General features: G+C 35.3%; 1 protein-coding gene across 2 annotated transcripts; it reads left to right on the forward strand.

Annotated features, from left to right (window-relative positions):
• The first annotated feature begins 769 nt into the window (after positions 1-769).
• Positions 770-21573, forward strand: LOC126973688 (cysteine--tRNA ligase, cytoplasmic). 2 transcript variants are annotated; one of them, XM_050821008.1, is made up of 12 exons: positions 770-888; positions 978-1189; positions 1259-1525; positions 2645-2861; positions 3906-4116; positions 5743-5975; positions 7304-7537; positions 11352-11487; positions 12279-12481; positions 18933-19098; positions 19324-19520; positions 20385-21573. In XM_050821008.1, the coding sequence occupies exons 2-12, from the start codon at positions 1008-1010 to the stop codon at positions 20508-20510; spliced, it is 2172 nt and encodes a 723-aa protein (XP_050676965.1). In that variant the 5' UTR covers positions 770-888; positions 978-1007; the 3' UTR covers positions 20511-21573. The 2 variants fall into 2 exon arrangements, with proteins under 2 accessions (XP_050676965.1, XP_050676966.1); XM_050821009.1 differs by having other exon boundaries at positions 790-901.
• Positions 21574-72089: the final 50516 nt, after the last annotated feature.

Below are 72089 nucleotides of genomic sequence, written 5' to 3' on the forward strand. Positions count from 1 at the left end.
GAGATCTACGCGCTATGTCTAAACACTTTCTGGTTGATTCATGGAATGCTTTATGGCAAATCACAAAACAAACTACAGGTAAATTCTATGGCTCTATCCAACCCTTTATCCCCTCTAAGCCCTGGTTCTTTCCTCAAAAAAAACAAAATAAACTTTTCACTCCTGTCATCATACGACTTCGCTTGGGATTTGTCTGTTCCCCAGTATTTTTGGCCAAGATCCGGGTAAGGGACCATGTGAATGTGGCCTTGAGGAAGGTACTCTTGAAGATATTTTTTCCTATTGCCCTAAATTGTCAATTCCTTTACCTTCTACCGAAGGATATCCCTCGCCCCATCAACATCCCTTTTCTTCTTACTTTATGCCATTCCCCTTTCATAAAGATTCTTTACAAATTTATCTCCCGCAATAATATTAAATTGTAATTTCTATCCTCCATACTTTCTTCGCTTCTATTAGGCACATATTCCCACTTACATTCACACATTTCTCCCTTAAACTTAGATTAGATACTACAAGGTAGTTAATATTGTTGTGTGGGTGTTTATTACTAACCGTACTAACTCTTGTTGCCTATTCTTCAGTTCACAAAAAAACCACAGCTATATCAACCGATCATTTCCTTTTAAATCAGCTCTTTATATACTTCAATCAGCTAAATAAAAATAAAAATCTCTCCACCTTGACGTTGGCCGAATCGTCGACATTCAGTCGACGGAGCCAGTTATATAAAATAAAAAAAGGCATCTGTCTCACCCCTGGTTTAAATTCTCTTTGGTTAGCACTTCGCCGTGGCCTGTAATAATTGTAAACAAGGTTTTGTCTAACATGAAACATCTGTAGGTAATGTAGAAATATTGTACGTATACAATTATTTCTGCCAAATAGGTATGCAAATAATGTTGAGTAAAATACTTCATATCATATTTTTTTTAATTTCTGATTTATTTAATTAATTCAACCTTGGTATTTAATAGTATTTTAGGTTAAGATTTACACAAATTACAATGTCTAAAAGAAGTCAACCATCGTGGTCTACTCCAGTACCAACGGAGAAAAGAGCAGTTCTAAAATTATTTAATAGCTTGACCAGGCAGAAGGAAGAGTTTATTTGTTCAAAAGGAAACCATGTAAAATGGTACAGCTGTGGGCCAACGGTGTATGATGCTTCCCATATGGGTCATGCAAGGTAAACAAAATTTTTGAGACATTTTAAAATATCGATATCATTTTTCTATGAAGTGTTTATTCATTTTAGGTCCTATATATCATTCGATATTTTAAGAAGAATATTAGCAAACTATTTTGGCTATGATATATTGTTTGTTATGAACATAACAGATATTGATGACAAGATCATCAGAAGAGCTAGACAGAATTATCTTTATGAAGAATATTTGAAGGAAGAAAAAACTTTAGCTGATATAGTGGATGATTCAACCCAAGTGGTTAATTATTATGAAGATTTGGTTAAAAATACAGTTGATCCAGATAAAAAAGCTTCCATGCAAAAAACATTTGATAAGTAAGTACAACAATTAATATACTTTTTTTTATGGAGAAGGAGGACAAACAAGTGTACGGGTCACATGGTGTTTAGTGATCGCCAACACCTCCATTATCTTGCAATAACAGATGGATCACAGGAGTGTTGCCAGCCTTTAGGGGACATGCTTTTTTTGGTACCCATGTCATATTGTCCCTGTTATTTTCTCTGTTAGACCTAAATTTGTTCTTTAAGTTGTTTCCTTAGTTTGTTAGACTTGATGATAGAAGTAGCTATTTAAGTATATTCTAGTTATCAGAATGTTTATTTTGGCCTTAGATTATGGACCTCCCCAGTAAGTACTTGAAGGTGAAATAAATATTCCATTTTGAATAATTTGATAATTAACTTAATTATTATCCACCCAGGGCTGCCAAAAGCATTAACTTATTTGATGCCACTCTCAGTAACTATACAAAATCTTATCTCACTTTACAAGCCAATAATAATTGTAAAATAATTTGTTAAAAGCAATCTTATTAATGTCTCAAAAGTTTCTTTTTCCAATACAAATGACAATATCTACATCAACACTATATTATACACATATTGTATTAAATTATTCAATCAGACAGTCCTCTGCACCTAGAATTTAATAAGCACACTCATCTTTTGTTTCTTTGAAGTTAAACCAAACTAAAAATATTGGCCTAGGTAGGTAACAAAATTTGTTTATTAAAGTCTGAATAAGCTATGATTGTAATAACCAACAACTCAAATCAATTAAATAAATCAAATCATATAGTTCAGTAGTAAAATTTATAAATCAGTTGATTGTTTTTTTTAGTAATTGCTCATTGGTAAGAATTATGTATTTTTGTGACATCAATTTTACACATGGCTAATGATCTCCTAATCCGTCCATCCGTCGACATTTAGACACTGGTAAGAGACCAGTGTCTACACATCATACTCACCCAACACATCCGCTTATAGTCTTGCAACTGATTGCAGATCCAACTTAGATAAAAAAAAAATTACACATTAGTCATGATGAAAAACTATAATGTTAGTTTTTATGGAGTATTACAGACAGTGTATTGTACTTGTTAAAACTATCTTTTGTTTTTAAAAAAAATATAACATGCTTCATTTAAGATTTGCTAATGCAGTGAAGGATTTGAAAGTAGCTGTTGAGTCACAAGATGAGGAGAAAATGAGTATAGCAAAAAGTGATATGTTACAAGCATCTAGAGATCCTTTGTCTGATTGGTTGGATAGTAAGTTTGGAGCCACAGTCACAGACAATGCAATATTTACTAAGCTATCAAGATTTTGGGAAAATGAATTCCATAAAGATATGAAAGCTCTCAATGTAAGTTACTAGAAATAAATATATACATAATCATTTCAGCCGGAAGACAACCACTGCTGGACAAAGGTCTCCCCCAAAGATTGCCATGACAATCAGTCCTGCGCTGCCCTCATCCAACCTATTATGGCGATCTTGACCAGATCATTGGTCCATCTTGCCTACTAAAACTACATCTGGTATGTAGTTGCTATTCAAGGACTTTACTACCCCAACGGCCATCGGTCTGTCTTTGTGCCCTGCCCACTGCCACTTCAGTTTCTCAACCATCTACATGTCTTAATAATAATCGCAAATATATACATATAATAATAATATTTCTAAATTAATATATTATATTTATTATCTGGATATGTTCTGTTAATCCATGACTTGCCTTTGATAGCAATAGCTACTTTTAATTTAGTTATGAAAACTATAATTCTTCTAAAAGTGTAGTTAAAGCTGCAAGTTTATTATTTTTGCATTTTTTTTTTATAACTTTTTGGTGGAAGGTATTCTTGGTTAAAAGTATGACCACAGATCACTACTGTAGGGCACTTATATATAAACTGTGAAGTATCAACACTATTTTTGAAACTGTATTGATTTCTGTAAAACAATTCTTACAAATTGAGACATGTACAAAGCCAAACTCTTTGGCTTGGATTTCCTAAATTTTATTTGAAATGTACACTATATTTGTATGAATAATGTATAAACATTAGAGATGTGCCAACAAGTTGGTAAAGCCCACTATCAATTATTGTAGTCGGCCACTAGTTAGAATTTTTTTTAGCAAAACGTTGACTATCCGGCTTCTTCCTTGTTTGTTTATTAATATTTTTATTATATAATCAGTTTATACATAAAAAAATAATAAAAATTAAATTATACGTGCTAAATAAACGTTCGACATTTAAGTATCAATAAATTGGTCGACTAGTCACCATCTTTATGACCAACTAATTGGTTAGTCGCCAATGTCATAATTGGCATATCTCTAATAATACGCCTATGTTTTTAATAAGCTTTGTATACAAATAAATCAATATTATAATATTACAGATATTGCCTCCAGATATTCTAACAAGAGTAACAGAATATGTTCCACAAATAATTGCATTTATTAAAAAAATTATTGACAACGGCTTAGCATATGAATCAAATGGCTCAGTATATTTCAGTGTCAGTGAATTTGATGGCAAAGATGAACATTACTACGCTCGGTTGGTACCTGAAGCTTACGGAGACACCAGATCTCTACTAGAAGGAGAAGGTAATTTATAATATTTAGTTTAGATGCAATATTGATAGTGATTTTCATTATTATAACACTAGAAATAAGGGATTGCTTGTAACTAATTCTAGTAGGCCTCATAAGATACATAAAAGCTTTAAGGGTAAATGTATACACTTCTATAATAAAGTCCCAGCCACTGTTCAGGCATTATCTATAAATAAATTCAAATGTTTTATAAAGAAATGGCTCTGTCGTAAATCCTATTACTCCACTGCTGAATATCTAAATGATCGGACAGCCTGGGATTAGATTGTGATTATTTTATAGCGATAGAAATGACTGTACAATATTGTATATTTTTATTGAAAAGAGCGCAAAAAAAGAATGCTGGGTGAGTTTCTTGCGCCGCTTCTTCTCTCTCAGAGCGCCATTTGTTTCCGAAGCGGTAGTAGTATCTAGTAGTTATTAGAAATGACATCAAAAAGAATTCTAAAGGAATCAATTTTGAGAAAATAAATGCCTTTAATATTGAGGTTGCCTTTTGTTTATGCATGGTGGATTGTGGTCATGTCATCACTAATATGTAATCAAAAGTAATAATTTTTCAGACTTTGGTAAAGTAAAAGACACAAACTTTATTCAATAAATATTTCTCTTAAATTATGTAATCTACCATATTTATGGAAAAAGTAGAGCTTGTGAGAAGAACATATGAGAAACTCAACAACAACTCTTTTAAATCAAAAAGAGTATCTTACAATGGCTGCATATATAACATAAGGAATTACAGTAGAAACTTGATTATCCGGCCCTCAGTTGTACGGATTCGCGATATTCCGCACTACCAACCACCACCATTACCATATCTCAGGATTTTTGGACTCTTCTCATGATTGCGGCTGGACTTAGCAAATCTTATGAAATCTCAGGATTTTTAGAACTATTAATAAAATACAGTTTACATTTTAAAGATTAATTCTTTAGCAAAACCTCAACCTTTAGAGCTTGAATTCATTAATAAGAATGTTGAAGATGTTATCAAATTACAAAGTTACATTTTTTTTAAATCATAAAATTACATTAGAGAATAGTGTGGTATAAGTAACTCATATTGTTGTAAGGAAGTGTGACTAACGAGTAACCCACTCACTTATCATGTCTAAAACAACAACCACATTTTTTTTATATATAAGAAGGGACAAGAGGCTCACATGATGTTGCCGGCCTTTAAGGTGGGCCTACAAACAACTGCTCTGAACAGTCCTCATGATAAACATGGTAGAAGATGCAGAGAGAACCCACATCTCTATTCAGCGCTAAAGAATCAAGCGAATCAGAGATGACTTAAGTATCTTGAATAGCCCATTGTTATTAAAATGTTGAATGTAGGATTCCAGCCGGCCAATGATTAAAAGAATGTGATAGTAACATACCTATTATGGTTTTTACAAATATAAACAAACATTCTTAGTGTAAATAAAATGTAAAATTCTGTCACCTGCATCATTTTCATCATATATTTAACTAAATAATTAGAGCTTATTAGTATTTTAACCTCCTGTATGCTAAACGGCATTAGACCACCGTTTAGTTCTCTGTTATTTGTGTAGCACACAAGACATTAATTCAACTGCAGTATTCATTCATGAAAATGTATTTTAGGTGATCTTAGTGATGAAACTGCTGAGAAAAGATCACCTAATGACTTTGCTTTGTGGAAAAAGAGTAAACCCGGTGAGCCTTCATGGGAGTCTCCATGGGGTGGTGGTAGACCAGGCTGGCATATAGAATGCTCAGCCATGGCTGCTGATATCTTAGGATCTAAGGTGGATATTCACACAGGAGGAGTCGATCTCAAGTTCCCGCACCATGACAATGAGCTAGCCCAGAGTGAGGTCAGTTTTTATGTGTTAAAGCTTTACATAGACAAGATAAACATATTTCCATAAATTCTTAACAATTTAATAGGTTAAAACTTAGTATCGTTTAGCACGAATTTTGAGGTAAAAAATATTGTAATTGATAGAGCTTTTGTCCAAGATTATAATGCTACCACTCTTATTACAAGATAATGCACCGTTCCAGAGAAAAAAAACATTATAACCTGGGCTGGAAAATTTTTATGGGGAAAAAAGGAAAGGAGAACACCTTCAATTCGTTTTTGGCGTTGTTTTAACTGTTCTAACACACCCTAACCTAACCAACTTTTATAAATTATAGTTGATAGTTAATCCTATTACAAGGTAATGCACAGTTTTCAAGAAAATAACGAAAAAAATTCTAACCACTATTGACAGTTATTAGCAAGTTTCTAGCCTCCCGCCGGCGGCCTCATGTGCAACCCGCACGTGCAATATTAACGTGATTTACCCGTTTTAGGTTTGAGAGTGGTATCATTATAATTGTGGACTAAAGCTCTATCAACTACTTACAATATTTTTACGTCCCAATTCGTGCTACGGAATACTAAGTACAACCCATTTAATATACTTAAAATGAATCTGAAATAAACTCGCTTTACATTTTACCCAAGCTACGCAACCCAATCTATTAAAAAAATTTACTAGTTTTCATTTTTTAATGAGGGTAGGTAGGGTACACAAGTGTTACTGCCCTGACTTTGCACTCTTTTTTTAATGGTGCCCATGTCATGTCACTTGGAAACACCATGCTAGGAAGTACATTCCACGGTTTGTTGTACGTGGAATAAAGTTTCTTTAAAATCACTGTGGAGAAAGTTCATCATGTCATTTTCAATTTGAATATCTGAGTGAAATCTAATATATAAAATTCTCGTGTCGCGGTGTTTGTAGTTAAACTCCTCCGAAACGATTCTCATGAAATGTTGTGTGCAAATTGGGTAGGTTTGAGAATCGAACAACATCTATTTTTCATCCCCCTATTTTTTTTTTAATTTTTATTATTATGATTCAGCATTTAAAAATAGAAACAATTTAAAATTTTTGCCCTTCTACGATCTACAACTATTTTTGTATCGCGATTTTTTTTTTATTCTGTTCCATCCGCAAATCCGCTATCGAGTTGCAAGATGGCAATCGAATACAATAATATTGTAGTACGATAAATTTGGTACGTCTGAGAACTTTTTATACCCCAAATTTTTTTTAATTACTTCATATGGCAATACAACGTTTGCTGGGTCAGCTAGTATATTATAAAATTTTAAAACAAATATTGAATGATTTGACAATAATTTTTATAGGCCTACTTTAATGAACCGGGCTGGATAAACTACTTTCTTCACACTGGCCACCTGACTATATCCGGTTGTAAAATGTCCAAGTCACTCAAGAACTTTGTGACAATATCGGAAGCTCTTCAACGATATACAGCAAGACAATTGAGAATCGCTTTCCTGTTGCATGGATGGAAGGAAACACTTGATTACTCTGATAACACCATGGAGATGGCGATTCAGACTGAAAAATTATTTAATGTAAGATTATACTTATGCCAATATGAATCATTGCTTGCTTTGAAGTTATAACACTAAAATAATATGGTTGGATTGCAATCTATAGTATTTTTCTGGTAAGTTGAGATTGTATGTAGTTGTATGTTAGATCATTTATACGTCTAGATAGACTATGTGACAGCTGTGAAAACATTTAAAAAAAAAAGAGTTTAGAACTAATCTCTATTTTGAACAATTCACGCACGCTAACACAGTGTCATATAAATCGCGAGTGTAAGACGTAGCTTTTCACGCTAAACTAATGTTCCTGGCCTGTTTTTATCGGTTGTCTAACAGCAAGAGACTCCTACGTATAAATTATCTAAGTATGTACACTGTCACTACTCCTATGAGACTAATATATATAACTTAATATTATGTAGTAATTATATTATAATTCCTTTTATAAAATAAATAAACTCTCTCATATAATTATGTAATTATATAAGTGTGTTTATTTACAACAGCCCTTTTGCTATTTATAATGTAGGTTTTAAAGAATCAACGTGAGATTTTTTTAAGGACGTAACTTAAAATTAACTGTTGCCTCCACGGACTAGTAAAAAAATATGGACTCCGTGTCACCTTACATAAAGTGTAGAACCAAAAGAAGCCGATTAACGTGCAAATACATAGCCCCACGTACACACACTACTACAGGCTATAGTAGGTCATTATGAGAATTGTCTTCGTCTGTGACAGATCAGCGTCTGCGTCTCAATAAATATTTAAAAAATGCCGTCGTGCGTTGTGAAAAAGTGTAAAAACGATACTGTGTAAGTAATTGTGGCCATATATGATTATTTAAGGGAGAAAAATATGTGTAACTAGTATTCCCCGTAACCGCACAAACACTAGCATAACCGTGCTTCACTTGCTAATATCAGGGCGCGGGGTCCTTCTTTTTTTTACTCGTCCGTAGTTGCCTCTCAATATATTCTTGATAATGATCAACAACACGGTTTTGTTGCCGACAGATCAACTCTCACCAATCTTCTCGTATTTACCAACTTCATTTTCACCGGCTTAGATTGTAAAACACAAATAGACACTATATACACAGACTTCCAGAAGGCTTTCGACAAGGTTGACCATGTATTACTCTTACAGAAGCTTTCTTTCAATGGCATTAAAGGTAACCTCTTGAGGTGGTTTGCGGCCTTTCTGCAGGACCGCATTCAGTCGGTAATTGTTAATGGATATCGTTCCTCTCCAGTTCGCGTGACATCCGGTGTACCGCAGGGCTCTATTCTTGGACCCTTGCTCTTCACTTTTTTTATCAATGACATATCTCAGTGCTTTTCACATTGTCATTATTTACTTTACGCTGATGATTTAAAGCTGTACAAAACAGTTACTTGTCCATCTGACGCTGTCCGTATTCAGGAGGATCTTAACAGACTTGATGCATACTGCACACGTAATAAACTATACTTGGCATACAAAAAGTGTAAACATATCGTGTTCACCAGAAATAAAAATATTATCACGACTCAGCTCGGCAATCAACAGCTGACGTCAGTTTCTACCATCAAAGATCTGGGTATTCATTTAGACCGCACACTAACCCTCGGCACCCATATAGACCATATTCTAAATAGCTCTCTTCGCATGCTAGGCTTTATTACACGTGTGTCCAAGCAATTTAAGGACAAGTGTACTTACACATATCTTTATGAGTCCCTCGTGCGACCCCGACTAGAATATGCAAGCCCAATATGGAATCCTTTTTACTCGATCCACGAAAAAAGAGTCGAGACTGTTCAAAAAAAGTTCTTACGCACATTAAATTATCGTGTAAAAGGAAATCGAGCCCACTATAATGATTTGTTGCTTGAATACAACTTTCTTCAGCTATGTCAGCGCCGCACTATAACAGACTGTGTAACTTTAAAGAAAATATGTACTGGTGAGCTGACATCTTCTGAGCTCCTCAGTCTCGTAGGCTTTCACGTCCCAGCCAGGTCTCTCCGCACATGCATTACTTTTGAGCTATCGTCCCCAAGAACAAACATTGGGTTTCGCGCGCCATTACACAGAATGTGTAAATCTTACAAAAATAGTTTTCTCGATATCGACATATTTTCGTGCTCCCCTGCTGTGTTCAGACACAGTTTAGAATTAAAATTAAAATCGTTCTTATCGTTGCCCCAAGTTTAGCTTTAATTAATTTTATTTGTCTACATCTTTTAAATTTGTGACTGTATACCTTTGATTTTTCTTTTTGTTATTATTGTATTTGTGAAACATGTGTTAGGACGCATCTACATTTATATTTTGTATCTCTTTCCTATATTGTTCCGTTCTTGTGATGTGTTTGTTATGTTTCCTTGTAATAATAAATAAATAATGTACATAGGCACCTGAGTGAATTTTCTAGACACTAAGATAATCAATAAGTTAGCACCAGGAACAAATATAAACTTATTATACCTACTACTTCGTGAGGACGAGTTAGTAAGTCTTTTGTGGGCCGATGTATATGGTTTTGCGTCATGATTCCAAAAAATGTACAAAACAAATGTATTACGTAAATCAAAACTTTTTTGACGTTAACATCACATCATTGACGTATAGAAAACAACTAGACTTACAATCACGCTCAAAAAATGTCCTCAGCAAATCTCTATCTTTTTCATTAAGTTGTGTTTCGACCGCGCTTTGTATAGATCGCCACGCAATGACAAACTGTTCAGTGAAAAACTGCCCAAATAGCAGCATATCCAACCTTAAAAACTTGGGAGTGTCGTATTTCAGGTAAATGCCCCTTTAAATTTACAAAATTGTGGAACCAACCGGACGTTTTTAAATATTTAGGTAAATAATTAAATTACATAAGTGGAACTACTTTTAAAGAAACGCAAACAATAACGTGTTAATTTTAACGAATTTATCTTTTAATGTTAATGAATTAATCTTTTAATGTTATCTGTTTAGTTTACTTAATGTATACGCATATACTATCCTGCTAGGACATTTATTGACGACCTTTGAATAGGCCATTGGGAGTCTTAATTGCTTATTGTACATCAATGCTTCACACGCAACTTTTGAATTTATTCGCAGGTGTGTTTTATGACAGTTACCTTAATATACTTACTGCTACCACAGTTAACTTACCCTTCGCAGTCAGAACTCCGAATTAGTTAGTTATTTATGCAACTGTTGTGTAATAAAGGGTATTAAAACACGAATGTGGTTAGTATAGTATCACATGAGTGTTTTAATACCTAATTATCAACAGTTGGATAGAAGACTTTATCTACACCAATAATATGAATGCTCTATAAAAGATTCTGAAACAGTAAGCTTACTGCTAACATTAAAAACGCCAGTCCTACTAACCATCATATCATCCAAAGGAATGTTATTATGAAAACGGACAATGTAATGTTGTACTGAATTTCATTACAACACTCGTTTGGATGATGTAATGGTTATGAAATGCCCATATTCAGTTATCTTATTCTGTGACGCGCGATCCGGTTCTGTTTACATTGTGTGCTGTAACCATATTTCATTTATTGTTCTAGTGGTTTGTGACTAATTGTAAATTACTTACTTTTTACATTTAAGATAATTTAAGTTTTCTCATTAAGTGAATTGTTAATTCTTTTGAGAAATAAAGATTATTAAACCATATTAGGACATTGGGTGTTTTAATGTTGGCAATAAGCTAACTGTTTTAGAATATTTAATAGAGGATTTAAAGCATGAGTGTAGATAAAAGAATAGAATACACACATGAATTTGAAAGTTGTAAACACGAAAGTAACATAGATCGATTATCTTACAGGAGTTCTTTTTAACGGTGAAGGATGCAATTCGTAGTGGATATGATGAAGGTTGTGGCGGCGTATGGACCGACAGTGAACAACAACTCTCCGCCAAACTTACAGCGGTCAAGGAACAAGTGCACGAGGCTCTGTGTGGTCAGTATCTATATTTTTTTAATCGAAATTACAAAATAAACTTATACATAACGGCGGAAGAGGGTCACCGTCATTAGCAGGGTCCATTGTCCTAACCATTGTCATCAAGTCTAGACTTCTAACAGTGGGCGTCGATGGGTAATGTCAGTGCAACGAAACAAACTTATTCACACAATCAAATTATAATGTAGAATCAATTTAAATAAACACACTATGGGATATATGGAACGCGCGATGGTTCAAGTTCAACCGCTCTGGCCGACCGCTGCACAAGAAGTGAAGTGCGCTCCTCTCGGCCGCTGGCGTTCCGTGTAACGACACGACAGATGGCGCTGGCGTTCCGTGTTACGACATACATATAAAGGGAGTAATTATTAAGTGTGACCAGGCGATTATTCCGTAAGTATTACAGATACCAAAAACTGATATCGAAAGTAGGTTACCTAATCAGTAAATTGTCATCAATAACTTTTTAAAAATCAAACGAGAAGTATCCAAATTTTTTATATTACAACACTTACATAACAACATAAAGAAGTCAGAGAAAATAAAATAGTATCATTTCACAAATAACTTTATATCATAGATTTTACAATTAAACTATTAATTTTCAAATTTCACTGGAAATTATTTAACAACAATTTAATACTGCAGCATAATTAATTCACTCCCAAGCAAGACAATTATATACCCTACGCCATCACCTTTTCTCTACTCGCCCCACACTTCACACCGCTACACTAGCGCCACCTCTCAGACACTCGCTCCTCACTTCACTTTACTCATTACAGATAACTTGGACACCCGCCGCGCTATAGACAGTCTCCGTGAGCTGGTGGGGGCGACGCACGTGTACTTGCGGCAAACGGCCCCGCGGCCATCACCCCTGCTGGTCACCGCAGCTCGCTACGTCACCGACATGCTGCACATATTCGGCGCTATCGACGGACCCCGCGGTCTCATTGGCTTCCCTGTTGGAGATACCAATGTTTGTGTGAGTACCGAAAAGTACATGTTTTTAATCAGAGATTCCCAGACTTTTTTTCTCATAAAACACTTTCAAAACTTATCTGGTTTCGGTGGATCCTCTGCAGCTATATTTCCAAAACTCGACAAACTATCTGATCATTAGATCTAACTATGGAAATTTGCGTTGCGGCTGAGTTGCATACTTTTGAGCGGCGGCCATCTTGGATTTGAAAACTGATCACAAAATCGTTCTCTGCACCCTCGAGAACCTCGGATACGATACCCATAATCTAGATTTCTAACTTTTGAGCGGCGGCCATCTCAGATTTAACGACGAATTAATAGTTTTCCGAAAAGAAAGTGACCATTGATTTTTAATCATTTAGCAAATAAATACTCTTTTTTCTGACACTGGCAATCACTGACATCGTTTCACTTAACTATACTTTATTGTTGACATTCGTATTTATATTGGTGAAGAATCGGACAAATTCATGCAAGATTGAAAGCAAACTCAAACAACAAGTCGTATTTCGTAGTGATGTGCCGAGTCGCTTTCTTGGTGGATCGAGTCGACTCGAGTCGATTTATACGGTATTCGAATAATGACTCGAATCCGCAGTTCGAGCCCAGTACTCGAGTGTTTGAGTTGATTCGAGTCCAGAACTCTATGCTGGAAATTCGAGTCCGCTACCAATTTTAGAACAACAAGGAAAATAATCGAAATGGAGTTAAAACAACACGTACGTTTCATATACACAACGATAATAAATAAAACATTTAAATGAAAATATTTTTAAACATTACACAAAAAAAACATAGCACATCCTTAGGAGGTATCTAGGAACCAGAAATGAGATCAAATTCTATAAGTTTTATTACACACAAAAAAAAGATTCTTTTAAGAAGCTATTTAAGAACTTAATACTATAGAATCGAGTCAGCGGTTACAAAGTCGATTTTCCTGACTGGAGTACCAGAAGCGAGTCAGGCGTACTCGAATCAAAATAAATTAGTATTCGAGTAGACGAGTCCAAAGCGGGATTAATCGAGTCCAACTCGAATCAAGCCGTACTCGGCACATCGCTAGTATTTTGTCCCTTTGCGCGTTTGAACAAGCGTTGCGGACGACGTTTTGCAAATAGTCTAGATAGAGCCTTTTGCTGCTGACTTGAGACAACCGATGAAAACAGGCCAGGTTTATTACTTTAGTCTGCGTGACAAGCTACGTCTTGATTTGTGTGTCACCTGGTGTTAGTGTGCACGCATTGCTCAAAATAGTGGTTAACTCTTAGATCATTTATACGTCTAGATAGACTAACGAGTAATAGAAATAACCTCTATTTTGAACAAGTGTCATACAAATCGCGAGTGTTACACGTAACTTGTCACGCACACTAAATTAATATTCCTGGCCTGTTTTTATCGGTTGTCTAGCAGCAAGAGTCTCTATCTAGAAGTATAAATTATCTAAGGGTTAACTGTAGACTTTTTTCTACATTTTCACAGCTGTCACAGTCTATCTAAATAAATAAATATAAATATTGACACACTTTTACACAAATTATCTTGTCCTTTGGTTTAGTTTGCTAGGCATAGCCTGTACTAGGACACAAGACAACGATATATTTAATACAATATATTTACTTAAACATACATAAATACAAATAAACATCCATGACTCGAAAACAAACATTCATATTCATCATATAAATGTTTGCACTTACCGGGATTCGAACCCGGCACGTCTAGCTCAGTAGGCAGGGTCACTAACCACTAACTCTTTAGATCATAGTTTCTCAATCTTATTTTGCTCACCACCCATTTTGAGAATATGTTTTTTTCTAGAGTATTTTCTCGTATATTATTTTGCCTTTTTAGACTTTATTTTTTAATCTACCCACGTCCCATCTGCGCCATGTCAATGCCCCCTAATTTTTTCTGGGTCTTCTACTGCCCTCCCCGAAAGTCTCAAACGCCCACAAGGGGGCGTTATCGCCCACGCTGAGAACCTATTTATTTATTTATTTATTTAATAGGTACACACAACAGAATTACAACAAATACATAATAAAAAAAATAAACTATCAGCCAAATACAAGATAGGCTGCAACTCCACGAGGGTGTGTACTCAGCATGCTTAGCCTAAAAATAACTATGCAAATACAACAGAAATAGCGATTTTAAAACTAACTTTAGGTAATGTAGTATTATAAAAGAAAAAGATAGAGAGAATATATATTTGGACAAATAGAAGTGAATAATTATGGTAGTTAATTAAGATGCTTTTTTTAAAAATTTAAACTAATTAAGGAATTTATATAAACTAGATTTCCATTTACAAACAGATGAACTGTGGATGTCAGGTACTTCACTGATTTCGAGTAGTAGTCCATTGTATTGACGACAAATTCTATAGATAGGGTTATGGAAGGACACGTTATTATTGCAGAACGGAATGATAAAAGGCTGTTCATGTCTTGAAGACCGATTGGGAACTCTTAGATGGATATTCGACAAGAGGGAAGTAGAAATTGTGCCATCCAGTATTTTGTATAAAGTCGTTAGGCCATGCAATTTGCGACGACTCTCGAGGCTCAGTAACTTGAAGTGAGATAGCCTTTCCTCATATGTAGTCAGCTCCCTTTTTAGACCAAACCTAATCGTCAATACGCGAAGAAGACGTCTTTGAATAGACTCAAGCATATCAGTATATGTATTATATTGAGGTGACCAGACAATGGAGGCGTACTCGATTTGGCTCAGGATTAGCGACTTATAGAGTAACAGTAAACTATTTGGTGACTTGAATTCTTTAGTAGCTCTGCATATGAAGCCAGATAGCTTATTACATTTCTTGGCTATTTCTTCATAGTGATATTTAAAAGTTAGTTTCTAGTCAAAAGCAATACCTAGATCCCATAAAACAAACTTCCGCTCAAGTGGTATATTATCAATTTTATAGTCAAACAAAATTGGGTTTTTAATACGAGTGAAAGATATAATGGAGCATTATTTTATACTCAAACTCATACTGTTAGCACTACACCAATCGAGTAGAGTATCAAGATCCAATTGTAGATCAATACAATCACTAACAGTTTTAATTCGACTAAAAATTTTAAGGTCATTCGCATAAAGCAGGGAAACATTTCTTAGCCTAGGGATCAGATCATTAATATATATAATAAACATCAATGGGCCGAGATGGGATCCCTGAGGAACGCCGGATATTATAGAGACTCGTCGTGAGTAGAATCCCTTCAGAGCTACTAATTGACTACGATTGGATATATAAGATTTTATCCAACGTAAGAGGCAACCATGCAGACCAATAGTCTCCAATTTACAGGCCAATATACTATGGTTTACTCTATCAAAAGCCTTTTGGAAGTCAGTATAGATAGAGTCAACTTGACCATGATCGTTGAAAGCTCTACAAATAAAGTCTGTATACTCCATCAAGTTACTGGCGGTTGACCTTCCTTTTAAGAAACCGTGTTGCTTCTGAGTGATATGCGGGATAAAGTGGTGGTATAAGTGGTCGTAAACTAAGGACCTTAATATTTTGGCAAAACTGATAAGATGCTTATAGGCCTATAATTAGTACAGTCGCTAGGGTCACCCGATTTGTGTATTGGTATGATGTGTCCTTCTTTCCAAGCATGAGGAAAAACACCAGTTTGTAAAGATTTGTTAAAAATCAAGTAAAGAGGGTCTATCAGAGCCTCTGAGCAATGCTTAATAAAGTAGGGAGGAATGCCATCTGGCCCAGCTCCTTTGTTAGGATCCAATGCATTGAGTTTCTTTAAAATATCCTCTTTAGATATGTGCACTGAAAATAGAGGATAATTAATAGTAGGCTAACTTGATAAAGAATCGTTCATGTGCCTATCTGGTTCAAAAACTGATGAAAAATACTCGGAGAAGAGTTCGGCTGCGGCTTCACCACCAGTTGCAATTTTGTCACCAAACTTAATGGTCTCGGGGATTGACGGTCCAAGTCTTTTACTTTTAATATAAGAAAAGAATAGTTTGGTTGAATTATTAAGCGACTCTTCCACACTTAAAAGGAATGAGTTATAACAAGCCTTAATCAGAGCCTTGGACCTAGAGCGTAATAACCGAAACTCGTCGAAGTCCCTCGGATTATTGGTTTTTTTATATTTTTTATGGATACGATTTTTCTCTTCTATACAGGCTTTCAAAGATTCTGAAAACCAAATAGAATAGTTCAATCGACCTATTCGCTTATATTTTGTGTTTCTTTTTATTGTGTCGTTAAGTATTTCATAAAAATATTTAACACTCAAGTTGACATCACTATGGCTTAAAATACTGTCCCATGTGTTATTATTAAGTTTTAGTATACAACTTTTTGTGTCACATTTACGAAAGTTAGGCACCATAATAGATTTGTTTTGTATATTTTTAATATTAGATTCAATAGACACATCGATCTCAATGGCTGGGTGGTGTCGGTCGGGCACACATAATGGGGAACTCTCAGATAAAGATACGTCTGTCAGATCTGTCATAAAAAGGTCAAGAGTACGATTATTTGAATTGCGAACATAATTATATTGCGACAGGCCACCCACCTCCAGTAGATCAATAAGTAGCGAAGATTTGGTATCGTAGGCTTTACTAGGGCACAGACGAGGAATGGAAATGTTATCTCACGACCATGTGATACCAGGCACATTAAAATCACCGAGAATAATAGTTTTAGAATTGTTTAGATTTAAAAGCGTATTACAACAATTATCATAAAAAGTGCGACATTGAGTGACATTCAGATCGGGAGGTAAGTATACAAGGTATATATTTAAGTTAAATCCACGAGGTCCTCGGTTCTCTCGTACTGTTATCGATATATCCTCTAATGAGCTTTCAAGTTCGGGATGTCTTATTGCAAATAGATTTTTCTTAAGTGCTAACAGAACACCCCCACCGGATTGCTTTGACAAACAAGTAGATTCGCGGTCTCTACGAAATACGGTATACCTGTCATCCACAAATTCACTATTAGAGAAAGAGCTATGTAGGTTTGTTTCGCATAAACAGATAATATCATAATTCTCAATTAGGATATTTTTGTACAATTCCGTTAATTTACTTCTTATTCGGTTAACATTCTGATAAAATATTTTCATAAAAAAACTGCTATTTAAAAATCCAAATAACGTAATAAACGTATAACCTTAAAACTAAATATTTATACAAAACAATAAGTAATATATATCACAAAATTAGCTTCTCAAGACTCATGATATCTTTAATGTAAATAGCGGGTGAGGTGTCGTCTTTTCTTATATATAATCGGCCGAATTTAACCCATACGTACTTACATCCCTTATCCTTAGCCAGATGTCGCGCGGCTGCATGCAAGTCCTTACATTGCTTTGAAAGGTGTTCACCCACGAAAATAGGTATTTTATCTCCACTAACTCCGATGTGAACGGAATTTAGGTGATCCATCGGATTACCTCTGTTGTATCTCTTGACGCCTGATATAATTGCATCACGGTGACGTTCAGATGGAAGTGTTACAAGTACATTTCGAGGCCTGTCAGATGAGGGGTTAAGTTTGGCAATTCGACGACACGAGCGTATATCACTGTCCGATATGGGCATTTTTATTTGTTCACAAAGCTTCTTAAACAACATGGCTAAGTTCTCATTCCGGCGCTCTGGAATACATTGAACCTCTAAGTTACAGCTCCTTGAAGCTTTTTCGGATTGACAAAGACGATACTCCAACTTAGCCATATCAGATTGTACCTTGGCTTTCTGTGCTTCGAGTTCAGTAATTCTCTTAATAGCCTGATCAAGATTTGTTCTTGTGTCTTTTTGTTCTTTAGATATAAAGTCTGTAGTTTCAGTAAACTCTTGTTTAATTGTTTCCACAACAGCTTTCACTTCAGATTTCACTTTTTCCTGAATTTCAAGGGAGAGTGTAGATCTGATACTATCTAACTTTAAATCAATAAGCTCACTAAATTGTCTCATGTTGATTGTAGCTCTTGAATCAATATTGAGTGATTCACACCCATAATTCGAATTAATTGATTTAGAAAAAGAGTTATCAAGTGAGTCATTGCTTGAAATTTTGCCATGAGAGGGTTGGGAAGCAGGCAGTGATTGAGCCGAAGCCACTGGAACATTGTTCAGCCTATGTCGCGATCATTTCTAGTTCTACGAGTAATATTTACACATGACTCGCAGCACCACGATCGATTCAGTTCTCTAATATTTGACTTAGAATATGCTGACGAGTAATCAATGCATTGGTAGTGATAGCACGCTTTACATGCAACACATTTAAGTAAGTCAGACTGGCTGACAGCTTTCTTACATCCCAAGCAGTTCATAGCTAATTAGCGGTAAACACAGTATCGTAACTTATATGATCTGGATGTATAAATGATCTAAGCAGGTGGCGTTATAAATATCCGTTGTTCAATAATTGACAGTTGGAAGAAGTAGTGATGCCGTACTTGGAGGCGCTGAGCACGTTCCGGGGCAGCGTGCGGGAGGCGGCGCGGGGCGCGGGGTCAGGGCCGAGTGTGTTGGCTCTGTGTGACGAGCTGCGGGACGACGTGTTGCCCGCGCTGGGGGTGCGTCTTGAGGATAAACCTGGTATGTAGTGGGTTTTGGTGAAAAACCAACAAGAGAGCTCTTGAGAGTTTCGTTTCAAATTTAATTTGTATAATCTTAAAAAAAAACAAAAGAGTTACGAGGACGGTATAAATAAGGGAACCATGCTAATATTTATTAGCCACTTAACAGATTACATATAAATATGTGATAAAGACAAAATTGTTACCAACATAAATTTAACGATAAATTATCTTTGCATTTCAGACCGCACGATCGTGAAGCTCGTGAGCAAAGAGGAACTCGCAAGAGAACGCGAGGAAAAGAAGCGCATTGAGGCGGAGAAACAGAAGAAGAAAGAAGAGTTGTTGAAGGCGCAGCGGGCGAAAGAAGAACAGAAGAAAATACCGCCCAACCAAATGTTTTTACGTGAGACTGACAAGTATTCCAAGTTTGATGATAAGGTGAGCCATCTGTTCCACACATTTTCTTATCGTTTCTATTTTATGGTTAGAGAGCTGATACCCGCGACTTCGTCCACATGACTGAGCACATTGTGCTTATAAAAATCGTTGTTTTTTTAAACTTTTATAACTTTATATTACATAAAGACATTGCAATATTTTATGAAGTGAAACTTACTTATCGATGTATGAGAGAAATTTTATAGAAAATCGTTACGACTATCGGTTACGCGGCATGTTGTTTTTTTTTAAACAAGGAGCCAAGTGCCCTACTAATATTATAAATGTAAATGTAAGTTTGTTTGTTACGCTAAACCACTGAACCGATTCTGATGAAATTTAGTACAGAGATAAACTAGAGCTTGGAAAAGGACACCGGCTACTTTTAATTGCGAAAAAATGAGTGGAAGGGTGGAAATAGGGTATGGGATATTGTATGAAAGTTCGTCATTAGGGAAGATGACACCGTAAAATATTGTATTTAGGCACTTGATAAGAAAATAATAAATATTTATTCTTGCATTTTTAAAATTTCGGCCTGTGTAGGGATTAAATAGGGTATGAAAATTCATATGGAAGTCCTAACAACGTCACTCTTTCACACCTAACTCCAAATTCGAATTTGGTTATATTTGGTACAAAAATAGACTAGACCTTGGAAAGGACATAAGCTAACATTTTTTCTTGTAAAAGGGCATGAGCTGAAATAAGGGATGAAAGTCTGCATGGGAATTCTTCAGTTTCGGAGATAAAACCATGAAAATTTTTATTAAGGCATTTGATAAGAAGTAATTTATTTATCATTAGTGTTCATATAGGACTCTGTTCATTATCTTTGTTTATGGTTTCATTAACCTTTTCCAGGGTTTGCCCACGCATGACAACGAAGGTAAGGAGCTGAGTAAAGGTCTCGTGAAGAAACTACAAAAACTGCAACAGGCTCAAGAGAAGAAGTACAACGAATATATCGCGTCCGCTAATTCTTCTTAATCCCACATAAATTTAAATTTTTGATTTGATTGATTTGAGTCATGACAAAGATTTTGTATTTTTTTCCACAAATCAGCGTAGCGCGTTCTGTCGCCGCCACGTACTAATTTATTTTTTTTATTTATAAGTTCGGTTATTTGACGGTCTCTTACGGTACGGAAGCATATTGAGGGAACCTGCACACACCTGTTAAGAAATTAAAAGGTTGTACGTGAATTTGAACAACTTATACTGAACCAGCATGGCCGAGCAAAATTATAGGCTCCAAATATAGATTGAACCCAAAGCCGTAAAATAAGTTGGTAAAAAATATTTGGTGGTGCTGCAAAATAAATAATTTTAAAGTTATACTTTTTTTAGGCGCGTTATGAAAAATGATGTGAGTGAAATTTTAAGAAGTTGGTTCCTAAAATTTTCTGACGTTTGCGTCATTCGTTATTTTTTTTTTTGGTTTTTTCGTCCTCTATTTATAGGACTGGGAAAAGGTTCAAGCCCATACAGCCGTATTCATTATTAAATAATTAACTGTCGAAGCCATCTTTGCAAGATTTTAACAAAATTGTTCTTTCTAAAAACGTAGAATAGCACGAGGAATAAATCATTTTAATGATTTTTGCTTCGTTAGGCCAAAGAAGTATAACTTCTTGCGTGCATACATAAGTACACACACACTTTATTGCTAATCCTAGACAGATTTAAAACAGTTACGTCAATCACCGTATGGGCATTGGGACGCTTCATATGACACTTGCGAGTTTAATAAATTATTTTATTGTTAACATAATTGTGGTTACAAACGTGAAATAATATATGAAATACCTAATATTAGATTGTTTATTTGTAAGGCACAAATTGATTGAGAACATTTTAAGCTTTTAAAGTCGTGCTTGCTTATTTCATATTTTTTTTTACTTAAAATCTTACCAACTTAAGTATACCATTTGTTTATGCTGATAAAATGATTTTATACATTCTGATGTGTATACAGTATTCTGTAGTGATGTATAAAAGTTGCTATACTAAAGGATATATATATATATATATATTAAACTATTTAAATATTTTTTAATTGTTTTATTATATCTGACGCAGTTTATAATTTGAATTTAATACAAGTACATAGGCCCGACCTTATAAAAATTATGATAGACACCTAATATTCGGCGAAAAGTGTCATATACCACATTAGAATTACAGATCTAATGTAAATCCACAGCAGCCAATAGCGATTGTTAATGATCGTTAACTGACCAATGAGCATCCAGTACCCTGTGCCCGCTCACGCCAGATGGTTGGCTGAATTGAATAGTGCAAAAAACTGCTTGTTATTACTATTTCCTATCGGTTTATATACAGGGTGTAATAGTTGTGGCGATTATTCCGTAACTATTACAGTCAAAGTACAAAATCCCATTTGTCGCATCATCGCTCTTTTCCAGCACCTCCCTTAAAGCCTCGCCTAGTATCGGAATACTGGATCTCCTAATCTCGAGCGTTTGCCAATTCCGCGGTCATCTGGAAGGCAAAGCTATATTGGCTTCGAAGAAGCTGGACATCATAAATACATCACAGCAATACTTCAAGCCGGCCCACATTGGTCTGGCGCACCAGCAGCCATCAGTTCGAACCATTTGAGCGCGTGCAACGTAAAGCTGCTCGAATTGTCGGGGACCCAGTGCTATGTAAACGGCTCCATCACCTGGCGTTGCATAGAGACGTCTTTTAATTTCCATTCCGAAGAACTGTTTCACCTGATTCCTGCCGCAGAATTACACCTTCGTACGACACCTAAAATTAGGATATCATCCCCACCATCTGGATGACTGGCGTTCCTCCACGGTGCAGTTTTCAAGGAACTTTCATCCACGTATAATAAAGCTGTGGAATGAGCTTCCTTGTACGGTGTTTCCAGGTCGATACGACATGGGTCACCTTAAAAAAAAAGCGCGTACACCTTCCTTAAAGGCCGGAAAAGCTCCTGTGATTCCTCTGGTGTTGCAAGAGAATGTGCAGGCGGCGGTGATCACTCAACCCGTACGCTCGTTTGTCCTTCTTTTCCATTAAAAAAGCATTTAAACAATTTTTAGATAATATAATAAAGCTTTTTAACTTTGATATTTAATACGTCTAGATAGAGCCTCTTGCTGTAAGGCAACGCATAATAACAGGCTAGGTTTATTACTTCAGTGAAAATGAACATTTTTATAATAATTGAAGTCATTAGATTTTCTAACAATGGTTTAAATTAGTCACACAACAAATTGAGAAATGTGCGTGCCAAGCTACGTCTTACACTCATTATTCGTCAGACACTTTGTTTTCGTGTGCGTGCGTTTCTGAAAATAGAGGTTAACTATTCTCCGCTATCTTTTTCGACGTCTTCACAGCTGCCACAGTCTATCTAGATATATAAATTATCTAAGCTTTTAAATTTAATAATAGTAGTTTCCGAGGATCATCCTGCCAACACAAGTAGAGTCAGTTCACAAGCATGACGCATGTCGCAGCACTTCTCTTGACCATATTAGAAGGTCCTCTCCACGATTCTGCCCACTACAGCTGAAACAATAATTATTTTTATTCAAAATAGGATGTGACAGCACTTATTGAAAGTCAAAAACTACTACCTATTCCAAAAAGATTGCCTCAGACCTGAGAAGAATGGACGCAACAAACTCAACGGCTTTTTTTATCGAAAAAATATGTTTACAATGTAATATTGTACAATTAAACTTATTATTTAATAGCCTGAGGGCGGCCGCTTCATTCCCAATCTATGGAATCATTAAGAGAATAATTTATTTTATAGTAACCTTTACCACACAAACGTTTTTTAACAATTCTTTTGAATAACGTAATACTTTTGTTTTGATCATTTTCTGAGATCTTGTTGTAAAAGCATATACATCGCCCCACAAAAGACTTACCTTCTTACTCGACTTAGCCGAGTAGTAGGCATTATAAGTTCATGTCTACTCCTGGTGTTAACATGGTTATGACAGTTTCTAGCAAATTTTTTTATGTGCCTGTGCACATACATTACATTATTAAGAATATATTGAGAAGCAACAGTCAAGATGTTAATTTATTTGAATTTTGCTCTCAATGATTCTCTAGGACCTAGGTTATAAATAGCGCGAATAGCCCTCTTCTGCAGCACAAATATTGTATTAATATCGGCAGCGTTTCCCCATAGCAATAGACCATAGGACATAATACTATGGAAATTACTAAAGTATACTAGTCGCGCCGTATCTATGTCATATCATGTCGTAATACCAGCCGAACTCCAAATACTTAGTACCTAGAATATTTTAATCGGATGGGGTTCAAAGATTAGCTAAGACATCCAAATTTACTAATATTACCTAACCTTTTTGTACAAAAAAATTTCGTTTGACGTTGTTTGTCCACGATGAACTCCTACGTACTGAAACGATTTTAATGAAATTTGCACACTGTGTGCAGTTTGAACTTGAGAGATTGGACAGTTTTTATTTCGATTCGTGACCCTTGAAGCTCATTGCACAGCTTTAAAGTACGTGGAAGAGAGTTCCTTGAAAACCACAATGACCGCCACACATCCAGATGGTGGGGATGATATACTAATCTGTGGCGTGTCGTGCGACGGTGGAATTCGGCGGCAGGAATCAGGTGAAACAGCTCTTTAGAACCCTCCCCGTGATAAATGCGGTAGAAGACACACAATGAAGCGACGTCTCTAAGCAAAGTCAAGTGATCCAGCCGTTCATAGCACCGGGTCCCCGACAATTCGAGCTGTAGGCCTTTTTTTTGGATCGGATGGAGAAGGGCAAACTTCTGGTGAGTGCCGGAATAAACGCGTTAGCACCGACGTCAACTCAGATTGGAGAAATGCCTTCCGGCCCGTCGATCCTTACGTCAAACGAAAACAGGAGCCCTATTACGAAAATCGAAATACGAAGTTTTGGTTGACGGATCGTACATTTTTCTATTACGAAAGTGTTTCGAATCCGAAGATCGAAACGAAGTTCGAGATTAGACATTTTGTCTTTCGTTTAGCTTATTCCTAAATTCACTCGACACATACGTTTTCGTTGTTTGACATTGTTATGGTCGTAACAACAACGTCACTTTTAACGACAGACTTATATGTTTCGTTTTAGATAAAACATATTTATTTTATTATAAAATGGCACGTTTTTTAATGTACGAAGAGGTCTTCTTGTACGAAGAAAACCTTGAAAGAGCAAGAGAGCGACGTCGACTCCGGCAATATTTATTAAATAAACAAATTCCCGATGGTTGATTCCCTAAATTGTTATGAATTATCGCCATAATCATACTTTATTTGAAAAACTTTGTGAAGAGATTATACTAATAAAGCCACTATAAATGTTTCTATTCTATTCTATTCTAAATAATACTTACTCGCATATAACTTTCACTTTACTTCTGAAAAAATTTAAACTAAAAAACCGCGAAAGTATGTTAAACTACCACAGACTAAATAAAAATATAATGCAGTAGATGACATGATACGTCAAATTTAATTTAACTAATAAAGCATAATTTCTTGCAGTAAAATAGGATTATTTTTTAAATAGATAACTCAAACGGAATATAAAGCAATTCCATTATTTAAATACATGTTAACATAACGAAAAACTTATTTGTAAATTTCTAATTTGTTATCGGTGTTGGCACGATTTACCGGTAATATAAGTATGTACATTCATATCATCTTTGTACACTTTTTTTATGTCTATAGTTCCGAAACGAATTACGGCCGCACTATACGGATCCGAAGTACTTTGGTAATAGGATTAAAATCGAAGTTCGTCGTTCTTTCGTTTCGGACCGAAACTACGTATTTCGATTTTCGTAATAGGTGCCCAGAGCTCGCCGAACAGTTTTCTGCCTGAACTGTACATTAGGCATAGAGCTCTGACACCGCGGGATGATCGGCGGTGTTTTCCGTTGTCGTCAATAGTCGAGATAAATCAGATATTATAGTAAATACAACTTCTTTTAATACAAACAAATAATATTAGGCACTGCACAATAATTCATAAATACAGCTTAATATTTATAACATAATATTATAAATGTTTAAGTGAATTTAAATAACTTCAAATGTTTTATATAATACAAAGGTTTGTTCAAACAAAACAAATAATGTAACTGTATTTACAATGCTATGACTACATAAAATTAAAACTATCATTACGTGGAAGCGTACCAAGAATACTGGCAGCATTACCGCGTTGGATAGCAAGGCTGATCCGTTGACCGAAATAGCTGCCAGCGCTTGGGTTTCCAGTAGCCTTATTGAGGCGCGAACATAGTACTTTATACATTCTTCGCGCCTCTGGGCCCCACGGGCCAAGTGTCTCGTCACCAAATGTATGACTCACTGAGATCGATATATTTGCGACGCATGCTGTCTTCGGCAGTCGAAGCAGCAGTCCCAGCACTAACTGACGTAACTCAGACATGAGAAGGAGCCAGGGTATCGACGCAAGTCGCACACCAGCGCCCTTCCCCGTGCCCAAGCCACCAGCTTCATTCCATTAGGACGCTTGCGATCGTGGCGCATTTGGCTCTAAAACAGCTGGTATATTAAGAGCGGCAAATGCCCTGCGGATGACTTCATCAAGGTTTAGTCATTTAATTTGAACAAACATCAGTTAACTACGAAGATGATTCTTTACATTAGATACTTACATTAAAGTTTGATACAGAATTATTATTAATTTAACATATCATCATCAATTAAGTATTTTAACAGTTAAAACAGTGTTTATTAAATATCAGACCTTATTAAATAAACGTTTTATGTTTACAAATAGCTATTTGTATTTAAATTTTATTTAATATTTAAGATATTTCTATAATAATATTATTATTATACTCACTTTAATGATAGACTAAACCTTAAATATCAATAGTTGCCGATTATTGCCGGTAGGTGGCGATTTGCGGCCATATATTAGTACTACATTCCAGTCAAGTTTATCTAAACCGTTTGAAGGACGGGGACCTACTTTTCATAGATATTGAATCATGAAATTTGGTGATTATTTGTTATTATAATAAATGTTTGTTAAATTTCAAGTATTTTATTTCTAAATATGATTTAATATCACGTATTAAACGTCAAAACTAGCACCCATTCGAAAATTTATTCCTCGGATCTGAGAAGAACGGCCGCAAGAAACTCAGAGGGCTTCTATTTTTTTTAATGAAGTTCCGTCACCATAAAATTTATTATATATGGTGTACGTGGTATCCCAATCCCAATGTGGTATCATTAAGAAAGTCATTTATATTACAGCAACCTGGAGATACCACATAAATGTTCTTTGGCAACTCTTTTGAATTTCGTATATTTTCTGGAATCATATCCGCCCAAAATTTTTTTATTAACTCCACTTAAGGCTGGGGAGCGTTGAGGAGTTGGTTGGTACGAGTAGAGCTGGTTACCTCTCTCGCACAAGATCTCCATAGTTTTAATTCAGAATTAGAAGCATTTTTGATTTATTATAAACAATACAATTTTCTTTACAAAACTAAAAAAAGTATGTCATGTTGAATAGTACGGTGTACAATTAATAATATTTTATCTGGATTGAATAATAAGCATGGCTCCAACTGTGAAAATTAGGGGTATTTTGGTGAATTTTTTTCGCACTGTCTATAAAAATTGAAATGGAAAGCAAATATGTAGTTCCTTCACATACTCTAGACATATAATTATTTTTTTGCAAAAATATAAGCGGACGGTTAAGTATATAAATTAAACCGTCAAGTAATGGTTACAACTATGTGCTATTTTGGTCATTTCTTAGGATAGCGGCCTTAACCTACTAGCAGGCATAACAAGAAGTTGGAGGTTTTAAAACTATGTGCACTTATTTTCAATATAAAATAATAATTAATTTTATTTAGGTTATTTTAACATTGAATTTCAGAATAGCAGACATTTTAGTTAATCAATTAAAGCAATAAACACTCATCATTAAAACACAATAACTGTATAATAGGGCAGGACAAATCCTCGGATTATCCATATTAAATAAACATTAGAACGAATTGCTTCACGTCGACAACTCACAATAGATACGTACTGAGTACGCATCAATGAGACATCCATTCAAGCGGTAGCCGCGTGCGCGACGAAAATACCTTTAAAAAGGCGAAATGACGTTAAAAAAGGTAAAAAATGAGGTAAACAATCTGGGTTGTTTTTTGTTCGGTAATGTTTTGGTGGGGTGGCACAAGTACCGCACGAGCGAGTCACTACATCTGCGGTTCGCGCTGCTATTTCGGTAGCTCGCTGCCTGTTTTATATGAAAACAATAGGAATGTATTCATATAGTCAAAACCAGTTTATACTAGTTGAAGCTAGTTAACATTTGACGTCATTTTTAACCGACTTCAAAATAGATGAGGTTCTCAATTCGATCGGTAGTTTTTTATGTATTACGTTTACGCTGAGATTTATGATCCGATTTACGTGATTCTTTAGTTCGATGCGAAATAGATGCCATTTGGTCCCATAAAAATTTGACATAGTTTGGCCAAGCAGTTTTGATTTTATGAATATTTTTGTTTCCGTGGATGATGTAATTGTAATTTCTGTACGTTTTTTTTTATGTATGTACATCGTTTACGATGAGATTTATGATCCGATTTAAGTGATTCTTCTTCAGTTTGATGCGGAATGTTTCTCGCTTAGTCCCATTAAAATTGACATAGTTTGGCCCAGTAGTTTTGATTTTATGAATATTTTTGTTTACGTGGATGATGTTGTTAAAGTTTGTGTACTGGTTTTTTATGAGTTTTCATCAAACTATGATTATATATTATTATTATTAACCCGTTCGCCTAAAAGTGGGTCTTAGGTTAGCTGTCATAGCTAACAAACGTTCTTCACGATATTTCAGTGTCTCACAAGAACGTGAAATAGGGGATTTAATTTAATCATACCAAGCCATATGTAATAGCAGGCGACCTTCACTCACCACGCGTGACTTTGAGCGGGATAGCTTCGTCTAGAACCAAACACCCAAGCGGGCAAGCACCGACCTAAGCCCTATCAATATGTATCACATACAAATAATACTATTTTATTAACATTAAAGATATAAGAATTGCTATATTTAGAGTTTTTGAAGTCAGTTTTTTAAACGTAGTTTTTTTGTGTATTTATATCTCACAGCAAATTAAAATTTTATTTGGATTTTCTCCTTTTCATTGCAATTAAACGAAAATGTAATGGTTTATTCTAAGCTAAATAGCTCGTATGCAGTAGATATTGTTTTCTCAACTAAGAATTCCAATAACCATTACATTTTTTTTAAAAGGAAGCAAACGTTCCATCGTTTTTTAATTCGAAAAATAAGCCATAAACATATACACCATATACGCCATACACATATTATACATCTAATGGTAGTAGATTCATGTCGATACGATCATTGGTTTAGGCGTGATTGAGCCTCAAATAAAGACCATTTTCATTGTATTTATTTATTTATTTATTTATTTATTTATGATTCCTTACAGCTAACAAAATGAAAAGAGTATATTAAAAATTATACAGAATAGATACGCCAATTAAAAGGAATACTATTAACAGTACAATAAGTATGTGACAAAGTAGTTTAAGACAAAAACGAAAATTACTAGAAAAACTTACAAGAAAAAATTACATAGAAAGAAAAGAAGAAATCGTATCCATATTGAGTAACTGAAACGGTGAGTAGGTTGTGTGGTGTGAGTAGTGTGAGTGAATGTGAGTAGTGTGAGTGAATGTGATTGGTGTGAGTGAATGTGATTGGTGTGAGTGAATGTGAGTGTTCGAATATAATGTTTAAATTACGATGTGAGACTAATAATTTATCCTGAATATACTGATGATTAACTCCTGCAATTTAAACAGTTTAATATCAGTTTTTTGAACCTCAGACGTGATAAGTTGAAAATGTCGACGGAAGAAAATTTCTTATTATATATGTCAGGAATTCGAAATAGAGGTGAATATTTAAGATACTTAGTTGAGGCAAAGGGAATGTTAAATAAATTAGTATGCCTAGTACGTAATGTTGGTACCTGGAATGATATTTTATTTAAGATATCTGGACAGTCAAATTTATTATGTAATATATAATAAAGGAGTAACATATCAATTACATCTCTTCTATCTTCCAAGGTATCGATTTTATGATAATTACAGGCTTCTTTGTAGTCTATAGGAATGAATTGAGATTTAAAATTCAATTTTTTTATAAATATCCTTTGTATTTTTTCAAGGCGGTCAATATAACATTGATATGTAGGCCTCCAGATAGGACTTGCGAATTCAAGGATGCTTCGCACGTAAGCATAATATAGCACTTTTAGGCACAAGATGTCATTGAAAGGTTCGCAAGTGCGAAGAATAAACCCTAGATTTTTATAAGCCTTCTGTGTTATTATTTCGGCATAATAACCACATTATGGGTTAGTTTGCTATCATGGATCACACCTAAATCCCTTATTTGAGTAATTTTTGGAATAATTTCGTTATTTAAATTATAATCAAATTTTATGTTATTATGCTTTCGTGAAAATGTAATAATTTGACATTTAGCAATATTAACTGTTATTTTATTTATTTTATAATATTGTGACAGTCTATTTAAGTCATCTTGTAACATAAAGCAATCGTCTATTTGTGAAATCTTTTTATAAATCTTTTTGTCGTCAGCATACAGCAAGAAGTTTGAACTAGCAAAACAATTACTGATGTCATATAAATATATATTGTATAACAAAGGACCCAGGTGCGATCCCTGAGGTACACCAGAAGTCACCTCAACAAAGTCTGATCTAAAACCACCGAGGACGACGGCCTGACAGCGATTTCTTATATACGATTCTGTCCATCTAAGAAGGTTCCCTCTGATTCCAACTGCGTAAAGCTTCTTTAATAGTATACTGTGGTTGACTCTATCAAAAGCCTTTTCAAAATCTGTGTATATTACATCTATTTGTGATCTATCATTCATGTCGCACTTAACGGTATGAGTGAACTCAAGCAAGTTAGTAAGGACACTACGAGATTTAATAAAACCGTGTTGGTTGATAGGGATGCATTGTAGGCAATTTCTATAAATATGATCATATACAATTTTTTCTAACATTTTACCAAATATATTCAAAATGGAGATACCTCTATAGTTACTAATATTTGTTTTTGATTCCTTTTTATGTATTGGTACTATTCGGGCTTCCTTCCAACATCTAGGGAAGGTCCCTTCATTAATGGAGCGCTTAAAGAGTGTTAGTAGCGGAGGTAATAGGCCCGATTCACATTTCTTTATAAAAATAGCTGGTATACCGTCAGTACCGGCGCCCTTTCGGATATCCAATTTACTAAACAACCTCCTAAGTATTCTTTCATCGATCTCAATTGTGTGAAGATTTTCGGAAATATTTGATTCCTCGTTCAGGGTCTCATCATTTAGGTCACTAGGTTGGAATACACTTTGAAAGTATTCATTAAATGCATTGCAGATATCATGTCCATTCGTAAGTAAACTACTTCCGTAGTACATGTTGTGAGGAATACCAGAATCAGTGCGTTTATTTTTAATAAATTTCCAGAATTCTTTAGGCGAAGTTTTGATATTACTCTGACAACGATTCATATATTTTGTATATGATTCGATTTGCAACCTCTTTACTCGGGCTCTCAGCAAGGAGAACATGGCATAGTCTCCTGGATTTTTAAACTTTTTCCACCTAGTGTGAACTTTGTACTTCTCTCTTATTGAATTAATTAGAGCTGGAGTATACCATTTCGGGTATTGATGACGTGAGGAGATTTTTATAACAGGTATATGAGATTCTATGAGCGAATGAATAATTCTGTAAAAATTATCCACGGCCTCTTCAACGGAGCCATTTAGGATGTCGGACCAGTTTGTATTTTTTAATTTTAAATTTATCGTCTCATAGTCACCCTTAAAAAATTTCTTTATCACGCAAAAATGTGGTTGTAGGGCTTTCATAAAAAGGTCTTTTACGACGATAACCAGGGGACTATGAAAGTGGTCAATATTTACAAGTGAATTGCTACATATGTTACACTGTAAGTAAATATTTGATAAGACAAGATCAAGAATGTTACCACAGCTATTTTTGTTGAAATTATATTGTTTTAATCCCATCAGATTGTAAGTATTTAGTAAACTCAATGCCGATTCTAATAATTCTGAGTTACAGTATTTTGTAATGCTGTAACTATTATCATTACCATACCATGAAATGAAAGAAAAATTAAAATCTCCTATTATGAGAAAATTATCATTCGAATGTTTATCGTAAAATGATATTAGGGTCTTATTAAAGTTACGTAATAAATTATTCGCATCCGAGTTAGGGGGGATGTATGCCGCTATAATATATAAATCCTTGTCACTACGTAGCGAGCGATTGCTTAAATATATACCCTTCGGAATAGTTAGCCATATACATTCTACTTGCTCGCAGTTTGAGTCCTGTGAAATAAACGCAGCAAGTAATTTCTTAATACATATCAAAACGCCCCCGCCCCTTCTCTTGTGTTTCCTGTCAAATCTGAATACATCATAACGACTGTCACATATTTCCGTGTTTAAAATTCCATCACATAGCCAACTTTCTGTTAAAATTATTATATCATAATTGCTTGTTTCTATATTATTATAAAGTGAGTGTAATTTCGTGCGTAACCCGCGAGTATTTTGATAATAAATTTTGAGATTATTTAAATCCATCATAAAGAAACCTAATTATTATGAAGTAAAAATATTTAAAATATAAGGAAATGTCAAAAAGAACACGGTTACGCAATATAATGTAAATACAATTACATAATTTCTAATATAAAAATTTGTTGCAATAAAAAGCAATTGATAACTTATTAAATGCATAACATGGCTAAAAACAATAACAGATAAGAGGGTAGATATAAAATCATTTACTAAAAATTGTACGGCAGTGATGTGAGTACTGAGTGTCAGAGGTTTTAAACAATTTAAGTTTTTGTTTCTTAAGATTAATAATAATGTGTAAGTGTGAATGAATATAATTGGTTTGATTTTTTTTGAGTGGTAAAAGTGTGTGTGATGAATATGTGTGTGTGTGATGAATATAAGTATATATATTAGATTAGCTAGGTCTAGTTCACTGAGGGTGATAAAAAACTTAAAATCGAACAAAAAAACCTTGACAAAGTGTTCGCTCACAGCTCCAAAGAAGCTTCACGAGTGGTTGGAAAAGTGGAATCAGGTCAGCGTCAGTCATGATTGGGTGTTATCAAGGAGTCTTATGAGGAAGCTCATTGTTGCTCAGAGGGCAATGGAGGGGGCTATGCTCGGAGTTTCCCTGAAAGATCGAGTCAGACATGAGGAGATCCGTAGGAGAACCAAAGTTCCGACATAGCCCAGATGGTTGCGAAACTGAAGAGGCACTGGGCAGGGCACATAGCTCGACGGACAGATGGCCGTTGGGTCATTAAAGTCCTCTTATGGCGACCACGTACTGAAAGACGTAGTGTTGGTAGGACACCCACAAGATGGACCAACGATCTGGTCAAGATCACCGGAACACGTTGGATGAGGGTAGCGCAGGACCGATGGTCATGGATATCTTTGGGGGAGGTCTTTGTCGTTGAAATGATGACATCAAGAAGTTCTAAACTTCATTTTAGTTAAGCTTTCATTTAGCTTCTGCCAAAGTGTCTGCCAGATTGTCTTGAGATCTATAGAACTTACTTAGTCTTTGCTCAAACTTTACTTACCTAAATAAAAGATGAGTTCAAGCTCAGCGCAATCTTCCATTTGCTATTTATAGCCACTTGACAGCTTCGATGATGCTGAGATTAAACTAAAACAGCCCAATAGACAGGTTAAGCGCGCTATAAATCTCAGCCTTAGATCGTGCTGTGAAACCTCTTAGTAATGCGCTTTTAAAAAAATGTATCTTCCACTTCCAGCGATACTGCACCCCATGCATGGCTAGAAGCTAACGTTTCGGACTTTATATACGAGCTGAAAACTGACAGCTTTTTACTCCTTGGACTGCGAATTATGATCAGTATTAGAAGACATGCCAAGTTCTTAACGATACTCCGACATCGAGTCGCTTATGATAACCTAGAGCAAGCAGTGACAAAATTTCCCATGAAAACATTGCTTAAATGCATAGATTGGTGGACAGACAGATTTAAAAGCAAACGCAGTCATGTCAAATTTTTATTTTGTGCTGAGACTTCAATTAATAAATAAATATGAGTAAAATAGGTACGTCATAAAAGAATGCATTTTCTTGTAATAGAATTTTTGACCAGACTATTAAGGCTGGGTACCGAGCCAATGGCCTTGAGAAATCGAGCGGAGCTAGGTTACCTCTCTCGCACAAGATCACCATAGTTTTAATTGAGAATTAGAAGCATTTTTAATTTATTACAAACATAATACAATTTTCTTTACAAACTAACAAAACTATGTCATGTTAAATAGTATTGGTGTATATTTAATAAATTTTCGTACAATTTTTATCTAGATTAAATGAATAGCATGGCTCCAACTGTAAAAGTTAGTGGTATTTTGGTGATATTTTTTCGCACTCTCTATAAAAAATAGAAAAATAAAGAAAAAATGAATTTTCTTCACATATTCTGTAGATACATTATAAATATTTTTAGGTAAAATATAAGCTTTATATAAACCGTCATGAAATGGTTTCAATTATGCGCTATTTTGGCGATTTCTTGGATAAGCGTATAATATGTATATTTCATTAAAAAGAGCGCAAAAAAAAAGAATGCTGGGAAAGTTTCTTGCGCCGCTTCTTCTCTCTCAGAGTGCCATTTGTTTCCCAAGCGGTAGTTGGGTGTAGTATATTAGAAATGACGTCTAAAAGAATTGTAAAGGAATCAATTTTAGACAATAAATGCATTTAATAGCTATGTGTCTTCTCCATTTGTTAATGTATTTACATTAGTTTAGTTTGATAAAAGTATTTGAATATAACAAACTAAGCTTATGATTTGAGTAACCTGGTATTAAGTGACAGTCACCACCGGCCACACTTGTAATACCAGAGGAATCACAGGAGCATTGCTAGTGTTAAAGGTCTACTCTCTTTGCAAAGTTTTATAGTAGTTTTATATAGTAGGATATGGGCAGTTTTAATTCGATTCCCAATAGATAACAATGAATATCAATTCTTTAAATTCGTATCAACCGGTTTCATCTACCCTTGTTAGTTCATTTGTGTAGAAACGTCCAAATTTTAACAAATTTTCTCAAGAATTCCTTATATTTAAAATAACTGCGACTTGCAAATAATAGATTACACTCGGAATCAGATTTATAGTGGGTCATCAGAACAATGCCGTATGAAAGTTGGTCCATGGAGGGTGAAGCCACATTATTATCGAGTACGGCGATTGACCGCCTGTTGAGATGTCAATCATTTAAATATCTACATTATAACGTAATCTCAGATTCTCCGATAGTACAGTAATTTCATTATAATGAATCAGCGAACTGAAATTTTTACGTAAAACTTACTTTCCAGAAGTTTCTTTATTAACATTTGAATGGAAATAATTTCGGAACTGTTCTTGCGGAATTTATTCGTAACGGTCTTTATATTCTTATCATGACTGAAGACGTGAAGTACAAGATATTTTATTTGAATTTGATTTGACAAGAATCTGTAGAATTATTATTATAACTATGCAGATGCGGATTCTGTTAACGGCAATAGATACAAAAGCACTCAAACTGTCTCTGCGCGAGTGGCAATTTAATTCAGTCAACGTCCTTTTTGAGGTGGTAACCGTCTTAAGGAGTAAGGAGATAATAATATGTAATTACAAAACGGCCTATCTGGGAAACTGGAGCCCTATTACGAAAATCGAAATACGAAGTTTTGGTTGACGGATCGTACAATTTCTTATTACGAAAGCGAAAACCGTCCGCACTATTCGGATCCGAAGTACTTTCGTAATAAGATTTAATTTGAAGTTCGTCGTTCTTTCGTTTCGGACCGAAACTTCGGCTTTCGATTTTGGTAATAGACCTCCTGATCTAGTGTCATTATCATTACACAGTGTATAATAAATTCGCTTTCCGCTGTCATTTCATTTCATTATTTATTTGTAGTTATATTTATTATATATATTTATGTATATAATATACATAAGATATTACAAATCACAATAAAAGTTCTCCATTCTTTGCGCGAATGCTGTGGCATACAAAAAATAATTAAAAACAAGTTGTTAAAGTAATAGAAATATACACTATGTCAGTAAATTGATATCAAGATTATTGAAATTGGTAAAACAAATAGTAAGTAAGTAATTAAATTAAGTAAAATGATATTTAAAATGTCAATTGAGTGAAGTATCTGAGAAGAAGTCTTATAAAGAATAGTACGACGTTATCTATCTGTCCCTATGTATGCCTAGATAGATAAAACTATGGAATCGATTTTGATACAATATCTAAATAGATAGTGATACTTAGTCTTTCCTTCTGAATAGGAAGGTTTACATGTATAATACATGCATAGTAGACAAACACTGATAATTCTAGATGTTTCTAATGTGTTGTGACTCACTCGTGCTACAATTAGCACTGCAGTACTGTTATTATCTACCTGTTGTACATAACTTTATCGTTTTTATAGTATACTAGTGGACCCGACAGACGTTGTCCTGTACACACGCCTTAAATTTGAAAAATCGGCCCTGCCGTTAAGAGGAGTTCACTTACATACACATCAGCAGGAAAATTATATTATACGGACGGAATTGAGAATCTAAACCATTCTCAAATCCATCTGAAGACACACAGAAAGTTTCATTAAAATCGGTCTAGCCGTTTAGGAGGCGTTCAGCTACAACAGACGCACAAAAGAAACATATATACTATAAGATTATTAAATTGTGTATTTATAAGTTAATATTAATTGTAGACGATAAAACTATTTTGCTAACATGCCGGACAAACTTTAACATGTGGTTTTTGGCCTGTTATATATTAATACATTGTAATTCTATTTTTCATAATAAATAATGAAAAAAAACACATTTTTGCGCATTGCAAGCGCTGGCTGAACACGTACGCTTAAACGTACGCAAAAACTACTGCAAAATGTGTATGAATAATACTAGGGTAGATGCAGGCATAGTATTTTTGTTGCCTTACAGCGTCCAGGCGGACAATATATATAGTAATAAATAATTATAGCGGCCCATTTATTTAGAAACACAAAATTTATGACTTTAATTTTGTGTATCATTTATGAAATACTGACGGAGATTTCCAACTCCCTCTGCTGGCAACTTTCGTCAGCTCAAATACGAATAGTCCCCATCTCGTCTGTGGGTAGCAATTAAGCGTTGTTTTTCATCGCGACCCCACTCAGAAGCCATTTGCAAAAAAAAAAGTAATTTTGCACGCTCATTAATTATTTAAATCTCATTAAATGCAGTGAAATACTCGCGCATCGCCATCCGTCTCTAGTTACAGTATAACGCGATGGGGGTTGAACTCAGCCAAAATAAATTTTACAATTCGACACTGTTTTGTAGTATTATTATATTTTATACCAGTAGACTTTTATAATTATTACATTAGCTTGACCTGTAGTTATCTATGCTACGAAATCTTTTAAAGAAATTTTTCAGTACATTTTTTTTTATGAAAGTAAGGGACGAGCAGGACGTTTAGCTGATAGTAATTGATACTCAAGATTCTTGAAAAACCCTAAAACTCTCTCGGCACTACAATTGCGCTCGTCCACCTTCAGACGTAAGATGTTAAGTCTCATTTGTCCAGTAATTTCACTAGCTACGGCGCCCCTCGGACCAGAACACAGTAAAGTTTCAGCATTACTGCTTCACGGCATAAACAGGCGCCGTTGTGGTACCCATAATCTAGCCGGCACCCTGTGCCTGTACTAGTAAAAAAAATCGATTTACTTGAAAACTTGAACACGAAACCATATACAAATGACAATATATAGACATAGTATAACTACTATTTATTATAACTATACTACTCGGCAATTATTTTGACGAAAACGAGTCTTAAGATCTGAATCCTAAATTTGTAATCATGTAGAGTTCTGCTTTTATTACTTAGTGTTTCCTGAAAACCGTGGTTACAAAAAATTATGTTTTAAACGCGATTTATTCTTTTTTAATAAGGTCATCTGGTTATAAATTGTTGATTCTGTATGTTTAACATACATATTCAGGTTTTTATCTTTAAAATTCTCTGTGAATCTCTACTATGTACTATGAAAGACATGGCATTTATAAATTTACATTTAATAATACCGTCATTTACCATAGCAGAATCAGAATCAGAATTTTTATAATTATCAATTAGATTAACATTGCCGTCAAAATGAGAAAACACAATAGTTATTCGCGAATGACACATTTTTATTTATTAAATTAAACGAGTTCTGAGCAGCAATACAATAGCGCTCGTCACTTCGAGACATAAGATGTTAAGTTTCATTTGCCCATTAATTTCATTAGCTACGGCGCCCTTCAGACCGAAACACAATAATGTTTTCACATTATTGTTTCACGGCATAAATAGGCGCCGTTGTGGTACCCATAATCTAGCCGGCATCCTGTGCAAAGTAGTCTCCCACTGGTAAGGTGGACGAAGAGTGTCAAAAACTGCATTTCGGTCCATTCCTACTTTGTATAATGCCCTTACAGCAATTTGCTATTCATCACTCAATTTTAATTACACAAGAATAATTATTAACTTTGGCGCCAAAATGAGAAAACACAATAGTTATTCGCGAATGACACGTTCCGAATTCAAAGGTAATGTTATCGTTATCTGTTAATTGTTAGAGCGCTTTCGCACTACGTACGATCCGAATCCGATCCTTACCACAGAAAACAGGGTCCGAAGTAGTTGTAAAACTATTTCTGTGGTAGTTTACGCACTAAACTCGGCTTCCGTCATCCGTATGTTCACGGATACGGATCGGATTGGGGAAGCGCTCTAAGAGCGCTTTCCAATTACGTCCGATCCGGAAGTCGGATCTAGTGCTTAAACTACCATAGAAATAGTTCTACGACTACTTCGGACCGTGTTTTCTCGGGTACGGATCGGATAATAATTATTAACATTGGCGCCAAAATAGAAAACACAATAGTTATTCGCGAATGACACGTTCCGAATTCAAAAGTAATGTTATCGTTATCAGTTAATTGTAAGAGCGCTTTCGCACTACGTCCGATCCGTACCCCATAAAACACGGTCCGAAGTAGTCGTAGAACTATTTCTATGGTAGTTTAAGCATTAGATCTGACTTCCGGATCGGACGTAATTCGAAAGCGCTCTTAAGAGCGCTTCCCGAACCCGATCCGTATCCGTGAACATACGGATGACGGAAGCCGGGTCTACTGCGTAAACTACTATAGAAATAGTTCTACGACTACTTCGGACCGTGTTTTCTCGGGTACGGATCGGATTCTGATCGGACGTAGTTCGAAAGCGCTTTAATACTATTTTTCGCATCCAGTTAAATATATTTATTAATCACGTCTATGCCTATTAACAACGATCTTACTGCGACATAAAGCGTGATTCCAATAATAAGCCTACACATTTTTTAAAGATTATTTATTGAATACTTTTATAAAATTGACTTTGAAAAAGTTTTAGTATAAAGCTCACTGAATAGGCTATTATTTATATTTCAGCGACTTTCTAATAAATTAAATTCCAAACGCTTTCAATAGCAGTCTAGACGATAAACAACATGAATGTATTTATTTTTATTATATTTCGATTAATTAATTACATGAATCTATAATTAAAATTAGTGACACTAGCTAAACGTTGTTTTTCCATTTATATTAAGTAGTATAATTTCTAATATATAATGTAATGAAATTTTTTGAAAGTTTGACTTGACATTGACTAAATTATTTGTATTGCGAATATATCGATTTTTTATAAACCAAAAAAATATAGGTTCAGCATAAGTAATCACCAACATATATTTAAATCTTCTGCGAAACACGCTGCATCTTATGGCAGGTATAAGTATTATTCCGATCGGTTCAGTAGATTTCGCAGTATAACCGAATAAAATAATGGCTCTCGATCTATAAGTATAGGTGATCACTTAACATCAACATCTACCATAAAAAACAGCCGATCATCAAATATACACACACCTTGGGTAGGAAAAGACAAAGGGTATATTATATGCCGAATGTTTTTAATAATTTCCCGAAGATGTGCAATTACAAATTTTATACCTACGAACTGGAAGGAATCATAGAATGCACTTGGTATCTTCGGTGATTTATCTTAGGCTTTAAACGTTTTATTTTTAAACGAGTTATTAAACGTTTCTTTATCACGAAATTTCGCTTAAAACTGTAATTACAGACGGAGGATAAGCAGTAAAATCTATTGAATATGCCATTATTTTGGAATTCCATAATTATCCAATCACCTCTACCCGAAGCATCATCAGGAGATATTGACTCGCTAAATTCTGGAACGAGTCACGAACCACGTTTCGAATTGATTAAAGATAAATCTTAGCATAATTCACACTCAAGAAAACTTACAATCAATGGATGAGCAGTACTTAAGGTAAAATATACCAAAAACTCTGGATTGATCATTATAAAAATTTCCTCATAAAGTTATTTTCAAACGAGATTAAAATTCCACAGATAACAGACATCAAAGTAATTTAAGTTAAACAGGAAATTATCCAGGCTTATTGCGGTACCTACGTACTGCTCAGTAGATACTCGTCGCTCGCTGTGACACCCGCTTCCGATGAGATGATGTCTACAAGCTTCTCTCATTTATTCCAAATTTATATGAATTTTCGGAAATTAAACTGCCAGATGCTTTCTTCTTTTTTGGCGTATAAGAAATAATTTGCCTCATATTAAAACAAAATACTGAACAGTTATAGACTTTTTAATTACCTTTAACGAAATTCAATTAAAGAGGCTTATATTTACAATACTCAATATGATTACATGAACTTAAAACTTACAATTTTCTACGTGATAAAAAATTATCTTCTCAGGAGGCAATAAGAAATGCTTTCACACAGTCGAATCGAATCTAGATCACCACAGTTCTATGGCGAAGGCTGATGCCTTCCAATAGGATGCCTGCCATCTAATAAGATGGCAGCAATACATAGACAATATTGGTAATTATTTTGATAAAATTTATATGTTAAATTAAAAAAAACAAGTTTTTTCAGTACAAAGCGGCAATTTCATACTTTAACCCCTAATATTACAATTCCTTTGTTTTGCATGCAATTTATTCCTGAAACTTATCAAATTTATAATAAAACTAGCTGACCCGGCAAACGTTGTTTTGCCATATAAAGTATAATTCACGTGATAGTTTTATAAGTAATAAAATATTGCCTATATTATAGCCTGTACATCATTTTGTTCTGTTGTCAATAGTTATTGCAGCGCACGCAAAAATAGGTTTTCGATTTTACACCTTGAGTTACAAAATAGCAATTTTATTACGGATCCCTAATTTTGAAAACATAGCCTTCCTCGATAAATGGACTATCCAACACTGAAAGAATCATTCAAATCGGACCAGTAGTACCAGAGATTAGCGCGTTCAAACAAACAAACCAACAAACAAACACTGCAGCTTTATAATATTAGTATAGATGTAAAATATATATATATGTGTAAAATATGTGTATAAAATGAAATATTAATTCAATTTATTGTGATATTAATTATATTTTCTTCACAGTAAATATATCACAGTCCACTTCTCAAAATATGCCTCTTGATTGGGCTATTCTGTCCACGTACTTTTATTATAAGCGAGCATGCAGGTTAAAGGTTTGCCCGGTTGAACGTGATGGCTTCCTATGATCTCTCGTAACATCAGAAGAATCGAAGAAGTGCTGTCGGCCTTTGAGGTAGGTATACCCCTCACCAAACTTCTAATTCGCTCTGAAGTTGTCACGCGCACTTAATTACGCAGGGACATTCTTATATATCAATATCATAAATGGTTTCGTGTCTTTATTCAAACAAAACAAATCTTATAACTATATTTACAATACTACATAAAATTATAACTATCATTTCGTGGAAGCGTACCAAGAATACTGGCAGCATTTCTCGTTGGATAGTTAGGCTGATCCGTTGACCGAAATAACTGCCAGCGCTTGGGTTTCCAGTAGCCTTATTGAGGCGGGAAGATAGTATTTTTGTACATTCTCCGCGCCTCTGTGCCCCACGGGCCAAGTGTATCGACACCAAAAGGCACGAAGATGTATGACTCACTGAGACCGACATAAAAGGTATAGTTTACTTTATAATCGAAATCAAAAATAATCCTATAAACAGAAAAGATTTGATATTTTGTAACTAGTAATGTGGGTCGGAAAGATATATCTTATAGAGAGTGTTTGTATCTTATAGAGATCCACAGTGAATCTTAGCAGCGTCACAGAATAAGAATAGTAATACAGAAGATTCACTTAGGATTAGATTCTCTAGAGTCTAGACTCTCGATTCATTTGAAGTCGTACTCAGTTCGAAGCTAACGTTCATTTTCAATTAGTTTACGCAAATAACGATCTATTCGTATTTACTCATTTGGTACCTACTTAGTACTGAGGTACAAGAAAAAATTAACAAGCGCCATTTTTACGCTACTTCGTTGTTTTAGTGTCGAGTACCAATCTGATAAAGCTAAATCAACTCAACATTTTGCAGGAAAGAATTACTACTACTTTTCTTAATTAAGTGTCGAGGTGTATTGTTTAAGTTTAAATATGTACCTGTGACTGGAATGGAGAGCACTGATATTTCGATAAAATGCCTTTTTTCCCAGTTCGCACCATCCTTCCACCCATTCAGACCCCCCTGTGTTGAAACATGTCATCCAAATCGGCAGCGCCATTTCCAAGGAACAGACAGATACTCAGATGTTCAGACAGTAAAGTGTACCTTCAAAACGAGCCCCTACATCCATAATTCAGGGACATTTATGGACACTTCCTCTGGTGTTGCAAAAGTATTAACGGCAGTGATCACTTAACAAACAGATGACTTTAAAATATTTTTAGCACCCTATCCATCGAAAAGTTATAAAGTTAATCGAACCGCATGACGCATTTCTCAATTATATCGTTAAACTAACGAGCTCGTCAAAGCATAAAGACAAACTAAAAACGATGTGTTAGTAGAATGTTCGAGAAAATTAAGAAGAAATCATTAAAGTATCGGGCATCGCTCAGATTTGTAACGCTGCCTGCGCCTTGTGAGGTAGCGAGCGGGAAACGCTTTCCTCTTGTTTTTCCAACGCGCCTCATTTCCGGGAGGGGAGACGCGTCGCTCGCGGGGAGGCTCGGGTGGCGAGGGCCTAAGTAATTTCGCTTAAGAACTCTAAACGTAATTAGTGTAGGGCGTGCAAAGGGAAGGGCTTGAAACTTGGAGAGGGTTGTATCCGAGCCCGGCTGACTGAATATTTCATCGTGCCCGTCTCGCGATAATATTTACACGAGCTTTCCATAAACACGAGCAACTTCTCTCCGTCTTAGATTTTCCTCGACATTTTAAAGTTGTCGCCCGCTTTTAATTGGAACTCCTGTCTCGTAAGTAGACTTACAGCGTATTAAAAATTTGCGCAACGCTGCCCATGAATACTTTTGATGTTATTAATTTTTTGTTAAAACGAATTTCCTTTTAAGAATATTTTCTACGAAATCTTTACACTCGAATTTATTAAGAGCAGTAAATTGAAATACTTTGTGTTATGTTTATGCTTATTTCATATAAAATCAAAAACATTACTGATGTACAACATTTCTTTTAACTAGGCTCGGCTTAATTGAATTAACCGATGTTTTTGGTACAGCAAACTAATTAAATTCTTTAAGTATTCAAATTCAAGTTTAATATAAATCTAAATATTCATTTATAGCCTTAAGGGCGATAATTAACAAATTCAAAAGCCCTGCTAAACAAGAGAGGAAATTAGAATTTGTAATTAGACCGTAGTAACGCCAAGGCTGTTTTTACAACATTTGATTAGCAATTATGGTAATTTGACTCAGAGCTGGGTAAGATTTCTGGTAATTGGTAAGTTAAATTATGAAATAATGTCAAATTATTGACTTTATTACAAAAACAAAGAGGTTCTTCAATTGTCTATTAAATTTCATTTAGATGTTGTGTGTTGGTTTTATTTACATCAAGGAACTACGATAACTTTTATGTTGACTAGTTTGGGAGGGGGAAATAATAAATATATATGCAGCATTTGGCATACACTTTTTTCTTGCCTTCTCCATTATAGTTTGTTTATCTGCTGTTTTGTATTGATATTATCTGAAATTTGGCCTTTATTAAATGGAATAAGGGAAAACTTAGTATTTACAAAATGAGTGACCTACATTATTTTAAGCTCTATTTTTACCACACGCTTACAAAATCGTATGAGGTGTTTCAATTACTGATAGGTATAGCTTCATGACCTTTAGCAAGTGTTGTTGCAACATGTTCTGTTAGTGTCAATCCCTATGGTAAATAAATATAATAATATTTCTATTTCATTTATGTTGTTTGCCTATATAGGTCCCTTTAGGGTAAAAGCTTCCCCTATCTCTTTAAATTTTTTTCCTGTCTTCAGTCTTTTTTCTTGCTAACTCCACTGAATCATCTGTTCACCTACTATTTTCTCTTCTTACACACTTCTTTTTCTTGACAATTTAATTTTTTTCAACATCTTCATCGTCCATCTCTTGTTTTTTGTATTTTTGTGAAGTTTTAAACCATTTTGTAAACTTTTTTTATGCAAATAAGGGACGAGATGATCAGGACGTTCAGCTGATGGTAATTGATACACCCTCGTCATTATAATGCAATTCTTGAAAAACCCAATAACTTTGAGCAGCACTAAAACTGCGCTCGTCGCCTTGTGACATAAGATATTTAATCTCAATTGCCCAGTAATTTCACTAGCTACGGCGCCCTTCAGACCGAAACACAATAATGCTTACACATTACTGCTTCACGGCAGAAATAGGCGTCGTCGTGGTACCCCTAATTTAGCCGGCATGCTGTGCAACGGAGCCTCCCACTGGTAATGACCAGCATAATATTATTATGCAAATAATATAATATATAATCAAAAAGCTGTCAAACAACAGAAATATGCAAGATCATTAGAGATTGTAGTGGATACATAAAACTTAAGAACATTAAGGACAGAAGACCGGCTCAAAGATCGATGCAGAGACTGCAGGAACGAACTGAATGGAAGTAGCATAAAACCGGGCTGAACGGCGCAATCTGAAGGAGGCCTTCACCAAACTGGTAGAAAAAGAATGAAAGAAAATTAAAATAGGCAATATGTTTGGTAAAATTACATTTTGCTACTATTCCTTCCTGCTCAATCCAAAGAACATATCAGGTGCAGAATGTAATTAGGTTTGATGAAAAAGTCGATTATGAAAATAAAACCCTAAACTATTTATTAACTAGTTTTTAGCCGGCTATCCCGATAAATTTTTAAATTACTTTTAAAGGAAGATGAACTCAATTCAAGTATGTTTTTATTTCTTTCTATACTTTCTGTTACAAAAATTCATTGAATTTGGCGTTATTTTACGGATATCCATATTTATCCAAATGTCAAGAGTTTGCTTGACTGTTTCATCATCATCATCATCAGCCGGAAGACGTCCACTGCTGGACGAAGGCCTCTCCCAAAGATCTCCACGACGATCGGTCCTGCGCTGCCCTAAGCCAACGTATTCCGGCGATCTTGTGGGGTCCTACCAACACTGCGTCTTCCGGTAGGTACGTGGTCACCATTTGAGGACTTTGCTGCCCCACCGACCATCTGTACGTAGAACTATGTTCCCTGTCCTGATTCGATCTCGCCTGAGTGTTTATTTTGCTATGATTTATTTTTAGTCTAGATTGGTGCAATTAAAAAAGAATCAGATTAATGAAATAAATTTGTGCTAAGATTTTTACTATTAATTTTTCTATATTACATAGCCACGATTTTTTTTAATTCTACGATATTACTTCTTTACACATTTTGTTTACCACAGAATAGAAATCGATAAAGTAAAAGTCGTCAAAAATTTAGGAAAACAAACATTATACGGGACGCTAGAACGACGGTTCTAATCTTCAGCTTACATATGAATGACATTGCAACAGAGTTCGCAATTTAATTATACGAACCCACTCGCTGTTACCCCTTTGTATCTCAGCCCTCAAATAGAAAAAATCTCACCCATAAAATAGAGTACGGGCACCGAAAAAAAAAGCAGTATGCAAATTCGGGATAAAATATAGCCCGTAAATGCCACCGTTCCTAAAAGAATATTAGAGACGTTTTAGCGGGTGGATGGGGTCGACACTTTGTACTTTGTCTTTGTTGGAGCGTTGTCTATGGGCCTGCGGGTATCTGTTCTGTTAGCATTAATTAGTTATTTCATTACTTTTCACAGATTAATTAATGATGTTATAATATTTTCGCGTTAATTTTAGCTGAAATATTTTATAAATGTACTTAGGTAGTTTAGCGACTATCTAGAATGAAAAAGATACATATTAGCTATCTGCGTAGGTACTCATGAGTTAAAACTATAATTTCCTACTTACCTACTAATAATTTGTTATTAATTATTATTTTCTTTAAAATGCTATTTTACATACTTAAAATATAAATTTTAAACAGCTATGTAGATAAAATGATCTCTAAACCTTTATGAATTTAAGTAAGCGATTTTGTTTAATTCTTTTGCTCCTATAATGATTTGAATTGCAAATGTTTCATCCATTTAATTTTATTATGAAATGATCTTATCCATTTCTGGATTGCACTAAATTATAGGTAGGTTCATCTTAGAAATGATAAATGGCGCTTGTGGACTACTCAAGGGTATCTATGGTGTCCAAGCACGGTGTCCCATGTCTGACAGACTCATCGACGTCAATCTGGCTGCCACTTTTTTAGTTAGTTCAAGGCAAAAGAACATAATTTTGCCATTTTACTCGGCAGCTGGCTAAGTGTGAAAATCCAAACATGGAATAATTAATTGAATTGCTAGAAATATAATAACCGTGCTACGGACCGTAGACAAAAACGTATCTATTCATTTAAAAAGAGCCAAGTGAGTTAATAGCGTTGGTAATAGTAGCAATTTGAGTAAAAGTACGTAGTTAATGATGGGTCAGTTGAAAGAAATCAGTTAATAGGTGCTTTAATTATTATTGATGTGACGGTGAGCCCGCGGGCCGCGGCCGCCGGTGTCCGGGCGCGGGAGGGGTCGGGCGACGGACGGGGTTGGGAGCGGGTGACAACTGACAACAGGACAAGAAAGAGACAACATCAAATATTTAACGCGTAATGCCGGCCGCGCGCCCGTTCGTAATTAAAGCTCTTTCCTTTTTTCAGAGGCCTGATACAATATTCAGCATGAGAAGGAAGCGCTCCGGTGGCAGGGTGGCGCCTCCATTGTATTCGCTAAGGAAGATAAATTAAAAAATATAATTACAAGGCGGCCGCCATAATTCTCGTCGGGTGGAGATGGGTGACGCGGCGAGGGGCGGGGAGGGGAATAGTGGAGGAACGGGCGCTCCCGGAGGAGGCTTCTTAAATATTTGGGGATAGCGCGTACCTACGCATTACGTAAATTAATGACACGGATTCGAGGAAGGATGGCAACCCCCGGCCCGCGCCGATATTTGTTTTGTTTTAATGCTCCTTGTTAACGATGTTATTAGACGGGAATAATAAGGAACGAGCAGCCTGCCGCCGCCGATCTATGGCCGGGATTGATTGCTCTAATGACTCTCCGCTATTCGGATAATTGCGAAATCTTCAGGCTTTGTATTCTCCATTTTGTATTTCAAATAAAATATGAGGCGCGATTTATTTTGAATATCTTATCACTGTAATAAAGAAATATTACAGCTAACTTTTCGAAGTAATAGCTATAATTATTATATAATACTTCTTAACTTGACATCGTTGTCGCATTCATTAAAATAGCAACTTGTGAAAAAAATAAGCATATAACTACAATACCTACCTACTGCATGAATTTTTGTAAGTACCTATCTATCTATATTAATGGATAAAATAATGAATAAAAACTTTAGGGTTATAGTATCTGTCATTCTTAAAAACAACTGTCTAAACACATACTGAAATACAAACACAAAACAGGCACGATAGTTCGACAATAAACGTATGTAGGTAGGTACACAAAAAGTATAGGTATTGTTTAATACGTAAGTATCCATCCCTACTCTATGGTATTAAGTATATACAGAAAAAGACTAACAATAGTTATCTTCAGTCGATATTTGAAACCTTTTATGCTAAAGTGATACAACAAAGCCATGAACTCAATACAAATACGTTTGAAAATCTCAGGAAAGTCCCGGGCGCTGCGTCGTCACTGAATGTCTGGAATGCTGTTTGTTTATGTAAACTTGAGGCACAGACGTGTGATAGTGTTTGCGCATGTCCACACACTCGTATCAACAAGTGTGACCATGTGCTCTCTCCTTTGCTGTATTTATGTCGAAGGGAAATTATCAAAACAGCGATTTGATTACTAAGGTGGATCATAACATGAAAGATATTAATATGGGCTCTTACGGAGAAAAAAAAATTGTGTGTACTTATGTATGCACGCAAGAAGTTATATTTGTTTGGCGTAAAAAAGTAAAAATACTCAAAATTATTTATTCCTCATGCTATTCTACGATTGTAGAAAGAACATTATTGTAAAAATCTTGCAACGATGGCTTTGATAATTAATTATTAAATAACGAATACGGCAGTACAGGCTTGAACCCTTTGTCTATCCTAGAAATTTTTGACTTATCGAACCCAACCTATAATAACCTTTGTGTTTCAATGACTATTGTTAACGCCTGTCAAAATCACTTTAGATGCTCTGTGGTAATGTAAAAATCTAATTACTCTCTGTTCATATTCGAACCTACTGTTGAGATTAAACTATGCAGGTCATTACAAAAGTGGTTTATTATAATTCATCTCATTATGTTTGCTACGAGACTTTAATTGTTGCATCTACATCTTTATATTTTATAGAGCATGGCTTACTTTATTTATTCCATAAACAATATTATATTTTCAATATAAAAAGGATGTCATCGTTGTTTTTCTGAAATCTTTCGTAAATTATCATGTACTATTAAATTTCAATGTTCATAATCTCTCTGTGACATTCAGTTGGTAAAGTTCTGTATTTTGGTCAATTAGTATTAAGTACATAACTATATGTTAAATCTGGAAGTGGCCCTCACCCATAGTTTTTAAACTGAACACTTTCTTTCAAGACAAACCATTGCGAAGTCAAGTTCATTTCATTCCTGATTTCTTAATAAACACTCATCTACATGCAACGGCATCGGTACAAGGATGTGAAAAAATAATGATATGATTATCTATATATAGATATCTAATAGATTATGCATTATATTGTAAAAATAATATATTCACTAAACAAAATATATATCATAAACGAGACAATTGCAGATTATTATATGATAACCGATAACCCAATTATTATAGGTAAAATTTAACGTCATTTATACGAACCAATAATAATTTATGTATTAAAGAATCAAAACAAGCCCAAAACATCGCAAAGTATAATCAAAGAACGCTGTTGTGTTTCGCGTTTCGGAGCACCCTCCAAGAAAAACTTATTAATTTCAGTCATTATGAATTCCGCGAGCGAAACTCGAACGTCTAATTTCAACCCTAACTTATCAAGACGCGAATAAAAAAGTGCCCCCTTTACCACCCACCACCCTACCCCCTTGTTTAAAACGCCGACAAAAAAAGAAGCACATAAAAATGCATGAGGCCTTCCTCGTTATAAGGAAAGGGTAGCCCTTCCCACCACCATTCGGGAGGTAGCTGTAAAAATCGTCTCTAATTTAAATTTGGGAAGTTTCGTAAAGCGAGGCTACGGTGATGTCTTGATAAATACGAGCGTATTCCACTAATACGGAGTCCTCAACTCGTGGAAGTTTTAATTGGACGCGCATAAATCTGGAAGCAGTAATGGTGGACGCATTAATATTTAAAAAAAAACGGCCCATTTGTTAACATAGATTATAGGTATACAGCTCTGGGTAGTAAATATCCTTGTAATTTAAGAGATATCAGCTATATTTATAAATTTTATGTAAACTACGATTTGTATTATCTATATTTGTATATGTCATTGGGCCAAGGCAACATCATTGATTTTTTTTTAATTTGATGAGTGCACAGGGCGGGTGTTCGATTCAGCATATTTTAAGTTTGTACTGAGAAGGACACTCTGCTAAAATATTTTTTTTTTTTGGTTTTAATCCAACATTAAATTAATTAAGTACCTATCTCATTCTTTGTTAACGTTCTTATTGACAATGTGAAATTTGAGAATGTAGATTGTTCTGTTCCAATTAAATTTCCTGATAATTCAGTTTAGTAAATCTATAAAAAATTTAAATGGGTAAAAATGTTTCAAATTCTCAAAAGCCTATGTATTTTGTTTTCAACTGACTTCAAAATTCTAGTTTGTCTCATGATTTTATAATTTAAAAAAGCATACCTACTAAATGGAATCAATTTGTAAAGGAGGGATCTCTACAAGGTTAGTTAGGGAGTTAGGACTACCTACAAATAATTAAGTAAATTTAAAGACATTAAAATATGGTCTGGTGATGAAACCGAAAAGTAATCGTTATATAAAATCAAAAATATTTTGATAGAATAATGGGTTTATTGTTATGTGACGCCCAACCCCAACAAAAAAGCTTAGTTCATTTATACGTCTAGATAGACTATGACAGCTGTGAAAACGTAGAAAAAAGACTTTAGAACAATCCTCCATTTGAAGCATTTCACGCACATTAACACAAAGTGTCATACAAATCGCGTGTGTAACACGTAGCTTGTCACTAAACTTATATTCCTGGCCTGTTTTTATCGGTTGTCTAACAGCAAGAGGATCTGACGTATAAATTATCTAAGCAAAAAAAGTATAGAATTATAAATTTCCTTATTTTAGTTTTATATGATAATAATTTGGGTTAGTAGGTACTAATAAGCCTATTTGTGCTTGAGTGAAATTACATCTTTAACTGTCTTAAATCAAGTGCCGTCTTATATTTTGAACTGGATAAGCATAAAATTTAAGATATTAAATATTTACTGATCTGTCCATTATAATATATATGCCATTACGAAGTGTATCTGTTGGTCTCTGGCAAATATTAGATACCTAATATTTTCCAGATAAAGGTTTTACCTTAGCACACCAATGAGTACACTAGTATTACACTGCGGACTGCGAGTTTTTAATATAATATAATGATGTAGAGTTCTGACTATTGAGGTCTTAAGAAATATGAATTAAGTTAACCTTAGATCATTTATACGTCTAGATAGACTATGGCAGCTGTGAACACGTGAAAAAAATAGCGGCGAACTGTTAACCTCTATTTTCAGCAACGCACGAATATTAAAACAAAGTGGCATACGTGTTGCGAGTGTAGAGAGAGGAGAGTACGTAGCTTGTCTTGCACAATCAAGTTACATAAATGGCCTGTTGTCTTGCGTTGCCTAACAGCAAGAGGCCCTATGTATATTTCCTCCAGAACGGCTTTGTATGAAACTTTGTGTGCACATCGAGTAGGTCTGAGAATCAGCCACCATCTATTTTTCATACCCTAAATGATAAAGGTCACCCACCCCTAAATATTTTTGATATTTTTATTTACAGCTTTTTTTATTGTGATCCAGCATTAAAAAATACATACAACTTCAAATTTTCACCCGTCTACGATCAACACCTATTTTTGTATCGCGATTTTAATCTTATTCAATTCCATTCACAGATACGCAATAGAGTTCCAAGATGGCAATCGAATATGTATGATTGTTGTAGAACGATAAATTTTAAGCATGATTTATTTGGTAGGTCTGAGAATCGGTCGTCATCAATATTTTATACCCCAAAACAAATTTATTTTTTATTACTTTGTATGGCAATACAACGTTTGCTGGGTTAACTAGTATCATATAATAATTAATTATTTAAGTAGTTAACATTACGCAAGGTTGACCAACGTGTAGGTCCTCAAATGTAATATAATTTGGCGGAGTCAAAGGTTGTGTTTGCCAATATATATGAGTACGCTGAGAGCGGACGGTGGCATTTTTTCCATTCGCCGCGTTCCATTAGCGTGCCTTTGTTTGGCGGGAACGCGCGCAAATTAATTTAGCTTTGCCGCCATTTGCACGCGCCTCCGCCCGCTCGCGTCACCCGCTCCGCGCCCTTTGTCTATGCTCTGCTCTACGTATCGCCTTCTTCTTTATGGCTCATTAGACATCATCGTCGCCATTGTTTTCTTTACCTTTAGAATAATGAAGTATCTAGCTAATTTATTAACTTTGTTAGAAGCAGATATTATATTAATTCAAAGATAACAGAACTGAGCTTGTTATTTTTAGTGAAGCTTTGAAATTTTGAAAATAGCCGTACCTACTAATAAACTCTTTTGACATGCTCAACTACTCAATTATCTCGACACAAGAAAGAAAATTATCTGTATTTTTTTATAACTCATCTCTGTTGTGGTATAACCTACATCATTTCATTAATAAAATATCTACTAAAAGCAAAACAGTTTTATAAACAGATCCATTTGAAAAAACATATATTAAAGCTTATATTAGGTACTATAAATATTATACATACCTACCCCTAATTATTAATTGAGTTTAAAATACATTTCAGTCTTTAGCTAGAGTACGGTTAATAAGGATTTACTGTACTCTATAAAAAAATAAAATAAAAAACATTACATAATATATTTTTATAAAATGGCACAAAACCGGCCGCAAATTATTTTGACACTGGACTTGGTTTGTCTTTGACATTCTAGGGATCTAAGAATGTTGCAAATAAAAAAAAATATGACATTGACAGATACTGTACTCTTTAACGTATCTTTATTATTGTCATGTTATCAATTATTCTTATCAGCCTAGCGAAACTCTTTAAGAAAACAGCGTAAAAAGCGATTCACTCGATTGTATTAAACGTGCAGTCATTGACAGATTGACAGATGACGGATATAATCTTGTAAAAAACGGAGAAAGCCAAAATCCACTACGTTTTATGCAACTGTTCGCTTTCAAACTTAGCCGGATTATACTTCGTCGCCTTAATATTGTAATAACTATTTCAAACTATCGTCAAATCACTGCACGTTTCATACTAAACTAAATTTCAATTTCAACTTACGCAGTCCCGCCTGCATTACGTAGTATTTACATCATCTTTGATTCTACTTTAAGTACAGTAAGCGTATTATCAAATAAAGTCATAGGTAATTAAAATATAAATTGTTATCAAGCTTACCATTGCTATCACCTGCGCAGGCGCCACTTAACGGTCCTTAGATCGGCTAGCGACAAAAAAGTAACTAAGAAACGTCGGTCAGGCGCGAATGATGCAACACATCTACGGTGAACGGTCGGGACTCGGGAGTCGGGAGGCATCGAGCGTGTTGTAACCCACAGTTTTTTAACCCGCGGGTGATTCTCTCACCCACGTATAACAACCCTTGCGTATTCATAAACCGTTCCACTGCATATCATTAATACAAGTAAAAGGCAGGCAAGTGCGTGACTGCCTCGCGCGTACAGAATTCCGTACAGATAATATAGTAAAATATAAAATCTTAGATAATTTATAAAATTATAAACAGGCCAGGTTTATCACTTTAGTGTGCGTTACAAGCTCTTACGTCTTACACACTCATAATTCGTATGACACTTCGTATTAGTGTGCGTGTATTGCTCAAAATGCAAATTAACTTCAATTTTTATTAGACGTATAAATGATCTAAATATAAAACCTTTAAATCATAGGCTTACCTTATTAGAGGTTAAAGTTTCGTTTCATATTCACATTGTATTAAACTTGTAATGTAATAATAACAAATAACATATTTTAATTATTTTTGCTTTGAAATTTTGTTACCCGACTTTTATGATTGTAGTTCAACGGGAGGAATCGTATTGCTTAAAATTTTGCGTTTTTTTACTGAAATATTTAATATATATCCGTAATATATAAGATTTAACTTATTAAGTCTTATGTTTTATTCTATTACCCTCTTTAAACAATTAAGTTATTTCTTATGATAGAGTACAAACCTCCTGTTTCTTCAATAATTTTATATATTATATACTTTTATGCATCTCGTTTTCGGCGTTCTCTATTTAGTAATCAATCACCGGTTGCTCTTCTAACTTTTATTTTGTATAATATTAGTCTATTCCATTTTGTAATAATTAATGGCCATCGATAACGTGAGATATATGAACTTACATACACAATATGTTTGGCATGTTTTTGATCAATATCCAAAGAGAAAGTGAATACTACACTACGTAATAAGAGGCGGCTTAGTAAAAAAGGTTTAGTATGTAATAATTATGTCATTTGACATAAGTTTGATATAGTAGTAATTACAATGAGGCGATTGGCGACGAAGTATAATCCGGCTAAGTTTGAAAGCGAACAGTTGCTTAAAACGTAGTGGGTTTTGGCTATCTCCGTTATTTACAAGATTATAGCCGTCATCTGTCAATCTATCAATGACTGCACGTTTCATACAATTGAGTGAATCGTTTTTTTCTTAGAGAGTTTCGTTAGGCTTTTTCATAAAAATAGAGATTCACGAGGGAATTGAGTGAAACAGTAAAATGTTTTTTTTTATATAATTGGGGGCAAACGGGCAGATAGCGTGATGGGAAATAGTGAGGCAACCGACCGTGGACATTTGCCAGACTCTAAGTTGGGAGTATGCTATAATTTTGAAGGTCCCTAAGTCGTATCGGTTCAGTAGTGGCTGTCTGCGGTTGCAGAATGTCAACATGATGTGGGTTGAATTTCGCATTTTTTCGTCATGTACTAATTAGGTCGTAATGGTTCTCAAGAAAGCGTTCGAATATGTAAAGGCCTGGTATTGCTATTGTAGGCCTCTAGTCTTACTGTGAAGAATTACTTACCCATCAAATGACTCTATACATCGCTTGTCCCCGTTAAAATATAACCGCGTTAATAAATCCTAGTAGCAACGCTAATTCAAGAAAGCTTTACGAAACCTAATCAATTCCGTGACTCGGCATTTAAAAGCGTAATTTACGGCACAAGAATGTTTTATATTCGAATTTTCAGACTTGCTTATATAACTAATTGCTCAGTAGACACATTTTAAATTGTTAATTAAGCAATTCCTACTTTCGCTCGGCTATAAATTAGATCGGGCCGTTTCCATAGAGACTCATCCTTTAAAGCAAGAGGGAGGTATGGGGGAGGGGGGGTCTTTACAAAAAAATATAACTTAGGGTGAGTTAAAAAACCGTGGGGTGATTCAGCCGGCCGGTGCACCCCACGGAGAAATCCTCGATCAATATTAACTCTTTTTTTCAACGTGGATTCGTTGAATTTTAAATTCGTTTTAAGTGTAAGTTATGAGTTGTAGATTTAATTTGTCATACACCCAGTGCGCTCAGCTCGTGTATGATATTGCACGGGATAAGTTAGAACGCAATAAATCATTGAACCGCAGTGTCTATGCATTCGGCAAGGTCAGACAACATATGCGAGTGACGTATGGAATAGAGTTATCAGAATTATCAGGCTTCCGGTCCGAGCCAAAAACACCAAAAAAAAAACAGAACATAGGGATAGAACTAAGTTTTCTCTAACGAAATAAAATGCAATTAAGCAATTAAGACATTGCATATAATATTTCAAGAATCGTTGTTTCGTGATGCGTTACGGCTCAAGTAATGTCGTCACTGTTATGGGCAAATGATCCGCCCGGTAGGCCGTCTGCTCGTTTTGTCACTTGTTTTTATAAAAAGGCGGGGTGTGAGGCTGAAATCATAAAAACGTAATTATTGTAGAAGAGTTTTTTAGTTTATTAAGAGCAGAGATTTAGATAATAATTTTAAGTAGGTAAGTAAATGACATGTCTGGTGGCTTGGGCACGGGGAGGTCGACACTCTGGCTCCTTCTCATGTCCAAGTTACGTAAGTTGGTGCTGGGGCTGTTGCTTCGACTTCCGACGACAGGAAGCGTCGGAAATATGTCGGTCTCAGCGAGTCTTCGTCTTTGTGCCGCTTGGTGGCGAGACACTTGCCCGTGGCAGAGGCGCGGAGAATGTACAAAGTAGCTATGTATAATCGGCTACAGGTAACCCAAGCACTGGCAACTATTTCGTTCAACGGATAGCTATCCAACGCGGAAATGCTGCCAGTATTCTAGGTGTACCCTTCTACGTAATGACAGTTTTAATTTAATGCATTAATAGTATTGTTAATAAAGTTATAAGATTTATCTTGTTGGAATAAATATAAGTAGGTAAGTAAGTTTAAATCTTTATAATAATATAACTTACCATTGACTAGGTTAGACTTCCTTTATTTGCATTTCTTTGTATAGATTATTGTAGAGTATTAACTTTATAAGATGAACTTTTTACGAACAGTATAAACAACATAACAGAACAGTATAACATATAATACTTATAAATAGTTTCATTTGTAATGAAACTATTTATAAGTATTCCTGCCTTTTTCAATCAAAAGACACCTGTCCATAATTCAAAACCTACAACTTTTTAAAATTTTGATCAAGTTAGATATCACGACATTAGTTAAAAAAATGTATATCGTTAAATATGCATATAAAAATTAAAAAATATAGAAGCCCGGTGCCCGTCATAAGGAGTAAAAAACACGAAAAAAGCGTTCGTTATTTAAAAAACTATTTATGACAGCGACCATTATCGTCTAATAAATCAGCTGCTCGCTCTTCTGTTTTCTATAATGATTCTATTATTATGGAAACGCGTTATGTAACTGTAACATTTTTTTATTATTCGCATAGTATGGAAGTAACTCTTTTTAACCGCTAATAAAGTGTTCGCACACTACCTTTTATTTTTTTTACAGTGTGTATGAATTGATGCATCTACTGTACTCAATAACTTTTGTAGTATTTTTTTATAAATTTTCATTTATTTTTTAGACTTGAGTATTTTTTTGCATCACTTTACTTATATTATAGTTAAAATAATTTGTTAAACGATAACGCTAAGGTAAATGTTTATTTATAAGACTGGCAATGAGTTTCCTACTTGCCACTTTTACTCATTAAAGCTCAACCATTTCCGAAGTGGTGGTAGATGGTAAAAAGAGAGAGGCTTTTGACATTCTTAAGTGTCATTTCCTTGAATTAAAAAAGGTTATTTTTATTTAATTTGATTTATCTCTGTGTATAATCACACTTTGATTTTGAGAAGTTCTGCAAGATTTGAGTTAGGAATTTAAAACAAGAGAATAGTTTGTAAGAAATTCATAACTTGAAGTTATTCTGATACTAATTCAACCAAAATTACTTCATCTACAATATTGTAAAATATTTGATTTTCTTCAGTAAAGATTATTTACTGAAAGACTTATTTTAGTAAACTAAAATAAACTAAATTTTTTTTGAACTTATTGCTTAAAATTTTCGTTTAGTTAAAAAAGTTATTTAAATAAGACGCTTTTAGTCCTAATGTTTATATTTTTGGGCGGTCACTTAGTAAAACGTTTGCGAAACCGTTTGAATTTGTTTCGTTTAATGGTCTAATTTAATTTAACATAAATAAATTATTATCACAATTACTGTTAAATTGATGACTCACAAAGTTTTGGTCTAAAGAGTCACCTCCATGTTATATAGCGCCTGTGGGTCGCGACTCGCGCGTGTCGGTCGGGTATCCACTGCACGGGTTACGAATTGTGGGGAGAAAGGGGTAGTTTTTTCTAATCGACTTTCCTAACTGTAATAAACGATATTTATCTTTCTTAATTATAGTTTCACTCCGTTATTCGGTAACTTTGTTCATGTTTCAAATGAGTATTTTTGTAATTATCGAGTTATGAGGGTATTGTTAAAACTTAAGTTCGGGATATGAACCTGAAAGTTCTAAGGAGAAAAATAATAACGACTTTAATAAAGTCCAATACATAAAGGGTATACATTTTAACAGTTTATTCAATTAACTGTAACAATAAAAACTTAAGATTACAGACTTCAAGCAAGAAGCTATGAAAATTAAAAAATAGATATTTTACAAAAGTACTTAAAAAGGACATAGGATTTTAAAGGCCCGCTAACTCAGTTTAAATTCGTTCAATCACTAACCCCCCTATTCATAATAGTCTACTAACTTAAAGCCTTGCTAATTCTCACTCTGTCTTCTTCTATTGACCTAAGTCAGAATGAGAAAAAACACTCGTTAGCGGCTGTTTAAAGTTAGCGGACCATTATGAATAAGGGGGTAAAAATATACGTGTAATATTATTTATTATTTTTGATTAAGTAGGTAACTTTATACCTTTGAATTTGTAAGTAATGTTACATTTTAATAATATTTCTATATGAAACATGTTACATGAACAAATATGTAAACAAAAAATAACATTTAATTTAAAGAGTTCAATTAATAGGTTTATATCTTTTCAACTATTGTGTTAAAATAACTCTAATTATTTCTAAAATCAAATCATTTGTTCAGTATTATTAAATTCATCGTTACACAAAAAAAAAACAAAATTTTATTAACGATGCGGGACTCGAACCCACGACCTCCGGCGTTCCGTGCCGGTGCTCTAACCAACTGATCTAACCGTTCGAGTAACGCCTTGTTATAAAATCTTGTTTGCTTTGTTCAACTCTCAGGTTGTGGCTTCATCTACAGGATCTACTTTACAGTTGATAACCTGCTCAACCCCAATATTTGCATATTAGGAAATTGACTTGAGATGTCGCTTTTTCATCAATCCATCGTTGATCCTGCTGGTGGCAGAGATCCAATTCTATATCAACACTTATTTTGTTGATTACATTTTAAGGACATACAAAATTTAAAGCATGGTATTCGAATGTACGTTTATTCGACGATTTGTAAGGTCGGCGATGCTCTTGTGACAAATAAAATCAATCAAATCAAAATCAGTTTATTCAAGTAGGTCACGAAAATGTTATGAATGTCAAAAAAAATAATAAGACAAGAAAGTAGACCTCGGTGATCACATACCATCAGGCGATACTTATATATACTCAGTTGTCCTCCTGTTCCATAAAAAATTAAATTTATTCCATAGCTATAAAACTCTATACCTTCTACTTGTTTTTTGATATAATATAATGTATATTTCTACTCACATAGCCACAAAGTTAAAGAAAAGTGAAGCATAAATAACAAATAAAGAATTTCTATCGAACGGTTGTTCAGTGGCCAATGATCTGTAAGTAATGGTTACCGCACACTAGATTACAGATGACAATGTGACACTTATACAACCTTATACAATGCTTAATGATGTAAGTTTTGATCACATTTTGGGCTTCAGGATGTCACAGTCTATAAACGTATTTATAAAAAGAGAATGACATTTCTTTCAAGCGCAAAAAATTGACGTGTTTAAGGCTAATTACCTACTTTGCTCAAACGAGCGTACGGGTCACCTGTTGTAAAGTGATCACCGCCGCCCACATTCTCTTGCACCAGAGGAATCACAGGAGCGTTGCCGGCCTTTAAGGAAGGTGTTCGCGCTTTTTTTGAAGGTACCCATGTCGTATCGTCCCGGAAACACCGCACAAGGAAGCTCATTCCACAGCTTTGTAGTACGTGGAAGAAAGCTCCTTGAAAACTGCACTGTGGAGGACCGCCACACATCCAGATGGTGAGGATCCTAACTTGTGGCGTGTCGTGCGAAGGTGGAATTCGGCGGCAGGAATCAGGTTTAACAGCTCTTCGGAACACTCCCCGTGATAAATGCTTAATCTTTGAGAAGTGAAAATCTTAGTAGTTTGTTCTCTTTATCCAGTTAAAATATACCTATAACCTAGCTGAATATTTTTCTTTTATAAGAGAAAAAAAGACACACAGTGAAGTAACTATCGAGTTGTTCATAGAACACGCGAACGCAGACTCGCGACATACCGAATTTCTATGGTATTAAACTGTTTCACACTGATATAGAGAGGTAATGCGTGGAGCTCACGGATAGAGCTATAAATAATATAATAATAATAATAAAGAAATAAATTTTTCATAATATCATTTCGAAATAGAGAATTAGAAAAACTCTATATATATAGAATATATATATAGAATATAAAAATATAAACTCTATATATATATATAGAAAGTTATCTAGTAGCCGCGCTCGAGCGTAGACACTACTTGTCCCACGCGGCAGCGAAGGCGTTTCGAACTCGTAGACACGAGCTGAGTAGCGCCCACGTAAGGGTGATTAAAATTTTTGTGTAAAAATTAAAAAAAAAAAACAATTATTTGCTTTAACTTTTAGATTTAAGTTTGTTAAGTTAAGTATAATATGCTATCTCAACCTATGTTTTCTGTATAAGAAACATTTCTATCATAACTAATTAACCAATAAGTATTAACTAATTCAATAACAACACAAATTATTCATTTAAATACAAATACATGAGTAATAATTACAGAAAGATCGGACATTGACGTAATCAAAATTCGCTTAGCAGATCGTATTGAAACGGTGCGTGGGCGTCTATAGTCTCATGCCGTGCATGAAAAAATACTTACTATAAATTTTCTCAAGGAAGAACGAGAGAAAAGAAGAAAAAAGAGAAAGGAGTACTTCTGTTTGATATTTCCTTCACGAAGCTCCTGGATATTGTAAATAATTTCAAACACCATCAAATAAATCTTAACATTTAAAACACGTAGGATTCTATGAAATTATAAACAGTGTTGGTACTTTATTAAAAGGCAAATGTATACTAATAGATGAGACCTTTTAGATGGGCTAATTGGGAATCTACTAGCAACTTTTCCGAGGCAGTAGAAATCTAATAAGTATTTGCTTTAAAAAAATATGAAGCCAAGAATGATATGCAAATACAAAACACGATCATTACAAAATTTAAAAGCGAGGGCACTGATCCCACGCATGCGTAATATCAACCCTTTTTTACCCTTTCACTACCCTGATAATTTTTTGTGCGTCTTTTCTAAAGGGTTGTGTGGGGTACCTGCGGAAGGGTTGAGTTTTTCTGTATGAACTTGTCGATCCAACCCGTACCCACGTTTTTTCTATTCATACTTTGTGACGAGAAGAATAGAAAGTGCATTGAACCCTTTCGATCAGCTGATGCTATAATAGTGCACTTGTTCTATAACTCTATTGATTTTTACTACGGTTCAAGGTTGATTGTTAATCTGTATACATTTTTTTCTTTTTTTTTGTTGCCATCAATATTTTTTATTTTTTTTATTTAGAAAGATGAACAAGGTCATCTGATGGAATGGGGCTTTATTTATTTAGGCTTACCAACTTGATAAATATATTTTTTTTGGAAAAGTAGGACAAGCGAGTGTACCGGGTCCTGGTGTTAAGTGATCACCGCTGCCCACATTCTCTTTCAAACACCAAAGGAATCACAGGAGCGTTGCAGGCCTTTAAGGAAGGTGTACGCGCTTTTTTTGAAGATACCCATGTCGTATCGTTACGGAAACGATCATTCCACAGCTTTGTAGTTAAATATCACGCCATCATAAGTGTTTCCATTCAATTGACGTATATGTTAATCATAGTTTACTTAAACTAGCGTTATTTTGTAATGATTAATATATGTTTGTTGTTTGGGAAACAATAAATAAATAAAAAAATATCGCCACACACACCTTATTAGTGTAAAGTACTACTTAATGATTATAGATATGAAAGAGCGGGATCTTCTAACACAGGTTTTGTCACCTAAAAGAAGGTCCCAACCAATCATGTAATACTTTTGGTACCAATCAAAAAAAATGCATTTGAAGAGGTGGGAAGATGACCTTCTAAAAGAATGGAGAATGTGGGCTGGTGGCAGACATGTAGATCATGCTCTATGAAGGTCTTTCAGTTACGGTTCCGGTAATTGATTGCACAAAGTGGCTGTGCAACGCAAGCATTTCCTTGCAAATTGCGAGGATGTAGAATGCCTGAAGTCAACATGATGCGTGGATTTTTTTAATGATTGAAAGCATTTTGTAATGATGCCGACACGAGAGAATCCTAGTGGGAATCTTTTTTTACGTGATAAAGTTGGTTTCTTATGGTGGCCATACACGTTAAGGTTTGCAATGTAGTTGTAGCCTTGCATGTATAACACATACAAGTTAGGGTCTGCATGCACAGTTTTGCCAAAAAGTCTTAGTTCAGCTAAACGAAGGTGTGTAGGACGTGTATGGTATAGCAAACTTCAATGAGCTTCCCCAGTCGCAAATAATCAAATACTAATAAGCCTAAGCACATGTTTGGATTTGGTACGGTCGGACCATCAGACGGATCGGTGGGCGTGTGTGGGCGCCTTTTTTTAATGAAACTACGGGACGAGGCGAGCAGTACGTTCAGCTGATGGTAATACGCCCTCTCCATTACAATGCAGTGCCGCTCAGGATTGTTGAAATCCTCAAAAATTCTGAGCGGCACTACAATTGCGCTCGTCACCTTGAGACATAAGATGTTAAGTCTCATTTGCCCAGTAATTTCACTAGCTACGGCGCCCTTCAGACCGAAACACAGAAACGTTTACACATCACGGCAGAAATAGGCGCTGTTGTGGTACGATGGCTAGATTATGCTATGGTCAATGTGACACCATCGAATATGGTTCGGTACCGGACCGTGTCCGATGGTTCGGCCGGATCATGTGTTTAGGCTATAAGAACTGTGCACGCAAGCTCACGCCCTGCGCCATACACGCTCGGGTTTGCTCGCGCGCAAACGTAACCGAGCGGCATAAAATACTAAATATTGTTTTTGCTTGGTTGCATGTACATGCGCCGATAACTGTACGGCTTGCTCACTTACACGCTAGGGGTTGCCTGTCGGTTATGCATGCAAGACTAAAACCATCGTGCAACCGTGCCACCATTAGTAAAAGAAGTTCCCGTTGGTATCGTATCGGTTACACATCCCTAAGCTACTTTTTGCGATTTAAGGTCGAGACGTTAGCTTTAAGCGCGAAAATCGTACTATAAACTTTGCCACGAAGTGCTCACTTATGAGGTCTGAAGCACATACTATTTTTTATCACACCCGTTGCTTGATTAAATACATTTGGAGTTAAGCAGTTAAGTTTTACCACCGGATGGTGTCCGCTTTCATGCGCGCAACACCCGTTCAATTTTTTGGCAATCGGCGTAAAAAAATTTGCTGAATTCTAGTAACCCACATTTATCAAGGTGTTAAGGTTATCAAGTTGCAGCCCGTTAGCGCATTCAATCTTTGAAATGGTTTTTTTAACTCTTTTTTTGTGTAAAGCATCCCCTTTCAAGTTACCCGTTACGCGTTACTTTTTTGTGTGGAGCTTACAGATACGGGACTCATCACAAACACCTTGCATTTTACCACATGTTGAATGAAGTAACACTGTTACTAATTCTTAAACTAACTGTTTGCTATACTTTAAACAATGAGTTTTTATGAGCGCGTTGTTTGAAAAAGTTTGTAAACGCTTATTTAACTCATTTCTTTCGCATACATAATTAAGCTGAAATGCAATTCAGCATTATCGTAAAGCGAAAGTGCAGATTGTACTTTCTGGCCTCTGTTTTACTCGAGGATTTAATAGGTTGCGTATCATATAAAACCGGTCTTACATTCATATGCTATTTGAACTATGTCTGTTTTTTTGAATAATTTTTGTATAATCCGCCATTTTGTTTAGGGTAAAATATACCCAAAACAAAATGGCGGACTAAGCGCTGAAGTGTTAAGATTATAAATTAAGCAAAGCTTAAACAACCTATTTCTAAAGCCATAAATAATTAAACGTGTATTTAAACTGTATTATTAAACTGAGTAATAAAAGTTGTGCTGGAAAATCTTTAGTTACCTGAGTTCTGCAAATAATTTGCAATTTATACGAACGTATTTGATTTCACAAAGATAGAGTTTCAATTCCAAGTCGATATTTCTATGAATTCTTTATCTTCGCCTTGTACTTTTATACTCAGGTAGTGAAATATATAATTTGAATGGATTAAATTATTTTTATATTATATATAATTGTACTATGAGCCGTTTTGACAATTTTATTAGGTAAAATCTTAGAAAATTTATACGTTTAGACAGACTGTGACGTTGTTAGCCTCTATTTTCAGCAATGCACGCACACCAAAACAAAGTGACTGACGTATGGCGAGTGTAAGACGTAGCTGTCATGCAAACTAACGTCATAAACCTGGCCCGTTGTCATGCGTTGCCTAACTTTTGACATTTTATGAATATTGACATAGATATAGCTTTGAATATAGCCCAGTGGTTGGTAACCCTGCCTACTGAGCTAGAGGTCCCGGGTTCGAATCCCGGTGGGTGCAATCATTTATATGATGAATATGAATGTTTGTGTCCGAGTCATGGATGTTTATTTGTATGTATGTTGAAGTAAGTATATTGTATTAAATATATCGTTGTCTTGCACACATAGTACAGACTATGCCTAGTTTGGGTCAAGATAATTTGTGTAGGAGAATGTCAATATTATTATTATTATTATATCAAATAATAGATATTATAGGGATTATGAAAACAGCGAACGCTTAAAATAATTTTGATCAGAGAAAAGTTTTCTTTGTCTAAGCATGTTTGTAATGTCGAATTCTGTCTTCACTCGACACGCCACTTGGATTTCACCATTTGGATTTTCACCTCTTAGATAAAAAAAAACTTAATTTTATACGACAGTGTGGCACTACAGGTCAGCAGAGTGGGACGAGATGCGGTGCTTTTTTGCATCCTACCCGTGGAGGCAGATCTGTTTTTCGCTGGGAGATCCAGATGCCGCTGCTGACGCTGTTGCTGATATGGTACTGCAAGGTATGGGACTCTTCATTCCATCCTCCTCTGTGCCTATCGGTGGCAGGTCCCAACCATGGTTTGACCGCTCCTCAAAATGGCCTCTCGCCGAAAGCAGGAGTGCTATCAGGCTTGGGTCAATGCGGTGGTATCTAAGGATTTGAATTCCAGCGAACTTAAAAAACACTTCAATCATGCCTCCAGGTCCTTCAAAAGAGTAATTGCTGACGCGAAGTCGAAGCACATTGGCAGAATTGGCGAGAGACTTGCACGCCTTCCCTCAGGAACTCGTGCGTTCTGGTCGCTCGCCAAGGCTGTCCAAGGAAACTTCTGCCAGCCAGCCATTCCGCCACTGCACAGGGATGATGACTCGCTGGCCCATGACGCGAAAGAGAAAGCTGATCTCCTGGGCTCCCTCTTCGCGTCCAACTCGACTCTGGATGACCAAGGTGCACCACCACCGCATATTCCGCGGTGCGATTCATATATGCCGGAGGTAAAAATCCGGCATAGTGCCGTGCTCAAGGCGCTTCTCACCTTGGACATTCACAAATCTAGCGGGCCCGATGGCATTCCGCCGATAGTGCTGCGGACATGTGCTCCGGATCTGGCGCCGGTCCTTACCCGTCTTTTCCGGCTCTCCTACTCGTCAGGCGTAGTCCCGAAATTATGGAAGGCGACTTTAGTGCACCCGATCCCTAAGAAAGGTGTACGCTCTGATCCGTCCAACTACCGATCTATTGCCATTACCTCCATTTTCTCCAAAGTAATGGAGTCGATCATCAACCGCCAGCTCTTGGGATACCTAGAGGGGCACCAGCTGATCAGCGACTGCCAGTACGGTTTCCGTCAGGGTCGCTCAGCTGGTGATCTTCTTGCATACCTCACCCATAAATGGGCGCAAGCGCTTGAGTCGAAGGGAGAGGCGTTGGTGGTGAGTTTGGACATAGCGAAGGCCTTCGATCGGGTGTGGCATAAAGCGCTTATAGCGAAACTGCCATCCTATGGGCTTCCCGAGAAGTTGTGCAAATGGGTCACTAGCTTTTTGGCTGATCGGAGCATCAAGGTTGTTATCAACGGTGCATGCTCCGACTTAAAACCCATAAACGCTGGTGTCCCGCAAGGCTGCGTGCTATCCCCTACGCTATTTCTTCTGCATATCATTGATATGCTGCAAATCAGCAATATTCATTGCTATGCAGACGACAGCACAGGGTATGCTTCCTACACCGCCCGTGCCAACATGTCCCGGGATAGCGTCGACGAGAACCGGAACAAACTTGTGTCTGAAATCGAGACTATGCTTTGCAAAGTCTCGGAATGGGGCCGACATAATTTAGTCCAATTCAACCCCAAGAAGACACAAGTTTGTGCGTTCACCACTAAATAGTCTCCCTTTGTCGTTTCCCCTCGATTCGAGATCACTCCTCTAACTGCCACAGCCTGTATTGGCATACTTGGCGTCGATATATCGAGCGACGTTCAGTTCCGTGGTCACTTCGAAGAGAAGGCCAAACTGGCCTCTAAAAAGCTTGGTGTACTCAGTAAGGCGAGACAGTACTTCACTTAAAAGCCACAGCCTGCAACTTTATAAGGCGCAAATTCAACCTCACATGGAGTACTGTTCTCACCTCTGGGCGGGTGCTCCCCAGTACCAGCTTCTTCCATTTGACCTCATACAACGAAGAGCGGCTCGAATCATCGACGATCAAGTCATCTCCGATCGGCTTGATTCTCTAGCATTGCGTAGAGATGTGGGTTCTCTCTGCATCTTCTACCGCATTTTTCACGGGGAGTGCTCAGAGGAGCTGTTCGGGTTGATTCCAGCGGCCGAATTCCACCATCGGACATTACGTGCAAAGTACCATCCGCATCACGTAGACGTCTGGCATTCCACAACCGCGCGTTTTCTTCGAAATTTCTTGCCTCGCACAGCCACTTTGTGGAATCAACTACCGGCAGCGGTCTTCCCGAACAGATACGACTTAGGGACCTTCAAGAAAACAGCATACTTAAACATACAATCCCACCTTAAAGGCCGGCAACGCATTTCTTGACACACCTGTTGTTGCGGATGTCCATGGGCGGTTGCCTCACGTCTCCCCATCCCGTGAGCCTCTTGCCCGTTTGCCCCCTCTCATATAAAAAAAAAAACGACAAAACAACCTTAGCCGGGTCAATACTTAATTATATGTATTATTATTAGGAATTTTTAATTTCAAGATTTAACTTCAGGTACGAATTTTCTAAATTGCGCGGCGTTTGTATTAAAGTAAGTAATTGCTATAAATACGAACACAGCATAAGATGATCTATTATTATAAAAATGTTGTTAAAATTCTGGACAATGTTATATGTAACAAAATAAACAGTTTGCATCAATACAAAAACTAGAGGCGGCAATACCCTTTGTATAACAACATCACAGACAGTATTATGTGAGGCGGATTAAATGTAAACATTCCCATTTCTCAGTGACCATGTTGTTACATTAAGTCATGCAAATCCCATGAAAATAGTGTTTGTCGGTGTCCATCACACCGCCCTATAGTGTCTCTTGTACAAGAAAATGCTTTGTTTTGGTGACAATCGCCTTTTGTAGAGTCGGCTACCGTGCACTGATACGGATTAAAGGATTACATACAGATCTTGCTAAACATCTTAGTGTGAAATTTGCTTCTTATTTTTTATTTTGTGCTAATCTGCAGACTTCTCGTATACATCTTAGTAAATTTTGCAAAACGTTAATGTAAATAAGATATTTATTTAAAAAAGGGAGTCTTATTAAAAATATTTTAGATATTTTGTGTGCATTGAATTTATGATTGCACTAGATAAAAAACTCAAGAGTACCATATTTTTTTTTTCATTTCGATTACTTTGAGAATATAAAAATCTTTAAAATTGTAGAGCTCGGTGATTTACCAGTGGCAGGCTCCTTTGCACAGGATGCCGGCTAGATTATGGGTACCACAACGGCGCCTATTTCTGCCGTGAATCACTAATGTGTAAGTTTTACTGTGTTTCGGTCTGAAGGGCGCCGTAGCTAGTGAAATTACTGGGCGAATGAGACTTAACATCTTATGTTTCAACGTGACGAGCGTAGTTGTAGTGCCGCTCAGAACTTTTGGGCTTTTCAATATTCCTCAGCGGTACTGCATTGTAATGGGCAGAGCGTATCAATTATAATCAGCTGAACGTCCTGCTCGGATTTGTATATCACGCACCGATAGCGTCTTAACTCGATGACCGGTTTCTTCGTTGCGTTATTATAAATAGTAACAGTATGCTATATGTCTTCGTATATGATGAACTAGCTGACCCAGCAAACGTTGTATTGCCGATATTAAAATCGCGATACAAAAGTAACTGTTGATCATAGATGGGTGAAAATTTGAAGTTGTATGTATTTTTTAATGTTGACTCATAATCAACCAAATTTAAAAAAAAATGTCAAAAAATAAAAATTCGTGGGGACCACCCTTAGGGGGATGAAAAATAGATGTTGGCCGATTCTCAGACCTACTCAATATGCTCACAAAATTTCATGAGAATCGGTCGAGCCGTTTCGGAGGAGTACGGGAACGAACATTGTGCACGAGAATTTTATATATAAGAATAGATAATAACATATTACTCCTATGTTAAATACTTTCACTCATATAACTACTCGATAGATTATGAATTATTTGGTGTCTCTACTTATATTTGAAACTGTTTGAACTGATTCCTGCCACCGAATTCCACCTTCGCACTACACGCCACAAATGAGAATAATACCCCCACCATCTGGACGTCTGGCATTCCACTACAGTGTAGTTTTCCAGGAACTTTTCTTCCACGTCCATTCAAGCTGCGGAATGAGTTCCCTTGTGTGGTATTTCCGTGTAAAAAAAAATGTAAAATGACGTGTTACTTTACTCACAATGTACACACGATAAATAAGTAATATATGAATTAAATCTTACGTTAATACAGACTTAAATACAATTCTTATTTAGATTTTTAGACCTCTACCAGATTCCTGCACCTCTCGAATTGGAAACTATCATCAGCTCTTCAAGTCCATGCTGCGTCTACTGCCTTCTATTTGCCTCATGTAAATTTCTATAAGAACTGTTGACATTCAAATTAAAAATAAAATATTTTCATTTAAGATATAGAGTTATACCTCAGACCTGAGAAAAACGGGTGCAATAAACTCTGCGGGCTTTTTTTCAAAAAATATCGTTACAATTTCATGTAGTTATAAATAAAAAAGTGTGTGTAAACTTAACAAAACAAATCCGTAAAATTATTTATTCGTCGTGCTGTTATACGTTTGTAGAAAGAACAATATTGTAAAAATCGTGAAATAAATTATTGAATATTAATGAATACAGCTGTATTGGGTTGAACTCTTTGTCGGTCCTATTAATGGACGAAGAAACCAAAAAAAGAATAACGAATGACCCAAACGTCAGAAAGTTTTAGGAACCAACTTCACCCTGTTACTTTTGTGTTACAGCTATGCGCCCGCATCTTAAAATTTCACTCTCATCATTTTTTCATAACGCGCCTAAAGACGTACCTATAATTTCAAAAACAAATACGTAAATTCAATACCAACTCAAATTTAGTTATAGTAAAGGTAAAATATAACCGAGTCTCTTACCGTTGCTTAACAGTGACGTTGCTTTAAAATGCTATTGTAAAGTAAATTTCATCCGAACTCATGTTCAAACACAATCCATATAATAAATGATATGAAGCATCCCTTTATGCGATCTATCAAAACGCGATGTTAAAGGAAATCATAATTGCGATGAATAGAACCTTTGATAAATGCAATATTTGGCGTAAAAATCAATAATGAACCGGCTGTGTGACAATAGTGGTTGGTTAACCCAACGCAGTATCAAAATAATGGCCCCGTGATGGAGCGCGGGTGGATTTTTTTGTGTGTTACTTCGCACTGAAGTGGTGGCACGAATTCGTAACGTCATAGTCGTGAGATAATGTTGGTTTCTATCAATGACATTCAGTTTATATAATCGCGACACTCTGGCTGCATCTCAAGTCCAAGTTACTTCAGTTGGTGCTAGGGCTGCTGCTTCGACTGCCGGAGACGGCAATGGTGAATATGTTGTTCTCGGTGATTCTTGCATCTTTGTGCCGTTTGGTGTTGAGAAACTTGGTCCGTGGAACCCGGAGAATGTACTAAGTAAGCATCTCATTAGGACTTCTAGAAACCCAAGCGCTGGCAGATATTTCGTTCAACGGATCAGCCTAGCTATCCACGAAAATGCTGCCAGTATTCTTGGTGTACTTTCCCATAACGATAGTTTAAATTAAATTTAACAGTATGAAAATCAGTACAGTACTTTTTTAGTTTATCGCGAACAAACAGACACACAGACGCGGCGGAGGATTTTGATCTATAATATGTTATGATTATAACTAACAATTATACTACTTAAGCAACAAAAACATGCATTAAATTTGCAATAAATAATAATACTCATGAATTACATAAAGCAGGTACCTTACAGTCAAAATATATAAATAAATTACGTAATAAATAAGAAAGTGCTTAGTCTCCAGATGATCCACTTTTGTTCCCGCCACAAATTGACAGTGTCAATGTCAAGGCACACGTGCAGTTACGCCCGATTTCACAATGCAAGCTTAACTTTCTGGATTATATGCTGCGAGACGTTCATTGTCGAATACTTTTGTAAAAACACAATATCATCTAGAATATTTACAATACTGTAAGTGACATTAATATCTACTACAATTTACGTTGTAAATATTCTTCGTAGGTAGGGAACATTTAAAAGTTGCATTGCATTAATCTAGTAGGTATGTCGCTTGTACCAATTTGAAAGTAGCAATTTATGGTTACTGTATAAAACATTTTTGTGTTTGAATAAAATGATTTTTATTGAATACTAGTTGATACTCGCGACTACGTCCGCGGACACACATGACTAAGCACGTAGTACTTATAAAAATCTTTATTTCTTATGACAAAACTTAAGATTTATCGTTCATAAAACTTTTGTTATCATATTTTATTTGAGCTAAAATTAAGTTTATATTTTACTTGCTGAGAAAGTTGGAAAGATATAAAAATTCTAATTAATTATTCATTTTAAACTATTCTTTCTGATTTCTGAACGACGGGGGACACATCAAAGGAAAAACAAAAATGTTATTTTTATTTAATTCCAAGCATTTTCATATTTATTCACCTTTTAAACCTTCTCTGGACTTCCACAAATAATTCAAGACCATAATTAGCCAAATCGGTCCAGCCGTTCTCGAGTTTTAGTGAGACTAACGAACAGAAATTCATTTTTATATATATATAGATTTATAAATTATATCATAGGTATTTTTTTAATAAAACTAATGAGTCTGCTTGCTCACTTATATGTCATTCGGAAATTAAAACATTTACATATTATATTATTATGATTCCTTTTCTATGTCTTTTTACCAGTTAAATGATATTCGTTTCATTTCTATTTTACAAGTATATTTACATTTATTATAATACCAACATAACAACATAATCTTAAACGTATTATTGTATCACATAAATAATATACTCGTACGAAGCCGCCATTTGGCAAAGACAAGAAAGGTATGTTGCGGTGTTTCAATGTGTGAACAAAAACTATCGACCTCTGTTGGTTTATTAGTTGCAATATAAAAACTATCGTTCCGTTTCGTCTTCCGGTGCACAAGAATTCCTTAAGGACTTTGTATTCGGGAGTAGATGACAGATTAATGAACAAAATTTTGTAAAAACAGACTCGGGTTTGATTGAATGTACGAGCAGCTTTAAAATAAAACATAAACTATATAAAACAATAATATTTACATTTGTTTTTTATGAAAACAAGGTACCATACCTTATTTTTATACGCCCAGCTTATTAGAATGCTGTGCCTCTCAGGATTCTTGAAAAACACAAAAATATTAAGCGGCACTACAATTGCGCTGTCACCTTGAGACAAGATGTTAAGTCTCATTTGCCCAGTAATTTCACAAGCTACGGCGCCCTTCAGACCGAAACACAGTAATGTTTAGGTACACATTACTGCTTCACGACAGAAAAAGGCGCCATTGTGGTATCCTGTGCAAAGGAGCCTCTATAACATTTCGTCTCAAAACCAATTGTTAGTTATATATATATATATATATAAGTAAAATTAAAGGCTTCACAATGACCACAGAAACGTGATTTTTTATGAGAAGAATTGGCGAGAAATTTATTACAACATATTAATTGAATATTTGTTACTTCATTATTTATAAAATAGTTATAACTTGATTATGATTCCACTTGCAATTGTTTTCAAATTGCATTTTATTATAAAAAAGTTTAATGTTCAATAGAATTTGTAGTGAAATAAGGAAAAAAAAAAGATGACCTCAGTGGCTTATGATTGCTAAACTGCTGTTAGTTTATTAAATTAATGTTACCTATGCAAAATAATTAAGCCTTCCTCCATAGAACAGACGGATG

Source organism: Leptidea sinapis, chromosome 30 (genome assembly GCF_905404315.1).
Source record: "Leptidea sinapis chromosome 30, ilLepSina1.1, whole genome shotgun sequence".
Classification (NCBI taxonomy): Eukaryota; Metazoa; Arthropoda; class Insecta; order Lepidoptera; family Pieridae; genus Leptidea; species Leptidea sinapis.

Excerpts from the sequence above, each read along its gene's own strand:
- LOC126973688 (XM_050821008.1), top strand. The coding sequence starts at position 1,008 with ATGTCTAAAAGAAGTCAACCATCGTGGTCTACTCCAGTACCAACGGAG. Across the intron at positions 7,538-11,351 it reads AGACTGAAAAATTATTTAAT|GAGTTCTTTTTAACGGTGAA; the intron begins GTAAGATTATAC and ends ATTATCTTACAG. Across the intron at positions 12,482-18,932 it reads TTGGAGATACCAATGTTTGT|TTGGAAGAAGTAGTGATGCC; the intron begins GTGAGTACCGAA and ends AATAATTGACAG.